Source organism: Gigantopelta aegis, chromosome 5 (assembly GCF_016097555.1).
Source record: "Gigantopelta aegis isolate Gae_Host chromosome 5, Gae_host_genome, whole genome shotgun sequence".
NCBI lineage: Eukaryota > Metazoa > Mollusca > Gastropoda > Neomphalida > Peltospiridae > Gigantopelta > Gigantopelta aegis.
This window is the reverse complement of record NC_054703.1, coordinates 38,781,229-38,844,843: the sequence shown is the minus strand read 5'-3', so window position 1 is coordinate 38,844,843 and position 63,615 is coordinate 38,781,229. Positions and strand designations below refer to the sequence as shown.

Sequence of the window (63,615 nt, the reverse complement as noted above, 5' to 3'; positions counted from 1 at the left end):
TGTGACAATTTTGGTGGAGATGCAGGGCAACTGAAAAACATTCGACAAGTTTATTGTCATTATTATATCACGTGATTGGTGCTAAAGGAAGCAAAGATAAATGTGTTTGTACTCATATATATATTTGTTTATAATTTACAATAAGTACTGTAGATGTGTGGGATAGATGGTGCAATGTGAAAACGGGATACACAATTATCTATACCATTGATATGTGAGCGTTTATTGTGTTATGGTAACTTATGGAGGGTAAGTATATGGTAAGTATAACTTTATTGTTTAGGAACAGTGATGACTGATGGGGTTATTTGTAAATAGGTATGTATATTAGTATTGTAGTATTAGCATAATAACTAATGCAGGTAAGTATAGTTGTGTTATCACTTTGTGTAATTATTTTTGTAGTCAGTATGGAGTTTGAGAAATTTATGGAGGTAGGAAAAACCTTAGGCCTGGAGAAAGCAGGGCTGCAGAAATTTGTTAAAGAGCAGATGGAAGAATTGAAGGAACTAAAGAGATTAGAAAGGGAAGATCGATTAAAGGAAAGAGAAGCAGCCAAAGAACTAGCAGAAATGGAAGCCGCCAAAGAGTTAAGGGAAAGAGAAGCAGCCAAAGAACTAGTGGAAATGGAAGCCGCCAAAGAGTTAAGGGAAAGAGATGTTGCTAGAGAGTTGGCAGAAATCAAGGAGAGGCAGTGGGCAAGTGAAAGAGAGGAGCGAGAACGAGAAAGACAGTTTGAATTAACTAAGCTGGAAATGGAGACAGGTAACCGAGCAGGTTTGTTGAAATCAAATGATGTAAGTGTTCAGAAAGTTAAATTGAAAATGAATGTATTTCAAGATGGTAGAGATGACATGGATGCTTACTTGACAAGCTTTGAAAGGATGTCCATAGCTCAGAAGTCACCACAGAAGGATTGGGCAATTCACTTAGGAACCTTATTGACAGGTAAAGCTAGAGATGTATATGTAAGGCTAAATAGCGAAGATGCGATGGATTATGATAAACTAAAGAATGCTCTGTTACATAGATACGATTTGACGCAGGAAGGATTTAGACAGAAGTTCAGAACAGCGAAAGTAGAAGTAGGAGAAACATACACACAGTTTCTGAGTAGAATGACAGGTTATGTACATAGGTGGATTAAAATGAGTGGAATTAATCAAGATTTTGAAGGATTGTTAGATTTATTATTGAGGGAACAGCTTTTGAATTCTGCAAGTACTGAATTAACATTGTATTTAAAAGAGAGAACACCAGAGAGCGCAGATAAAATGGCGAGTTTAGCAGAGACATTTGTAGAAGCCAGAAAAGGAGCAGTCCACAGCATAAAACAGGAAGAAAGAGACCGGAGACAGTATGTAGGAGGAGAAAGAGGACGAATACCGGGTAAGAACTTTTCAAACAACTATAATTCACACACTAATTCACACAGATGTAGTGAATCTCATCGGCCATGGGCACCCAAGTGTTTTGTTTGTGATAAAAAGGGTCATATAGCCAGAGAATGTCCAAATAGGAACAAATCGACAAGAGAGATACGTGATAAAGAGGTTATTGCATGTATGGTTTCAATGAAGAAAAACAGATTAGTGGAAAGAGACGATAGCAATATGAATGTGTTTGTAGGGACAAACTTAGGAAAAGATACTACCATCATTAGAGATACAGGATGTTCCACAGTAGTGATCAGGAAGTGTTTAGTACCTGAGAATGACATGACAGGAGAGATAGGTAGTTATGTGACTTTAGATGGCGAGGTGAAAGAAGCCCCATGGTGTGAGACTTACATCAAAACGCCTTATTACACAGGGAAAGTCAGAGCTATGATTTTAGATAATCCCATATATGATATTGTCATTGGAAACGTGATAGGAGCTAAAGATGCCACGAAGAGAGATATAGCACAGACAATAGGAATCATGGAGACAAGAGCCCAAGTGAAGAGGAGAAATCAGAAAATGCAGCCATTGATTACACCAACAATACAGATTGAAGGAGTGAATCCTGAACAGATCCGAGCTGAGCAGCGAAAAGATGAAGGTTTGGAAAAATTATTTAAATTAGCAGAAGCAGGAGAAGAAACGCTAAAAGGGAGAAACTTTTCAAAATTTGTAATTGAAAATGAATTGCTTAAAAGAAAGTCGCAGTCACCTAATGTTGAACATGGAAAGTTATTTGATCAACTTGTGGTACCAACGAAGTTAAGAGTCAAAGTGATGAGAGTTGCTCATGAAACAGTCTTGGCAGGACATATGGCTACACAGAAAACGATCAATAGGGTACAACGTCATTTTTATTGGCCTGGATTACAAGGGGATATTCGCAGGTTTTGCCAGTCATGCGATGTTTGCCAAAGAACAATTCCTAAAGGTAGAGTAGGGAAAGCTTTATTAGGAAAGATGCCAGTTATTGATGTGCCATTTGAAAGAGTAGCAGTAGATTTAGTAGGACCCATAGATCCGATGACTGACAAAAAGAACAGATATATTTTGGTTGTTGTGGATTTTGCAACTAGGTATCCTGAAGCAGTGGCTTTGAAGAATATTGACACCAGAACAGTAGCGGAGGCATTATTGGGAGTGTTTGGAAGAGTTGGAATGCCAAAAGAGATTCTTACTGACCGAGGAACTCAATTTACATCAGACATGATGAAGGAGGTATGTAGATTGTTATCTATGAAGCAATTAACAACCACTCCTTATCACCCCATGTGTAACGGCCTTGTTGAGAGATTTAACGGGACATTAAAATCAATGCTTAAAAAGATGTGTATTGAAAGACCAAAGGATTGGGATCGATATATAGCACCTTTGCTGTTCGCTTACAGGGAGGTACCGCAAGATAGCATAGGATTTTCTCCGTTTGAATTGCTTTATGGTAGAACAGTGAGAGGACCAATGCAGATTCTGAAAGAATTGTGGACAGATTAAATAACAGATCCAGAAATAAAGACAACATATCAGTATGTCATTGATCTGAGAGAGAGGCTGGAGGAAACGTGTATGCTGGCACACAACGAGTTAGAAAAATCATCAACGAGATATAGAAAATACTTCAATTCGAAGACGAAGGACAGACAGCTGAAGGTTGGTGATCAGGTATTGTTGCTTTTACCTAAATACAAGAACAAGTTAGAAATGATGTGGCAGGGACCAAACAGGATAGTAGAGAAGCTGGGAAGTTTAGATTACAGAATAATGATGGACAACGGGAAAGTAAAAACCTTTCATGTGAATATGCTAAAGAAATATTTGGACAGACCAAAGGAAGAGAATAGAGAAAGGATAGAAACAGTTTGTGTAGCAGTAGTAGAAGAGGAAGTCGTTGAAGGGGAATGTACAGAAAAGTTAGAAGGGAAGTTGGGTATTGTATTACCATCGTTAGTTAAGACAGAGACATGGGAAAGATGTGAACTTTCAAGTGATTTAGATAGGAAACAAATCCAAGATGTGAAAGGTGTACTGCAAACATTCCAAGATGTATTATCAGATAAACCTGGAAGAACTGATCTGGAAACATTCAAAATAGAATTAACTTCTGAAGAACCTGTTAGATTAAAACCATATCCAATACCGTTTAGCTTGACGAAGGTAGTGAAAGAGGAAGTAGATCAAATGCTAGAACTTGATGTGATTGAGAAATCTCACTCAGCATATGCTAGTCCCATAGTGTTAGTGAAAAAGAAAGAAGGGACATATCGATTTTGTACTGATTATAGGAGATTGAACCAAATTGTTGTATATGATGCAGAACCCATTCCTAATATTGATGAATTACTCAGTAAAATTTCAGGAGCAAAATTCTTCACAAAAATTGATCTTTGCAAGGGATACTGGCAGATTCCAGTGGAAGAAGATTCGAGAGATGCAACAGCGTTCGTTACACCAAATGGTCTGTATCATTGGAAGGTAATGCCGTTTGGAATAGTTAGTGCTCCAGCGGTATTCTCACGGATGATGAGAACTCTATTGAAAGGTTTGAGTAATGTGAGAAACTACATTGATGACATTTTAATATATACCGAAACATGGGAGGAACATCTAGAGATGGTTGAGACAGTATTTAACAGACTGAGAGATGGAAAGTTAACTGCAAAACCGAGCAAGTGTTTGATTGGATTCAAAACTTTAGAATTTTTAGGACATATGGTGGGTAATGGTGAAATTGGACCAGAGGCAAAGAAAGTGAAGAAAATCATGGCAATATCTAGACCACAGAACAAAAAAGAGTTGAGATAATTTTTGGGACTCATTGGGTACTACAGAAAATTTATTAAGAATTTTTCAGAAATTGCAGCTCCACTAACGGACATGACTAAGAACAGTCAGACTAAAGTGTTACAGTGGACAGAGGGTACGACAGCAGCATTTAAAACACTGAAAGAAAAGATGTCAAGTGCACCCGTGTTGAAACTCCCTAAACTTGGGGAACATTTCACCATTAGAACGGACGCATCAGGTAATGGGTTAGGTGCAGTATTGATGCAGGAGAGCGAAGGTGAGGTATTTCCGGTGTTGTATGTTAGTAGGAAATTAAAGGACAGAGAAACCAGATACGCAACTATTGAGAAGGAGTGTTTGGCCATTGTGTGGGCCATAGGTAAGTTTACACAGTACGTGTACGGAGTGGACTTCACGTTAGAAACCGACCACCAGTCACTGACATGGTTACACCAGACGAGGTTTGACAATGCACGAGTGATGAGATGGGCATTGGCACTACAACCATACAGGTTTGTATGTAAGAGTATCCATGGTAAGGATAATGTGTGTGCCGATCTTTTAAGTCGATGCGGTGACAGTGGGGATATAGAATAGATTATCAAGGTTATGTAGTATCCTGTGAAGGATTAACTTTGACTTACTGTGACTTGTGATTTTGGTTTTGTTAGATATTTTTATTTTGGGAAATAAAAATTTTAAGTAGGGGAATGTGTCACAAGTCAAGGGTAATCTGATTTTAATTGTATGAAAGAGAATATGTGGTTATATATTTTATAACATTTTTTATCATTTATACGGTATTTTAATTTATACGAATGAGAGAAGCATGAAGTATGAGTCATAGCTTGTATCTCACACGTGAAGCTGTCTTTAATTAGCAAGGTAGCAATTTGTATTATTGTAGCTTGTGGTATGGGTGAGTGATAGATGAGTGATAAGCTGACTGGGTGAATATAGTGTGGAACTGGGCTATTGAGTGGATGATTTGTCATTAATCGCTGAGAGAGAATCATTGAACATTCAGTTTGGGAAAGACTTGGTAGAAGTGTAAGAGACTTTGCGGAAGTTCGGGTTATTGTTTAACCGTAAGTAAATTAAATATTTTACACATGTATTGTGTTACAGAGGTGTGACGTTTGAATGTTATTTTGGTCTGTATTTAGTTTGCTATATTAAATGTATATATTTAGCAAATGCTCAGTGTAACTTGTGAAATGCGGACATTGTGTAAAGTAATGAAATTGTTTGCTATATGTATTTATGTGTTTATTAAATGTATAATGTGAATTGAATTATGCACATGAAGTAAGTTGTACGTGTTATTAACGTATACGTTGTGAAACCTGTATAATGTGGACATGTGTGAAATGATGAAAATGATTGATGTATGAAGGGTATTTAATATTGAGGTTTTGCATGATAGTAATGGAGTGTATATTGTTTACAGCAGCTTGTGTGGTATCTGTTGAGACCAACAACGGGATGAGCAGCGAGGGGCAATGTTAGAGTTTGACCAGGTGATTGGGCTGCGGAAGTATGTGAAGAAGGGACGAGGAAACTGACGTTGATGTTAATTCATGGAAGTTGGGTACAGCTGAAGTGGAAATTGAAGTTCCACATGTGGGCTACTTATTAGCCATGATGTTGTGGTGGTGAATAACAAGTGTATTGTTATCGTGCAGCATCTCGGTGAATAACAAGTGTATTGTTATTGTGCAGCAGAAACATATTGTGTAAATATGGCTGTAGTATTTAGAGCTGATTTGAAATGGAGGGTGCTAACTAATGTTAGTACATAATTTAGTTAGAACAAAATATGTATATAAAAGTTGATCACGAGGAAGTGAATCATAAGGATTGTGGTATGAACTGAAACATTTTATATTGAACTGTGTGGTTTTAGTATATTATTTTGTGTGTTGTGATACGTGATATTTTTATATGAAATTATGTGTAAAGTGGTGATAATGTATGTTTATTATATATGAGAAGTGTGAGTGTTGAGGAAGTGCTGGTGATTAGTGGTATGTGAGAGGGATATAATTAGGTTTAGTAAGTAGGAGTGGAGAATGAATGTGATTGTTATTTGTGTGCTGTAAATAAATGTAATATAATTTATTTGGATTAGTGTTGTTTCTTTTAGTTATTCAATCACTTGTGACAAACATATTGCGCATGATCGCTGGTTGAAACCCAGGACATTTAGCATATACATTTAGAAAGTCTCTTCTCATACTACGTGTAGCGTATACTGGGACATTTTTTCTCATGTCATTCATCACTTGGAGATCACGTGCACTATTCCGATCATCGTTACATACAGGAATCTTCCACATAAAATTGCTATTCCCAAGGTAGTTCCCATGGGAATAACAGAAGATGGCACATGGAAAGGGAAACACATTTTTTTTCAGACCATTAATCCAATTTCGTCTTTCAGACTTGTCTTTTGGCTCAAAGGACTGCAAAGAAATTGTCATATATACATCTAAAGGCTCCACAGCTTCGTACAAGATCTTGTACTCATTTGCCACATTTTTGCCCACATCTTTTGATTCCAGTATTTCAAACGACCTCTCATCTTTAATTCCACGCACTGGCTCAGTTGATGGATGATGAGTAGCAGTTCTTTCACTCTGTTTGTCCAACAATGTTTGGTAACGTTTTAAAGCATCGTGAAGTTCAACCACAGCACTGCGAAATGTTCTGAATTTATCCACCATGAACCATGGTAACATGATAATTTCAGCAATACTTCGAGCTTGGACTTGCAAATCTTTGCTGTAAAGCTGAAAAAGAAGACAGAAAAATATATTTCAATGTTTTATTATTAAAATGATACATTCAGTGTTTAAACAAAATAGCCACCTTGTCAGAGAGTTGTGGCATCTATCTATTCTCTGAATGTATCATTTTTAATATAACTATAAAATAATTTAATATATTAGAAGGCTCGAATTTAAGAATTTGTAACCCACAGCAATTTTGGGAATTTTTGGCAGTGGCAATTGCCGCCATTAAATTCGATCCCTGTATTATTATTTTTTATTATTTCCACAAAAAAAATCATTAATTTTTTTTTATCACTGGAACTTGAACAACAAAGGTAGAAACATACCCAAGGTACTATTAAAAGTATAAAGTGAACCCAATTTTACCTGGCTAATGGTTTTGGAGAAAAATTCGAAAAGGTAATGTTGGACAAACGCAGACCGATCTCAGCTATAAACATGTATTGACAAGTCAGCTGAGCAAACAATTGGTGAGTTTATATCGACTCTACATGCAAGATTGATTTCTGCCAAATTTTGTCATCAGTGGAATAATATATGCATTTTTATTAACATGTGGTATAATAATTAATATTAGACCATAATAAATATAACTCTATTTCTGCTAACATGCCTTGAAACATGTGTGCCAGGTAAGCAGGTAATTTTTTGTTTTGTGTAAAATGTGTGATGTGAAGAAGAAGTTTGTTTTATTTAACGACGCCACTGGAGGACATTGATTTTATCTTATAATCGGCTATTGGACGTCATACATATGGTAATTTTGACACATTTCGTTAGAGGAAACCTGCTGCCGCCACACAGGCTACTCTTTCCAGACAGGACAGCACATACCATGGCCTTTGATGAACCAGTCGTGGACAACTGTTTGGAATGGGAAATAGCCCAAACAGCAGATGGGTCCACTGAGAAGGATCGATCCGACGACTGATGTTTGATGTGATGATACACCTTAAAGTTTTATTAAAACATGAGTGGGAGGGGATCTCACGTCAAGGACTACTGTATGAAAGCACTAAAATAATACTAATATGTTTGTTCCTTCATTTAATTTTTTTTTACCATGGGCATTTTCTTGTACTAGGCCTTCAAGTCCCTTATGCCAAAGATATCCTGGAACAACTCAGGGAACTTGATGCTTCTCATCTTCACTTTATCAACATGAGGATCAATGAACCAGATTGCATCTGATATCGTTGACACTATGCGCTCCCCGATACCACAAACTTGGGTTGGGCGGAATCCTACTCCAGTCCCCTTCATCTTTTCCAGAAGTTTGTTTCAAGAATATCCTTTCTTTTGTCTGTATTTCTGAGAAAGAAAAAACAAACCTAATCCTATTAAAAATCTCAGACTGAAGCTTTAAAACTTTATGCCCCTGTAATTTAACCTGTATCACGAATGAGCCCATACAAATGGTATATTAAATTAAAATACTTCAAAGTACACTCCCTATATTATTAAAGCCAACCTTTTGTTGGGTTGCAGTAACACCACCATTAAAATCTTTGGAGGTAGGTAGGTTCTACACTCTACAGGAACTGAGGAAGAAAATGCCCCAAATAAAAATGAGTTTTAAATGAATATGGAATATGGAATAAAGAATAATCTATTTCTGTACTATTTGGGTAGGTACTAAGGGTTACTTGACTTACTGCATCCACACACATTTTTAAATTTAAAATTATAATTTTGACCACCTGTCTTTTGATTTGTTAAGTTTTTGAAGAACAGGATAGTATGGCCTACAAATACAAATATGTTTGTTTTTCTCCCGGTGACACAGGTCATTCTTGTAGTGGTCACCATGAACAAAATACAAGCCATGGTTCCTGCAGCCTAAGAACTAATATTGACAGAGACCACAACGTAAAAGTAAAAGTCTAAAAGAGACGACCAAAAAAACACCAAAAAAACCAACCCCACCTGATCAATATTCAGTAACTCACTTGCTACTAGTAGGTGGCAACTGGTCGTAAATCCTTTGCTTCTGGTATAGGTACTGTAGTATATTATTATGGCTTCCTTGTTCTGTTGAATCGTCATCTTTCTTTGACACGGAAGCCACGATATGATTAATTTTGAAGTTGTTGACCACAACAGAAATGGGTATGGATTTGTTCAAGTCTGTTCCAACCAGGATGTTGAAGTTTGATAGATCCTCAGAATATCCTTGTATGGTAACTACGTGCTGAGCTATATCGTCAGCTACCTTTGCAATTAAGTTTCCTAAGTTTTCATTGTGAGAGGCTTCAACGATTTTTTTTTTTTTAAATTAATTTAACGCCCTTGCGAACATGGACACAAATCCACGCTGGTGTCGATTCCATTTTGTCACGCTGCTATTCCGGAAGTGCGGTCTCTGTGCGCAGCCGCGCGGTGCATAGAAATTGGAGCGAAATAGCGCATCGGATTTACAACGGTATATTTATTGACGGAATAAGTGTTATTTCTCACTGTTACCTTACGAAATGCGCCACAATAGACTAGAATGGTATCTCTTTTTTTTTTCTTTAGAGCTATTTGTGAAAAATACGACTTTTTTATTTTTTATTTGAGCAAAATTTACGTCGGCGGGTTCGTAAACCGAATAATAAAAAAATACGGGCCTAAACAAATAAACAACTAAAATAGCATTACATTAAATTATTTAAAAAATCCAGTAAAATAGAAAAAAGAGCAAACCAAAAACCACATTATGGTTTGCCGTTCAGATGTCCTGACATGAACTCACATTGGAATACAATGTTCAAAATAAGTAGGTGATGTTCAAATGTAAAACAATATAACAGAGATGCATTAATTTGTAGAGCAATATAAAATACAAGCAGTTATGTGGCAAGGGATTGGCATTAAAGATAATAGCCAAGACTGTGATGTAGGTCCGGACGAGACGCAATTAGGCAACAGGGGTGGTGCTTGTCAATTTGACGTTTTCAATATTTGCTCTAGTATCAGAAAAAACAACTACTTCCGCGGTTCGGAAAACATGTACGAATCCGAACTGAGTAGTTAATAGTCTAAAACTCCTTAAACAGTTAAGAAGAGAATTTTCTTTAAGTTTCTATAATGCTTTCTGGATTTTTTCGGGGGGGGGGGCAACTCCCCCCTCCCTTGCCCACCTGCTAGCTACGGCCCTGGTAAAAGGTCTGGCCTTAGGGCTGCTCAAGTTAGTATGGTGATGTTCTGTTGCTGCAGATACGCTGTGACCAGTAAGGTCCGATGAGCACGTGCGTTGTCGTCCTGAAAAACAACATGACGTTCCGCCTGACGTGCGAATGGCACAACGATCGGTGCAATGATGTTGTCACGGTAGTACTGCCCAGTGACTCTCTCATGAACAATATGCACCTGGGTTCTGGCAGTTATAGTGATGCCACCCACACCATAAAGGATTCTCCTCAAAATCGGTCATGAGGACGAATGTTGACGTTGGCGTAGCGTCCAATGTGACGTCGACAGACACATTTTCGTCGATCATGGAAGTCTAGTGTGAACCTGTTAGCTCAACGCCTACGATGTGTACACCACTGACGTCTGGCAGCAATGCGTCTCGCAGTCAAATGCGTGGATATTACTACTATGCAGTTTGTTACGAATAGTCTGACCAGACACGGTAACTCCAGCTGCAACACGGAGATATCTTGCGATTTGATTGGCTGATTGACCTCGATTCCTCAACGTGTAAGTCCTAAATGAAGCGGCCCTAAACCGAAGTTACGGCCCTTGGCCTCCCAGAACAGAGGCGTTCATCCACATATCTGGTTTGTCGACATCCGGCCCAACAATCGGCTAATGACTGATTGTAACACATTAAGACTACGGGCCACAATTCGCTGGGTGGTGCGAACTTAGATCATGCCTACAGCCCTGAGACATTCCTGAAGTTGGAGACGTCGCACTGTTGAAAAGTTACACAATGTTGTAAATAATGTGACAGCAAAGGTGTGCTTAAAGTGACATTCCTGAGTTGCCTGCAATTTTTAAGATGTTATCGACTAATAGAGACTGTTGCCGACTGTAATTACATATCAAATATATTTTTCTGCATAACATATTAGTGGCTGTATATTAAACGTGTTTCTGATTGTTCTAATATTTGTGCTAGGTTAAATTTCATTTTATTTACGTACGTACGAAATTATTTGAAGACAAAATCCAGTTTGAGCTTTTTAGAAATTTTAAGACGACCAGAAACACACTGAATATACAGACGCTGATATTCTAAACAAGACAATAGATGTACTATGTAAGTGTAATCGTAGAACTATTTTATTAGTCGGAAACATCTTACAATGCAGCTAACTCAGGAATGTCCCTTTAAGCGTTCCAGTAACAAACAAAAAATAATATTGCCACGGTGTGCACACAACGTAAACAAAATCTAAATTTTATATTTCATATCACACCTTCCGCGCTGGCAACGTCACGCCACGTGTGTCGCGATGAAAAGAATTTGTGCGTTTTTTTGTCAGGCTCTTTGAGTGGGGACATAAACGCAAATTGTGCACCTATATATATTTTGAGGTGGGTTTCTTTATCTCATTTCATTCTATAATTATTGATATGACCCACTCACCACTCAAAGGTGGCTGCTTGTTACTCTTAATGAAATAGGCTTGACAATAACCATCGGCAGTAGAAAACTAATTACAGTTTCTAAGTAGTTTATCTAGACTGCAATTTCTTTATTATTTCCGGCATCTGTGAATGGTCGTTTTGTAGATTATAATATAGTAATTTTCTAATTATCAAATATTAAAGGGACATTCCTGAGTTTGCTACAGTTTTTAAGATGTTATCGACTAACAGAGACTTTTTAAGAGATTGTAATTACATAGCAAATATTTTTTTTTCTGCATAAAATATTAGTGGCTGTATATTAAACGTGTGTTTCTGATCGTTGTAATATTTGTACTAGGATAAATTTCATGTTATTTCCTCAAATATATTTTTTTCGTACGTACGAAAGTATTTAACAAAATTCAGTTTGGCCTTCTTACAAATATTAACACGACAAGAAACATATTAAATATACAGACACTGATATTCTAAACAAGAAAATATATTTAATATGTAAGTTTAATTGTAGAAATATTTTATTAGTCGGAAACATCTTACAACGCAGCAACTTCGGGAATGTCCCTTTAAATGCATTGTGTTGCCTTGTGATTTTAATTATTGTTTTCTTGTAAACTCGATTGGTTTTTTAATATTACACAAAGCAGAATTTAGAATTCAATATTAGCTTCTGTAGAAATTTAATGAACAGGGTGTGCCAATAATAAAAAAATATTAATCTCTTCTGTCAAAACAAATATTAATATTTCCAAATGGACATAACGACGTGATTTAAAATTGCATATGCGCATGTGGAGTTTATTTTATTAATTTCTTTCTTAAAAGTCCATAAGGCTATATAAATACGAGACGCCGAGAGTATTGTTTTCTGTGCGGTACGGCAGTAACTTGTGCTGAATACATTCCCAGTCAGAAGAATACAAGGTGAGATAATTCCATACTATATTTCTTCATTCATTTATATATATAATTTATATACGCATATTATTTTACATTTAATTTACATGTTATATTCATTGTGTTACTGACATCAACACATATACACCGTCAAAAAAGAAACGCATAGGCGAAATATTCATGGAATTATCTCTTTAATACAAAGTGGCATAATTTCGTTATTTATGATCGTATCACAAATTGGACATGAGTATCTGACAATGTTATTGCTATGGACTGACGGCATTGGAGGCGTTTTCGTCACCAAACAGCGTCGCACGAGGGAGCTGAAATTAGTACCTTGTGTGGCCACCAGCAGCAGCAATCACTGCGCGAAATCTCCTTGGCATAGACAGAATGAGTCTCTGAATCCGGGCACGTGGAATCATAGCCCATTCTTCCTGCAGTGCATGTGACAAACGAAAGCGTCTGAGGCTCCGGGTCAGGCTGGCGTACACGTCTGTCCAGTTCGTCCCATAGATGTTCAGTGGGGTTGAGATCTGGCGATCTTTATGGTCATGGCAACACATTAATGTTCTCATTATGTAGGAAATCTATTGTTACACGTGTCGTATGCGGCCTGGAATTGTCGTGCAGAAAGAGTTCTCTTTGTCGATCCAAAATGGGAAGCATGTGACGGCGAAGTTCATCCCGGTAGCGTACAACTGTCAGGTTGCATTGTACGAACACAAGTTCACTTCTGCCGGTGTATGAGATGGCTCCCCACATCATGACACTCCCTCCACCGAATCTGTCAACTTGGGCGACTCAGTTGTTGGCAAAACGTTCATTGCGGCGTCTGTAAACAGGTTGTCGTCCATCACGTCGCTGTAGAAGGAAACGTGACTCGTCGCTGAACCATACTCCACGCCAGTTCCCAAGTTCCACCCATGTACATTCGAGCACCAGCGAACACGTAAATGTCGATGCTGACGTCGCAGGAAGAGGCCAACATACAGTCTCCTAGCCCGTAAACCAGCTTCCCGAAGTCGGTTCCGAACGGACACCCTTCTCAAACCAGGTATGTGTCCAGCAGTGTTCGTTGCTGTGGTGGCGCAAGAGCAGAACCCGAATGTAGCGATCTTGTGCTGCAGTTGTTATGCGAGGTCTTCCACTTCTGAGCCGGTCATCAGCTGATTGAAACTGCTGGTACCTGTCCCAGACACATAAAATGGTGCTCTGATGGGCGTTCATGTGGCGTGCGACTGCTGACTGCGATTCACCTAACTGGAGGCGGCTTATTGCAGTTTCGATTCGGCAGGCATAGTCTTGGCACCTTGTAACTCGTCTACGTCGAAATGGAAATGAGGCATCATTGCGAGCATTACAGCTGTAAATATCCATCACTACCCAAATCTTTTCCCCCAGTTTCACGTGCATTCACCAAAATCTGACCATTTCACACCGATTTCCTGCAATTGTCGCACAACGTACCACAACGTGCGTTAAATTTGTTTTAGGGTGCATTTGGGCATGCTGTCCAATCCAGGAACATTAACAAACATGGTCATTCAGCAACATTGTAAAAAAAACCCCGATATTTTGTAAAATCAAACACTTTTCTTCTTTCTCTATCACATATGCGTTTCTTTTTTGACAGAGTATATTATGAGATTTGCTTTCATTTGTCTGACAGCTCTGCTAATGAACGAATTGTTGTCTGTGTTTGTCAGACACAACGAACTATCCGGTCCAATTACGAAACACGCTGTCCTGGTTACACACACACCTCAGATATCTGGGCTGTCTCCCTAGGGCAGTCGGATAGGTGTTAGTGGTTGGTGAGAGAGCGAGAGAGAGAGAGAGAGAGAGAGAGAGAGAGAGAGAGAGAGAGAGAGAGAGAGAGAGAGAGAGAGAGAGAGAGAGAGAGAGAGAGAGAGAGAGAGAGAGAGCAAGGAATTGTGGTCTTACACCTACCCACTGAGTTGTTAAAACTCGTTCTGGGTGAGAGCCGGTATCGGGCTGCGGAGCCTGTACCTACCAGCCTTATGTCCGATGGCTTAACCACGACACCACAGAATATTAATAGTAACAATGAAAACTGGGTTCAACATATCTAAAGTAACGCAAAAATATCAATTCACAAGTTCACAAGTATATATTAAAAAAAACCCCTAAGAACAAGAAGTTTTTTTTTCTGGTGTTTCTTTAACACAAAAATCAATCGGACAACATCACATATTTCCGCAAAACTGGTTTGGGCGAGATAGTCCGACTGACTCATGAGTAACGAAGTCGCTGTCAAATGTTGGATGACATATATTTGTAACAATTATTTATCACAGTTAAAAAAACCCAGAAAAACAAACACACTGATAGTCTGTATTTATAAATATTTATTACTTTAAAACTTCGTTCTTAATATGCTGCTGTAGAATATTTTGCAACATATTGACAACGTTGAAAAAATATGGAATATCATACGAAATATGATTGACAAAATTATACACAAAGAAACAAGTTAAGCACCCCCTGTATTTTTCACAAAGACTTGTCTTACGAGGTTTGTCGTTGAAAGCCCGATAACATAACCTCGGAAAAACAAATGTGTTTTGCAAGAATACCTCTTTGACAGTACGAAAACATAACAAGTGTATACAGTTTTGAATTTTTAATCATGATTATGAGAAGAATTCCAATATGCTGTATTTGAGCCAAAAACCGAGGCACAATAAGTATGGAGGTGCAGAATCAGAAACACAAGTCAACATCATGATTGATGATGAAACATGTCATTTGAAGTTCACAGATAATATTCATGACACAAATCATCAATAGCGGGTAAACTTGCCACATGCCCGGATGACAGCTTCCACCATTCGTCTCATCCCTCCAGTAAGTCGTCTGATCTGCTGCATGGGAAACTGCTGCCATTCTCGATGAAGAGCTGCCTCTAATTGTGCCAGAGTCTGTACAGTTTGGGTCAGTGCCTGTACTCGACGCCCCAAGATGTCCCAAACATGCTCTAGCGGGTTTAGGTCAGGACTCATGGCTGGCCAGGGCAGGGTCGTCACAGCTTCAGTTTGGAGTAAAGCTGTTACTGCTCGGGAACGATGTGGCCTAACGTTGTCATCCATGTACAGAGGTCCGGTGGCGAGTGGATGGTTGTCAAAATGCGGCACACCAACTGGTTGCAGGGCGTTACGAATGTACCGATCACCATTGAGGTTGCCTTGGATGGTGACAAGATCCAGCTTACAAGCATGTGACAGACAACGCCAAACCATTACTGAACCTCCACCATACGGGGCCGTAAGTCGTATGTTCCTGGGTGTGTAGGCAGCATTTCTGTCAATCGGCCATCTGTGACATGGAGCAGGAACCGGCTTTCGTCGGACCATTGGACCCTTCGTCAGGACCTCAGATTTCAACCTCTCAGGGCCAAACACCACGTTAAACAGAGTCTCTCATGATGATCAGCAAGAAAGGGTTGCTTGATGACCCTTCTGGCCTTCAATCCCGCAAATTTCAGACGATTTCTCACTGTTCTGGCTGACATCCGTCTATTGGGTAACCACTGACTCTTCAGAAAAGGAGACGTAGCAAAGGGTTGACGACATACGAGCCGAAGCAGGGCCCTGTGACGTCATGCGCAGTCTCCCTGAACGTGGGAGATCCTTTACAGCATTGGTATGCCCGTGTTTTCGTATCAGTCGGCTGATTGCGGTGTAATGATACCCCAGTTGACGTCCTATACTTTTGAAGGTCATGCCGGTCGCATGCATACCAATAATACGCCATCTTTGGACCTCTTATAACCGTCGATGTGACATATTCAACGATTAGACTTCAACAATGCAAGACAGTGACGTTAAATATTAACAATTGCAGTGTATTGATACTGCATGCTGAGCAAAGAATGGGTTGCATGATGCACGTGCATGTCGTTCTGTTTGTGGGAAGTCACAGTTGTCATTGTACTCTCCTATTATTCCGATGGAACACCATTCTTTACATAATCGTCACGTAATTTGCAGTTTTTACGAATGGGGCTATTTCAGTACTAATTATATCTAGGGGTGCTTAACCTGTTTCTCTGTGTATAATAGATAATATATAAAACGGGAACATGATTGTCATTGTTCGCGAAGTGGTAATACAATGATAATAGTTATTTATTTAAAAAGTCAGTGATCACAGCTGGTTTGGCACAACGGTTTTTAAAGTCATCTTTGACAAGTTCGTTATGCACAAAACCTATCTGATCCAACACGAATTCACTGTTCCTCGAAGTATATTGCACGCTTCAAAATAATCAGTCCCACTCGGTTCTTTGATATCCTGTTCACTGCCGCCTACCATCTCGTCGTTATTCTCTGCATCCAGGTTTCTTTTAAGAAGCACATCCTTGAGAATGTCGTCGTCCGTCGTTACTGTACATGTCGGAATATCAAGGTCTGCATGGATGAATTGCAGTAAAGCTCTAATACCGAGTCCTTGGTTTTTATTAAATATAGGCGAGTGGAAAATCGCACATCTCAATATGTTAAGGCGAGTGAAAAACCACTCTCCAAATAAATAAAATAGGCAGTTTAGCTCCGATTGGATTTTAACTGATACGTCTACAAAATTGTATATTAAACCAGTATTTCTCGATTTGCTCAACACAGAGACATACCAGTTTAACGACTGCATAGAAGTCTCTGCCATGTTTTTAATTTTTATTGTTTTAATAAAAGGACCTTCCTATCAGCTAAATGTAAACAGTGGAAATAAATATATCCATCTATTAGCTAGCTGTATGAGTGCGACCGCACCTGCGCACCTTAAAATTCAAGGTATATATATATATATATATATATATATATATATATATATATATATATATATATATATATATATATATATACTCAACAACAATAGAAACGCAATTTTTTTAAAGAGGCTAAAAATTAATTGATTGTTAGATTTTTCACCTGCATGTAATGTAATGGGTGTATTTTGAAACAAATCGTCCCTTGTAACAGTTTTCATTTACGGTTGAAGCATGTCATCAAAACATACCATAGGAAAATGTCATGGGATTGTCAAGTAAGAGATCCTCCTGAAAATCAAAAAGCATGCTTTGTTCATGACATTATAGGGTATAAAAATACCCAATTTTTAAAAATTTATTGACCAATATTTATGTCGTACGAATATGCCAAGACTTACCTCACAACAGCGGGAACAAGCAATCGGACGCCTACAGGCAGGTGACAGCGTTAGTAATGTTGCCAATACTTTTAAAGTTGACATCACAACCATTTATCATCTGCAAGATCGTTTTGTCACCACCAACAGTACTGCTGATCTTCCAGGAAGTGGCCGTTCTCGCGTCACCACCCAACGACAGGACAGACATATTCATCGCTTACATCTTCACAATCCATTCCTGACAGCTAATTAAACAGCTCGACAGACAATTGGAGTCCACAACCGACCCATCAGTGGTGACACAGTTAGACGTAGACTCCGTATAAACACTCTCAGTTGTCGTCGTCCTGCCCGCCATCCCAGTTTGACTCAGCAGCACCGACAAAACCGTTTACAGTGGGCCACATTCCACCGGAATTGGCGTTATCAGCAGTGGAGACATGTGATCTTTACAGATGAAAGTCGGGTTTGCATATCCCATGCTGTTGGAAGAGTTCGAATATGGCGCAGACGTGGACATCGTTATGATGATCAGTGTGTAATGGAAAGAGATCCGTGGAGTGGTCCGAATATTATGATATGGGCTGCAATTGGCCTGAATCAAAGACTTGGCCCAGTTGTCTTCCAGAATATTGGTCCGGGATGGGGTAATGGTATTACAGCTCAGCGTTACATCGACCAGGCCCTCAGACCCCATATAATGCCTTTTTGTGCTCGTCATTCGCAATACACGTTCCAGCATGATAACGCCAGACCACACACAGCTCGGGCTACGGTTCACTTCTTACAGCAGCATAACATCAGAATTTTGCCTTGGCCAGCCCTGGGAGGAGCTGAAAAGAAGAATTGATCAAGTTCGTCCAAGACCAAGAAATGCAGCTCAGCTTCAGGCAATCATACTTCAGACCCTTCCACTTATCCCCATGACCTTTATCAACCGTCTGATCCATTCCATGTACAGAAGGTGTGTCGCAGTTGTGAATGCAAATGGTGGACATACACGATATTGAATATTGATTACTCTGTCTGGGTTGTCTGCCCTTGTTATCATTTATGACTGATGCCTATTAACATTCCATAAAGTTAAACACTTTTGCCTTCAATAAATATCTTTCATTAGCTCTCTAAAAATAAATACCATTCGTATTCTTATTGTAACTTGCGTTTCTTTTGCTGTTCAGTATATATAAGAATTGTTTCAAATTTTTTAGGAATTTATCGATGTATAAAAGTCAGAAATGGTATAAAATCGCGTAGACTAACCACGATACGCTCTGAGCTATGGAAGCTTCCATAAAAAGGAAGTTCTTTAACTCAACCATATGCATATGTATGTATGTATGTATGTATGTATGTATGTCTGTCTGTATGTATGTATGTATCTCTCTCTCTCTCTCTCTCTCTCTCTCTCTCTCTCTCTCTCTCTCTCTCTCTCTCTCTCTCTCTCTCTCTCTCTCTCTCTCTCTCTCTCTCTCTCTCTCTCTCTCTCTCTCTCTCTCTCTCTCTATATATATATATATATATATATATATATATTCCTTCAATTTTCAATATTTCGATTTCCGTGGTCTAATGGATAAGCTGCTGGACAATCAAGCTGACGACAGTGGTTCAAATCCCGTCAAAGCTGGCTCACATATTCATTCATCTTTCTCATCTATTACCTTCTACTATCATTCTCATTATCTTAATATAAAAAAAACCTTTCCAATTTCTCCCACGATTTCGATCTGTTTCGACCCTTTCTGTCAGTTTCCTCCGACTCTGTCTTCTGAGTTGTCCACACCATCGCTTACCTGTCTCAACTTCCTCTACGGGTGCAGTCTCTGTGTATTTCCTGCACCCACCTGGCATCCTCGTCCTCTGCCGCCAATAAAGCTGGTCTGAACCACGGCACTAACTAACGACCGCCGGTAATAGGGGTGTATAGTAGGTGGTTACTAGTGCCTCTTAACAATGCCAAACGTAACTACTGAACACTCCACGAAGTGATCATAAAGCCCACAGCTAAAAGCTGATGGGGAATGGCAGGTGTGTGGCACAGATAGCCACAAGAGACAAGCACATGTCGCGGTTGGAGATACACGGACTGGGATGTGGAGGTGGACAGCGAAAGAAGTTGAAAGATAGGAGTTGCCAGATCGGGAAGAAATGAAATGGAGAGGAAGGAAAGGGGGCAGTGGGATAAAAAACAAAACAAAAAAAACCCTAACAAAACAACAACATACAGTTGAATAAATAATAGTATTCATATCCAATATCAGTATTAGGTGTACAAGGTTTACCTATACCCCACTTCTGGTCTCGTTGACATGGTTTATTTTGTTAAAAGTGTAGGTGTATTCACCGGTAACCTACACCTTTCCTAACGATACACGTACACTTTCCATGTAACTACACCTGTATCAGTAGCGTAACACTTACTGTCTACAAAAACATTTCTCCTCATGCAGTTTTAATTTAAAATCTTCTGATTGTCCAAATTAAAATGCACAGAAAATGAAGTCCATTTAACTAAATAAAAACATCTCCATTCTGGTCTTGAAAGTCTTTTTTTTTTTTCTCGCTGGCTAATGTTCATGCCCACGACTGTCTTTCACAATTCACCGTTACAAAATAAGACAAACATAGTTTTCCTTGGTGACACATATCCTTTACATATAACAAAGTTCAAACAAAGTTTTCGTAATATTGCAACCAATAGAACAGGCCATCTACAAAAATTAGTTTGCTGGCTTACATCATTTGCGTATACCAAAGTTCAAAATATGTTTTCGTAACATTTCAACCAATAGAAAGAGCCATCTAATTACACATGCGCAATTATTCACAATAGTTCCCTTGAGATATTTACAGCACGATACATCTGTTACAACCATGCAATGCGCGGAGCTGTAGTTAGTGTGGTAGGTGTGTCAATTACCCCCTATCCAGTAAATTCCCCAAACTTAAAAAAATAATCATTAAATATTATTTCTAGTTCTACATATTATAAAAAAAAAAAAGTTTTTTAGACGATCTAAATATAAAAGTGTTCTAGGAAATAGCATTTCAGTACTTAATTCTCCATATAAACCGGGAGCCCAGACAGGTTTAATTAGCATTGCGAGTACAAAAGGTCTGAGGCCTGGAATATGTAGGTGTGGGCTGTGGGAACCCCAAACGGCCATTCTTAAGTGTCATCTCCTGTACCAATCCGAGGGGCCGCCCCTCAAAATACCCCAACTTTTAAGTTTAATTAGCATGGCTGAGTACACCAATCAAACCTACACCAAAATGTTCTCTGTTGATGTACTAATTAAGATCCACCATACTTAAGTGTCAGCTCCTGTACTTAGTCCACTTAAGTACGCCCCTAATTAGCACTAATTAGAAGTTTAATTAGCATGGTTGAGTACATCAATGAAACTGATGCCAAACCTGTAATGAATCCACTTAAGAACGGGTCAAAGGTCAAAATCCATCCAATTTCAGGTTTAATTAGCACGATCGAGTACATCAACGAAACTAACGTTAAAATCTTCTCTGTTGATGTACAAATTAAGATCCTCCACCATTCTTAAGTGTCAACTCCTGTATTTAATCCACTTAAGACTGCCACTAATTAGCACTAATTAGAAGATAAATTAGCATGACTGAGTACCTCAACGAAACTGATGCCAAAATATTCCTTAGGGTACCCCCACTAAGGATCAATGATTTTTAAATATCAACCCCTGTACTGAATTCACTTAAGGTCAAAGGTAACAATGTGCCCAATATTAGGTTTATTAAGATTCACGAGTACATCAAAACATTAATATGTTCTCTGTTGGTATGATAAACAAGACCCACAATTCTTAATGTCAACTCCTGTAGATAGTCCACTTTAAATGCAATGAGTGTGAAATGAAAATGTATGATTAATATAACTAAATTTCTATTTGATTGTAATATTATATGAATATGATGATATGACTATTTCCACATTTGAACAATGAAATATTACAATTACTTGATCTACTCATTGCCTTTAATTCTCAATGTGAGTGTTATAGCAGTGATACTTTTTGCATGAACGAGAGTAACTGTTGTAATAGTTATACATACGCTGATCCATTGTTTTCACCAGTGTCTGGTGAAATTCTGAATGTAGTATTAGTTAACAATGAAAATGTAGGGTATACCAAACTTAAGATACAAGCTAGTTCACAGGGTCCATAGGTGATGGTTCTGGGCGATATAATGGCCACTCGTTTGAATAATAAATTTTGGTGAATTCTGTCCAAGCTGCAAGCCACACGATATACTTTCGATTCCATGCCATAACACATGACATAAAAATGGGATTTTTTCAAAACTACAGTATGAATAAAGAATGTGAGTATGTGATTACTATAAATGCAGTCGAACTCCAGGACTAGATCAAAACAAAAAGTGCGTCCCTAAATCTAAACTAAGTTATTAATGTGATCAAAATTCAACTCAAGGTTAATTTTTTTATTAGTCACCAGACAGAAAGAAAATTATTGATCAAAACAGAACTTGAGTTCCAGTCTGGTTCCATTTCATTGCCTGCCTAAACAACGTTCACCTTCCTTAATCTTCATCCTCAGAAAGGACTGCCTCATCTTCAGATGATACTGTCATGTCTTCTTCTTCTTCAATGTTCTCATCACCAACGATCCCGTTTTCATCTGGATGAGGGTTTCTGGCAGTTGTATTTCTTCATGGAATATTGGTTGATAATATCCAATGTAAAAATCCCAACCATTTGATGCAGTTGGATGTTGTTGGATATCAGTGAGATCGGTATTCACCCACATTTGTGCAACAAAGGATGCATGTTTCATATGAATGTTTAGCTCTGCCTCACATGGTGGAATGGTACTAGCATTTATGCCCTTCAGCTTCTCCAACGGATTCTTTGTTGTTGACTTTGGTCCATAACCTTTTTCAAATATTTTGTATTGAAAGGTATTGAGTGTTGTGTGATATGACTGCTTCAATCGCCATATCTTCAAATGCTTTTTGTACCTTTGTATTATTTTCCAGATTAGCAAATGGTCTCAACTTTAACTTGCAAACAAATGATCCAGTGTAGTCACTACCGGTGAATGCATGGAATCCTGGTAGTGCTGCACATATCTGAGGGCCAAGAATCAAACTCAAACTTTCTGCAGTGATACAACATGATGACTGCTTTGTCAGTACCTGACGGACGGATGACCATGTCTCCTTTTACCCCAGTCTTATGAGTGTCATCAACTGTTTTTTGCATGAAGGCATATCTTGGTATCCGCCTCCTCGTGATTATTTCTAAGGTCATCGACCACATCACACTTGAGAACTCCATCTACAACTTTGAAATGATGGCATTCCTCTGGAATATCAAGGTAGAGCTGCCGGCTTCCAATTATCTGTGCATATTGCTGGTCCTGCCACTCCCTTGCCAGGAATGGTAAAAGTTGGGTTTTGATGATCAAAAACTATCTGTTATCTGCTCCTCTTCTGCCTCACTCCATATCTTTCAAAGATGGCTATGGGTAGTTGTCAAAGACGAGGTGAATTTGAATGATAGACAATGCCATTGTTTGAATCAGAATGTTTCTTGCAAGTCCTCTGTAAGTAGACAGTGAGGTAATGTATGAAGGAGAAATTGGCCGTCTACAATGCATACACGTGTGAATTCGGGGTGGCCTTTTCCGTCTTTCACCTCTGATTCCAATAAATGGAAGGGAGCGCTTTTTTCGGTTTTTACCATTTTTCCATCTGTGCTGCACATTGACAATGGTACAAGTGTGAATGAATATTCAAATATGAATGGCAAGTCAAGATTCTGTTTGGTTGCTAGTAACACCAGGTGAACCATAAGATAGCTTGTACTCTTAAGTTCAGCTATTCTGTGGTATTTAGCTCTTTGATTCTTCACACAATCATTTGTAAAGGACTTTATCTTCTCTTGAAATCTGTTGAGATCACTAATGCAGGACTGTAGGAATTCTCGGTGGTGTGACTGTCCATTTTTTGGAAAGCTGAGCAGACTTTCCCGAATCTTGTCACTGGCAGCCTTGCCTGTGCTTATGTTGAGCAGATAACAGGGAGTTTTTGATAACTGGACCTGAACAAAGGAGACCACAGGTCAATAGTGATGCCTTGAAATCAAGATCATTCAAAACCCAACTACCACAGTTCCTGGCAAAGTTGTAGATGGAGTTCTCAAGTGGGAAGTGGTTGATGACCTTAGACATAACCACAAGGAGGCGGATACCAAGATATCCCTTCATGCAAAAGCAGTTGGTGACACTCACAAGACTGGGGTAAAAGGAGATACTGACATAGCAGTCATCATGCTGTATGACTGCAGAAAGTTTGAGTCGCCACTGTGGATTGATCTTGGTACAGCTGCCAAAAATAACCACAGATATACCAATATAATCACTATTTATCAGATACTTGGCCCTCAGATATGTGCAGCACTACCAGGATTCCATGCATTCACCGGTAGTGACTACACTGGATCATTTGTTCGCAAGGGAAAGTTGAACAAAGCTGCTAAGCTGGAAAAGAATACCGAGGTACAAAAAGCATTAGAAGATATGGCGATTGATGCAGAACTCAGTCATATCATACAAAATACCCTGCAAACATTTACCGCTAGCATCTATGGAACAAAGGATACAAGCACGACAACACTCAATGCCTTTCAATACAAGATATTTGAAAAGGGTTATGGACCAAAGTCAACGACAAAAAATCCGTTGGAGAAGCTGAAGGCCATAATTGCAAGTGCCATTCCACCATGTGAAGCAGAGCTAACCATTCATATCAAACATGCATCCTTTGTTTCACAAATGTGGGTGAATGCCGATCTCACTGATACAACTGTCAGAAACCCTCATTCCAGATGAAAACGGGATCGTTGATGATGGGAGCAACATGACAGTATCATCTGATGATAAGGTAGTCCTTTTTGAGGATGAGGATTAAGGAAGGTGAAAGTTGTTTAGGCAGGCAATGAAATGGAACCAGACTGGAACTTAAGTTCTGTTTTGATCAATAATTTTATTTCTGTCTGGTGCCTAATCAGAAAAATATCACATCAATAACTTAGTTTAGATTTAGGGACACACTTTTCGTTTTGACCTAGTCGCGGAGTTCGACTGCATTTAATATAATCATATACTCACATTCTTTATTCATACTGTGGTTTTGGAGAAATCCCATTTTTATTTCATGTGTTTTGGCACAGAATCGAAAGTATAATGTGTGGCTTGCAGCTTGGACAGAATTCTCCAAAATTGATTATTCAAATGAGTGGTCATTACATCGCCCAGAACCATCACCTATGGACCCTGTGAACTAGCTTGTATCTTAAGTTTGGTATACCAGGCTTTTCACTGTTCAACTAATAGTACACTCAGAATTTCACTAGACACTGGTGAAAACAATGGAACAAGTACGTATAACTATTACAACAGTTCATACAAAAAGTAGCACTGCTATAACACTCACACTGAGAATTAAAGGCAATGAGAAGATCAAGTACATGTAATCGTTCATTGTTCAAATGTGGAAATAGTCATAATATTATTATCATATTCATATAATATTACAATCAAATAGAAAACTATTTAGTTATATTAATCATACATTTTCATTTCACGCTCATTGCATTTAAAGTGGACTAACTACAGGAGTTGACATTAAGAATGACGGATCTTGTTTACCATACCAACAGAGAACATATTAATGTTTTGATGTACTCGTGAATGCTAATAAACCTTATATTGGGCAAATTGTTACCTTTGACCTTAAGTGAATTCAGTACAGGGGTTGATATTTAAAAATCATTGATCCTTAGTGGGGGTACCCTAAGGAATATTTTGGCATCAGTTTCGTTGATGTACTCAGTCATGCTAATTAATCTTCTAATTAGCGCTAATTAGTGGCAGTCTTAAGTGGATTAAGTACAGGAGTTCAATTCAATTCTTTATTCACCGTAAGCATAGCGGCTTATTGGTATGAACAAACAACAATACTAGTAAACATACAATATCACATGTACATACAATTAGGATAATAAATAAAAAAAACACACACACACACACACACATGTACATATATATTCTCAATAAGGAGAATGTAAATTATAGTTTTATAGGTAGAGTATTATATACAAATTGACATTCTAATGCAACATATTATACATCTTGATAATTCCAGTATATTTAGACTAAGGAAGTTCGAATTTTAAATGCTTTAAATATATATTTTCCCAATTTACACAATATATTTTTGTTTTTACTGGTCAGCAACGGATAAACTTTAGCATAGATGGCCTATTCCAGTAGTATTTCTTTATATAATTTTCTCTTAAATCTCTGTACAATGTACATATTAATACAAAATGATATTCATCTTCTACATCTCCGCTATTACAATAAATGCATACTCTATTGGGACGACTTATTTTCTTATATCTACCAGTTTCTATTGCCAAAATATGTGAAGATAGCCTTAATTTCGTAATACATGTTTTATAAATATCAGGTATAGGTTTGACCAAGTATTGTTGAGTTTTTAAGTCTTCGACCAAATATCTATACAAATTGCCGCATTTCACAGATGTATTTAGCTGATGGTAAAGATTCTGCAATGCTTGGTCAAAAATCCTTTGTTTAATTAGTGATAAATAATACATCGTACTTTCTACCAGATGATCCTGATTGTCCCAAATATAACCAAGCCCCAACTCTTGAAATGTTTTCTTAATAAAAAATACCCAGTTATTTTTATAGACGCAGCTAGATTTCATCTCACTATACATTGTACTCATTATACAATTATCAGTTTTGATCAGTTTGAACCAATATTTCATCATACGATAGGTACGTTGACACTTAAGAATGGTGGAGGATCTTAATTTGTACATCAACATAAACAAATTTACCGTTAGTTTCGTTGATGTACTCGATCGTGCTAATTAAACCTGAAATTGGATGGATTTTGACCTTTCACCCGTTCTTAAGTGGATTCAGTACAGGTTTTGACACATTATAATCACTGATCCTTAGTCAGGGTACCCTAAAGAATATGTTGGCATCAGTTTCGTTGATGTACTCAACCATGCTAATTAAACTTCTAATTAGTGCTAATTAGTGGCGTTCTTAAGTGGACTAAGTACAGGAGCTGACACTTAAGAATGGTGGATCTTAATTAGTACATCAACAGAGAACATTTTGGTGTAGGTTTGATTGGTGTACTCAACCATGCTAATTAAACTTAAAATTTGGGGTATTTTGAGGGGCGGCCCCTCGGATTGGTACAGGAGATGACACTTAAGAATGGCCGTTTGGGGGTCCCACAGCCCACACCTACATATTCCAGGCCTCAGACCTTTTGTACTCGCAATGCTAATTAAACCTCTCTGGGCTCCCGGACTAATACTATTCCCATCTCGAGAAATATAAACTACGTCTCTGAGTTTTAATATATTCCAATACCAGTACAGCCCTAACACACACTGGCAAACCTACCTCAAACAGCATTTGCACGTGCGGCACGAAGAACTGTAATAGACGGTTTTACTGCTCCAGAACAAAATGCGGGGCTCACGACGTCTGGTCGACGTTATTTTCGTTTCATTATTTACTACTTTCTAGTTATTGATTTTATTAGCTATAGGATTCATATACCAATTCACTCGACCTTAAATGGGGTATAAGTCAGTTATACCCGCACTTACTCGGTGTATTGGTGACTATCCCAACAGTTTTCGTAGTGAGAACCACGACCAACACTGCAGGGATATTCACCGATACACCTCGTAAAGTGAGGGTATAACTATTACATATATTATTTTTTTTGAAATATTAAACCATCTACCTGTTTGCGGTGTTAATCTTAAATCTGACGCTAGCAAGTTCTACAATATCTATTTTGTACGGTAATCTCACCAAATAGGTTTCGAAGTAAAGGTTCGTTTTGAATAGTGTGTAAAACTGGACCCTAGACAACTTTAATGTTGCATGAATTTATCACAGCTATCTGTTTTAAAAATACTGTCCTGAGTTTGCAGCCATTGTAAGATGTTTGCGATAACAGACCCTTGTTAGTGACTACTATTGCATACTAAATGCATTTTCTTGTTTAGAATACCAAGTGTCTGTATATCGAATTCGCTTGAAGTCGTATACTAATTTTTGTAGCACTCAGTTCATATTTTAATTTGTGATATATATTTATACGAAATTATTGGGAAGTAAAATGGTTTGGGCTATTACAAGCATTAGGACAACAACAAACACCTTGTAAATACAGACACTGATATTTTAAACACGTACATGCATTTAATTTGTATGTTACGTCATCGAAAAGGCTCTATTGTTACAGTTGTTGTAAACTCAGGATTATCCCTTTAATTCTTCTTTATAGCATTAGTGTAGATAAAGCCCAGGTTCCCGAGTTAGCGGAAATACAGTTTTTAAAGAATTGGAGTCACCGCATGACGTCACTACAGCACTGTTATAAAACTACATACATATTTTATGTTCCCGACCAAATGCACGAGGCAAGCAGCATGCATGTCTGACCTTATGATTAGAATGAACCGCATTATTCATTTCATTTATAGCCTCTTATTAGAAATTCGCCAGAAAAAAAGGTAGTTACGTCCCCTAACCACTTCCGGCACGTTCCGGTTACAGCAAGAGTGGCTGATGACCACAGCTGAGATTTATGCATGCCAGTCCCTGGCATCATAAATGTCTCCATCTATGCTTTAAAAATGAAGAATGATACAGGTAAAAATTAAGTTGATGAAATTGCGTTAAATATAGGAGACGAATCTAGCGAGCTGTCACCCACCCTGATTGTTTTGGTTTTCTTGCATGGCATTTTGTTTCCAAAGCTGCAGTCTCGCCTCACATTAATTATCACAAGTTCATTTAAACATACAAACACACCTACAGTCTTAATGAATTGTTTGTTACAGTAACACAGTGGAACGCATTTTTTCATACTATGGAATTTACTACTACAAGTTATTTATTTCTGAGCCGCTTGTTTTCTAAATTACATGCAAACATAGTATATTTTTGCTATTTCCAAAACACGTTTATTGTTATTTTTACGTCAAACCAACCTTAAGTTATTTACAAAAACAACAAAACAAATTTGTAGGAGGATAGGACGGACTATATGTATATGCATTGCATTCATTATACAGTGTACATGTTGCTGTAATAACAGCTAAATATATAATTTAACACAAACACATCTACCTATAGTAACAGTACTTTTTTGTTTACATCAAAATATTTCTGTAAACATATTTATGTTAGTCTTGCATGCCGATTATTTAAGGTAGGTAGACGACATTGTTGTATACATAATTATAAGCGTGAGTGGCAGGCAAAACAAAAAAACCCTAATATTTACCTCCTCCCCTCAACAATTTTACCTCCTCCCAAAGAAAACCCCACTAAACAACAAATCTTCCCCAAATAAACAATAGCCTACAAAACAAGCCCACGCACAACCAAAAACATAACCCAGACGAACACGCACATTAAAAAAAACCCGGTTTTGTCTATGTACATATACCAGTGGCGTAGGAAGGCGACAAGGGAGGGGGAGCATGCACACGCACACACACATACATATATACATATATACATATATACGTGTGTATGCGCGAGCCTGTGTTTGTGTGTGTGCTGCTACCTTGATCAAGAAAAGTAATATACAGTGCCGTAACAATGGCACACATTAATCACATTTGTATTATTTTGGTTTTTTTTTTGTTTTACTACGTCGTGCCAAAATCTACTTACGAAACACCATGTGAGAAGACAGACTGGCCGGTCAAGCCTTGAGGCATATCCATCGTTCTATGAAAACTGTCATATATCAAATCAATAGCATGTTCCTACGTCGCAGACTATTTCAGGGATCAAACCTGGCACCTATGTGAGCAAAAACTTGGATATCATGGTGCTTTTCGCCTAGATAGATATTGTTTGCTGGTGATTAGTGCATCGTATATATACGTGTAAAATTGTGTTCATTACATATTGCCTGACTATATATATATATATATATATATATATATATATATATATATATATATATATATATATATATATATATATCCTACTATGGAATGCTTAATGGTTGTGCATAATATTAATAATTGCAGGTAAATAGTCGATTGTAACTATTAAATTACATATGAAATTGTGTCCGTTGCACTTTGTCTGACAATGGCACTGGACTCGCGATTCCGATTTGATTGCGTATTTTCACCAATAATGCATTTATCTGCATCGTCAGTATTCAATTAAATGTAATATACGTCATGATGTGCGATTTGTTACCTGTGTTTATTCCACTGAAAAATATGTGTATGTTTGCTCTCGAAGCCGTTTTCATTACCGAGTCGAACAGTAGAAACCTTATCGTTAGGCGAGGAAGTGAATTTCTGTATCGTTAGTTAATAATGCAGCTAGCAGTGACAGGTCGGAAGCAAGCCAGGTGGTCCACAACAACAAGAATGAACGGACAAGATGAACTGTGCCAGTGCCATGAATATTGACGTCATCGTATCCGGATTTGGGAATTCGTTATGTTTTGGACAGTCATTTGGTGAATATTAATATTAATATACACATAAATGTCATTTGGGTAAATAGTAATTTCATATATGGGGAATTTATATAATTAATAATTTTGTATTAAAGATATAAAAATGTATCACTTGTTATTTGTTTGTGTGAATTATCATTAGTGTGTGCTCTGGGCTTTATTGTTCATGGTAGGTTAGTTCTGCGTTCTGGGTATGACGATTTACCACAACCCTAATATAGGTTAGAACGGGAATGTAACAGTGTTCGTAAGTATTTCTGTTGAATTCTGTGGTACCTAATGGCCTTAGTTTGAACGCGCAGGAAATTATTTAGTGGCCGATTGGGGCCGCTTAGGGCTATGAAATCAAGGGCAGATAATTATGTTTCTAATATAGGCTATACTAATTTCCCCTATCCAACCTAACACTCCAGATATTCGAATATTGAAAAGACTATTCAATTATTTCGTATACCAAATTAATGAGCGAATATTCGAATATTCGGACCGAACACTACATTATAGACATTTAGCTACTAAAGTCAAAGTTTATCGTTTAGTAATTCACTTCAGTTCATAGCATAGATTCGGCCGTAGACGTAAGTTGAACATTATTATTATTATTATTATTATTATTATTATTATTGACATCATCCAAGTTATATCTCTTTATAGTGATTTCCCGTGATAGACACCATGTCCTTTATAATTTAGCTACAAGCAACAGTTCATAGTTATATCCGATATTATTTATATATAATTTTTTAATTTAAACCTGACTTTTAAGTAAGCTCCCGTCACACACACACACACACACACACACACACACACACACACACACACACACACACACACACACACACACACACACACACATATATACATATGTGTGTGTGTGTGTGTGTTTCTGTGTGTGTGTGTGAACCTGCAACTAATAACTATTTTGGCACACACACACACACACACACACACACACACACATATATATATATATATATATATATATATATATATATATATATATATATATATATATATATATATATATATATGTTTGTGTGTGTGTGTGTGTGCGTGTGCGTGTGTGGCCAAAACAAATAAGTACGATGTGATTAGTTATTGTGTGTATACTACCATTTCAAATCCCATAGACGACAGCAGTAGCATATGTGGATAAATACTACCATCCCTAACCTTTAATGTGAATCAAAAACGTTGGGGATCAAGCTGCTCATTTCAGAGATAAACGGTACCGTAGCGTCCATGACTACCCTAGTTCCCTAGTTCTGCACAAGATTCAAGTACCTTTTTTACAGGTACCCCATACATGTTTCAAGCACAAGGTTACTTAACACATGGGCACTAGATGGAATAAATTGCAAACACTTTTGGCCCAGATTAAACTTATTTTACTTGTACAACCAACACGCTCACATTTGTCACCAATCACATGACTTGTGGTGTTAACATCTCTATCAAAACTTCGGTGCACCTGGAACTATAGGGTGTATACTACCAAATCAAATCCCATAGACGACAATAGTAACATATGTGGCTAAAACTCCTACCTGCAACGTATCAACCGACATAAACGCCACGGATATAAATACTACCACCCCTTACACTTAAAGTGAATCAGAAAAAAAATGGGGGTCAAGCTGCTCGTTTCTGAGATAACGGGTAGCGTCTATGACTACCCTAGTTTCGCACACAATTCGAGTACTTTTTTTTACAGGTACCCCATACATGTTTCAAGCACAAGGCTACTTGACACATTGGTACTAGATGAAATAAAATTGCACATTTTTTTTACCCAGATGAAATTATTATTTTTTACAACCAACACACTCACATTTATAACCAATCACAGGACTTGTGGTGTTCACTTCTCTATCAAAAGTTCGGCGCACCTCGAACTTTGACCCAGCCGGAAGTTATTTGGTTTAGTACTACCTATACTGATAACATACATTTTTCAAAAAGTGTCCAGCTATGTGTCTTTATGACAACCAGGATCTGGTGTATTCTGACATAAACTGACAACCTCACTGAAACTGTTGTTTCTACAGTGCAACCTAATATAATGTACACCTCAAAAAGCATATATATTGCATATAGTTTTGTACAAATGCAATATGTGATATTAAACAACAAAATGTTTTAAAATAAAACTCCTGAAGATATTTACTTTCAGTTGGGTGTGTGTACTCAGGTATATATGTAGAGACAACAGAGATAGTCAGAGTACCTCTACCCTTTAAAGAATTCCATTAAAACACATGCACTTGATTGACCCCTAGATTATGAAGACCTTAACAGGCACATCAAAGAAATATCAGTATTAAAAAAATACACTGTCTGAGGAAGGAAACACAAACATGACTGTACCTGTATGAAGTAATGACTTAATGTCCTGAACATTAGTGTTGGGAGGAAATCCTCTATGCTGAGTGTGGGTGTCTTCAAGTTACCAGGTGTGGGAATTTCAAATCCTTCGGCCATGCTGCTTTTCATAATGAACCATCAAAACTATTGGCAGCCACCAATATTCCTGACTATATTTTATTTATAGCCTACTGTAGTTGGAGGTTTTAATAGTTGTGATATCTGGAATAATCATGCAGCTTTAACACATTTATTTTTGATTAATTACTGAAAAAAACTATTTTTAAATGACAAAATTACCCGAACATCTATTTTCTTGCATTATTTTCTAATCCGGATGAATACAATATGTACATTAGATGTATTCCTACAATCTGTAATCCAGCATTTTATTTAGCTAGTAACATTAGGCAATGCAGCTTTAACAATAAAATAAATTATCAACTTAATCCAAGGCAGATAATCAAATCTGAAAAAATTGGTTCTGAATCTAGTATAAACTCAAAATGCTTTTCATGAGAGCTAACTAAGTGATTATTAAAAAAAAAAAATGATCTGGATATCTAAGTATATGTTTAACAACCTTATTGTTATGTACAAATAAGAACAGAAGGCACAATAGTGACAACAAATTTAATTATGTTTTTGGTAAAGTTTTTCTTCAAATTTACTTTAAATTTTGCATAAAACTACAAATTTGTCAAAAATATAACTTAGCACCCTATAAATATGTCAAAATGACAATAAAAATCAACTTCTTTACAAATTTGAGTTTTCAGAATTTCATACATAAAAAATTAACAATGTTAATGGAAACTAAAGACATTAACCCACTATTGGCACATGCTATTTTTAATATAAAAATAAATTGCTATTAAAATCTTAGTTCAGGTTGCCTATATATAATACCATATTTAAGTGCAGTTGTATATGGCAAGTCAAATACCATGTAAAAAGAAATTATTGAAATCTTTACAGTATGAATTATAGGCCAAAACCAACTTTTCTTCAGTGCTAACTTTGATTCAAACTCCATTCAGAGCCATGTACAGAGATTATTGTCAAGGTCAAGGTCATTGTGAACTTGCATGATCGAGTGATGGCTAATTAATCATCCAGTATAGTTTAATTAAATAAAATTACAAAACCATAATATTTTTTATTATGCACTGAATATGTGCTATAGGGTGTATACTACCAAATCAAATCCCATAGACGACAATAGTAACATATGTGGCTAAAACTCCTACCTGCAACGTATCAACCGACATAAACGCCACGGATATAAATACTACCACCCCTTACACTTAAAGTGAATCAGAAAAAAATGGGGGTCAAGCTGCTCGTTTCTGAGATAACGGGTAGCGTCTATGACTACCCTAGTTTCGCACAAAATTCGAGTACTTTTTTTTACAGGTACCCCATACATGTTTCAAGCACAAGGCTACTTGACACATTGGTACTAGATGAAATAAAATTGCACATTTTTTTTACCCAGATGAAATTATTATTTTTTACAACCAACACACTCACATTTATAACCAATCACAGGACTTGTGGTGTTCACTTCTCTATCAAAAGTTCGGTGCACCTCGAACTTTGACCCAGCCGGAAGTTATTTGGTTTAGTACTACCTTTAGCCCAGCCGAAAATTCGTTGGTTTAGTACTACCTGTTAGTGTTTATTACTACAGGAGATTATTTGTTTATTGAGACTTTTTTTATCGCTGCCCCAATGCCATAAAATAGCCTGGTCACCCCTAGATGGAGAAATCAGCCATGGGATATTCTTCCATAATCTGCGGGAACACACTTTACATGTGCACTTAACAGAGAGAGAGAGAGAGAGAGAGAGAGAGAGAGAGAGAGAGAGAGAGAGAGAGAGAGAGAGAGAGAGAGAGAGAGAGAGAGAGAGAGAGAGAGAGAGAGAGAGAGAGAGAGAGAGAGAGAGAGATAACATGCAATAAATAATTATAGTAAAGCTGTAAGGAAATGAACTGGACATTAATGACTGTTATTTGTTTGCAGGTGGAAACATAGGCACTATGGCTCTAAATGGAACAGCTGGTACAAACACAGGAATAAACGCTACAGCAGGAAATGGCTGGATTTACTTCATAAGACCAACCGCTCCCTTCTGGATCAGCAACTTGATTACCATCATAGCAGGACTAGGTGGAAACGTCTTGGTGTTTGTTTTACTGAGAGACGTCAAGTTTTCCTTCCTATCCTACCCAATGTATTTGAGATTTATGGCGCTGTCGGACAGTGCTGTTTTAATTGCGTATGGCATACTCCAGTCGCTGAGATACTTTCACGTGTTTCATATTATCTCGAACTATGTCTGTAGTTTATGGATGTTCATCAGTTACTCATCTATGCTCCTATCCCCGTGGCTGGTCGTGGGACTGACTGTGGATCGGTTCTACTGTGTTGTTTTCCCAATGAAACGTGACAGATTGTGCACTAAAAGAAAGGCCACGATCGTCTGCTGGTGTCTGGCTACCTTGTCAGGGGTGCTGACGATACCGTTAGTGCTTGACCCAATGAAAGTAAAGGGATTAACAACAGCATGCTTTTTTAAAAATCAACATATAACCTACTTTTATTTCGTACGTCTGGTTCTCAGTTCAACCCTTCCCTGCCTCTTGATTCTCATCTTCAACATTGTGATTGGATTCCACATCCAGCGGAGCGCCACGTTCCGAAAGAGATTCACCTCATCGACCAGCACTGCCAACACTGAGTCGAAGCTGGACAAGTCAATTCGTCCTCTTATGCTCATCTCCATTTTGGCTTTCGTAACAATGGTCCCATTAGCTATAATAGAGTGCATTCTTGGGTTCCTGATAGTAAATGAATCAGGATTTCAAACCGTAGCGATCCTCACTAAACTGTGGCCAATGTTCTACATTTTATACCTGATCAATTTTGGACAGAATCTGTACATCCTGATGGCCAGTTCAGCTAACTACAGGAAGATCATGAAGACAAAGCTGACGTGCAGGGGCGGGAACTCCTCCAGACTGAACGACAATGTAACAGTGTCGCGATTTCCATGGCAACCTGCTGCCTCTGTTGATTCCTGATTAGAATCCAGAACCAGACTGTCTTTAGAAACCAGCTTCACATCAGTTACCTTTCTTGCTACTGACGTTGACGTTGGTCCAGGACGTATGAGGACAAAGACTTACCAAATCCAATAGCTTAGCTCAACACACGCACGGACACAAATACAAAATCACCGAAACATCCAAGAAAAGACAATACCGTGTGTCACGCTATAGTCCATCCCATCCTCCTACAATTTTTGTTTCTTGTAAATAATTTCAATTTTGTTTGACGGAAAAAAAAACTATTGTTGTGTCCAGTTCACAAAACAGTCAGCTCAGAATTAAATAACTTGTAGTAAATTCTGCAGCATGCTAAATGCATTCCGTGTGGGACATGCTATAGCTTTAGCTTGTCTCTATGAGTGTATTCTTTAATTGGATCACGATACTAAACTGAAATAAACAAATTCATATAACTTATCTTTATTCAGGATAAACTGTTCTGACTTGTTTCACAACATATTATGTATGTCTATGTAGACCGTTTTTGTATAACGATGGACATGATGGGACAACCTCCAACAAATGTTGAAGCTTCTCCCGACATTTCTCTAATCAGACACATTGTGTGAACAATATGACCAACCAACGCTTTATATTGCATGATATCCAAAATGGCAGTCTCCATTGAAGAGGAAAACATGTAGTCACCTCAACAAGTACTGAAACTTATTGACATTTTCGATGCTACAATACAAGAATACAAAGAAATATATGAGTAAAGCTGTCTCAGTCAGAATCTACAACACAAAACGACATCTATTCTAACGACTGTGCACTCTAAACCATCTGGTCATAATATGCAATGCATAGACAAGTTGAATTTTTTTTTTTTAAAAGTCATTGTTATTAGATTCGCGTTTATTTGTTATTTTCTGGATCAATTTGATCTGAAAGACAAAACCGTTATGCACGAGTAAGACAGTATCTCTGCACATGTAGTGGTTGGTTCTATCTAAGGTCGATGACAATCATTCTTCGCACTCTTGTTTTGGCTTCGTACAAAATAAATATAGCATATCTTACCGTAATTGCACTTGTTATCCGAATATATCGAAATAGGTATATAATATGTTTTATCAAATATAGTATACCTATATATATGTATATAGTTATATATATATATATATATATATATATATATATATATATATATATATATATATATATATATATGTGTATATATATATATATATATATATATATATATATATATATATATATATATATATATATATATATCTTAGGTAGAGGGCTGTCATTCGTCACACCCTTGTTTTGGCTTCGTACACAATAAACATAGCATATTTTACCGTAATTTCTCTTGTAATCCAAATTTTGAAGAAGGTACAAATTTCTCTTCAAACACATCCAGTTGCATTAGTAATGTTTAAAAAAAAGCGTTTTACAGGGTTGTTAAAAGGAAAATGTCATGTATTCAGTGTATTGGTATTGTAAGGAGATACAAAGGGACGTCATTGGAATACTGACGTCATTCAAATTCAAAATTAGATATATTATGACAATGATATAACAAGGAGACAACGCTGTTTACTCGTCGGTATGTTTTAATTTATCATAATTCTGGACAAAATATTAAGTTTAAATTTTAAAAGATGAAATAAATAGAAAGTATATATATATACAAAAAAACACCTTTCGATTTGTACATATAGTATTTGTTGTGTTAAATAAATCATTGTGTAATGCAATTATATAGGAGGTATTAGTCTTGAGCTGTGTTATCAGGATTCATGAATGTTATCGATTATTTATGCACTGTTAATCGTCGACAACGTGAAATTCAATTTGCACGTGCATGCATGGTTCGACATGTCCCGTGTAGTATTCGGTCAATTTGTTTTACTTCTCTTACTGACATTGTTGTCAAGTGAACGAAAACGCTTCAAAATTTGTAAAAAAGATTAACGTTTTTTACATTGTAGCAATTTTAGTATGCCAAGAATACCCAATAATTTACGCGAACGGGCCATTGGCATGCTTGATGCTGACATGTCGACAGAAGACGTTGCAAGGCATGTTGGGAGTTCTAGTCGAGCGATACGAAATCTTCGCGTAAGATTTCGAACGATAGGAAGCACCAACGACTTGCCACGTCGTGGACGTCCGCGTGTTACAATGCGTGGTCAAGACCGCGATATCATGAACACGCATTTGCGCAATCGATTCCAAACTGCCACTGCTACTTATGCTAACACACCTGGGCTTCATAATAATCGAATCAGTGGGCAAACTGTTCGTAATCACCTGCGGGAGAATGGTTTACATGCACGACGTCCTTACGTCGGATGCGTTTTAACGCAACGTCATCGTCTAAATCGTCTTAATTGGGAGGGTGTATACACTCGTTGGATACGGCGACGCTGGAATACCTTTCTTTTTTCGGATGAATCCAGATTTTCTTTACAACGTGGTGATGGCAGGGTGCGCGTCTACCGTAGGAGAAATGAACGCTATGCTGACTGTTGTGTTCTTGAACGAGATCGTTTCGGGGGTGGGGGTTCTGTCATGGTCTGGGCAGCCATTGTCCATGGTTATCGTTCACGACTAGTCGTCATTGATGGCAATTTATATGCTCAACGTTACCGCGATGACATTCTCGCTCATCACGTCATTACTCTGTTCCATAGCAACGCCAACATTTCGATTTTTCAGCATGATAATGCCACCTCTCATGCAGCTAGAAAGACTGTAAATTGTCTTAGGACAAATAATATTGATTTCATTGATGACTGGCCCGCTAAAAGTCCTGATCTCAACCCCATCGAGCATGTCTGGGATAGTCTGGACAGACGATTGCGGCGTCGTCCCAACCCACCCGCTAACGTCAATGAACTTCGTCAAGCGCTCATTCGGGAATGGAACAATATTCCACAGGCAGAAATCAACACTTTAGTCAATTCTATGCGCTTGCGATGCACTGCAGTGGTCAATTCAAGAGGTGGTCATACCCGTTATTAAGTGGGTTTTTTTTTATTTTAACCCCTACCACACTTGGTCAAAATTTCTCCCAGTTTCTGTTAACCTATGGCCATGATTTTTGCAGCAAACGATGCAAAGTTAGCGGAAGTTTCTTATTGTGTTCAGTATATATATATATATATATATATATATATATATATATATATATATATATATATATATATATATATATATACAATATCTTACGAGTTAAGACGAATGACTGATCATCTGTAGCCAGTGACTGACAACATTAATTTCATGAGGGACAGATAATCTGTAATTCCGAGTATCGGTTGAGTTATTGTATTTATTACCCATAGTGTAAATAGTTTAGAAAGTTAAACTTTAAACTTCTTACATGACACAAACTATATAATACACAAGACGTGAACGTCCGAGGAAACTGATGACGTCACTAAAGAAAAGCAATGACGTCAAAATATTTTTAGGTTCACAAATCAAACCTAAGCAAGAGAGTGCACATAATAAACAAATATTGGTGTATGCAACTGAATGAATGAATGAATGAATGAATGAATGAATGAATGAATGAATGGATGAATGAATGAATGAATGGAGGAATGAATGAATGTTTAACGACACCCCAGCGCGAAAAATACATCGGCTATTGGGTGTCAAACTATGGTAAATGCAAAACAAATTTGATGATCAAAATCAATATAAAAGTTCAATAGTTAAATTAAAACATAGTGTAAAGAACTGTGCACAAACTACAAATATCATAGATATATCAAATTAAAATTCAGAGTAAAAGTTAGCATCACGTACAAATTATAAAACTAATTCTGGATGGAATCGAAATGATTCCATCACATTTGTTTGTCCAAATATATCTTTTCGAGTTCCATGCAGATGCTTACACACCATCAAAATGTGTCGCACCGTCAGAAGACACTGACAGTGTTCACACTGAGGTGGAGGATCTTTCTTTAAGATACATGAATGCGTTGATTCGTTTTATTTTGCATTTATTTAACTGAACATTAACTGTCGTTTGTAAAATCTCATCAACGAGAGACATGACAGTCGAGAAAAACGTGACGTCTCCAAACTAACGTCATAACGTCAGCGGGGAAATATATATATATATATATATATATATATATATATATATATATATATATATATATATACTCTTCAAAAGAAGAAACGCAAAACCACATTGTCGTAACATTTGGAGAATTGATTTAATTATTGAATGGTGAGTCCGATAATTACCAAATGTTGCAGGATTGTTCACAATTCACTCTAGTCCATTGTGAGTAAGTGATAGGACACACCACCAAGGTCAAGGTCATCTGGAGTCAATACCGGGTGTGGCCTCCGCGTGTGTTGACAACTGCCTGGCACCGCCTGCCCATTGAAGCAACCAGAGTACGGATGACGTCCCGGGGGATGGTGGCCCACTCGGCCTGCAAGGCTGCTGCCAGCTCGGGCAGGGTCTGGGGCTGTGGTTGTCGCTTTCGGAGGCGTCGGTCCAAATCGTCCCATAGATGCTCAATTGGGTTCAAATCCGGTGATGTCGATGGCCAAGGAAGGACATTAATGTTGTTGTTCTGTAGGAAAGCCGTTGTGAGACGTGCTGTGTGAGGCCTGGCGTTGTCATGTTGAAACACTGCGTTGGCGTTGGCCATAACTGGAACGATGTGTGGCCGGAGGATCTGGTCAATGTAGCCCTGTGCATTCAGGTTGCCCTGCACGTGGACCAGGTCAGTTCTGCCAGTGTGTGAGATGGCTGCCCACACCATGACACTACCCCCGCCGAATCTGTCCACTTCCTGCACGCAGTTTGCCGCATAACGTTCACCACGAAGCCTATACACGCGACATCTTCCATCATGACGTCGGAGCAGAAATCGGGACTCGTCACTGAACCACACCCGTCTCCATCGCAGTTGAGGCCATTGTCGATGAATCTGGCACCACTGCAGTCGGAGTTGACGGTGTTGTGGTGTTAAGATGACACCTCGAACTGGACGTCTGGCACGAATTCCTACCTCACGTAGGCGGTTCCGTACGGTCTGGTCGGATATCCTGCGCAAACCTGGTATTGCTGCGGCTGTGGAGGTGGCAGTAGTCAATCGTTCCCGAAGGTGGCGTACCCGGATGTAGCGGTCCTGCCCGGGGGTAGTGACCCGTGGTCGACCGGATCTAGGGAGGTCACGTGTTGATCCATGTTGCTGGTAACGGTCCCACAGTCTGGAGATGGTGCTTGGGGACACATGGAATGCCCTGGTAACGGCCGTTCTGGATTCGCCTGCGTCTAGTCGGCCGATGGCATTGTTTCTCTGCGGTTCACTGAGACGTGGCATGTCCTGGATTGTCAACTGTCGGCCAGATACAGAGGCCAGGCAAGCGAACACCCTGCACTTTTATACTGTCGGTGTTCATGTTGCACGTGCAGACAACGCACGTGCAGTGGTGACATGGTTTGCACGTGGCTGCGTTTTTGCGAATATTCACATTTTGGAACTTTATTGTACAGTAGCTGCGTTTTATCGAATGTAACCGTGGGAATGTGTTTGGGACATGCAATGACCTTATATTCACAAAGCATGAACCGGTAGGAAACATAAAATCGGAGTTATAACCCATTTGTACCCTTTTGCGTTTCTTTTTTTGAAGAGTATATATATATATATATATATATATATATATATATATATATATATATATATATATATATATATATATATATAACCTTTTGGATATATTTTGAGTTATTGTGTACGAAGTCGAAACAAGGATGCGAAAGATTAATATCGTCGACCTTAGTGCCTAATCTTTAATGACACATTCCGTTTTTAACGTTGGGTGATATTTTAAGAAACAGGTTGGTCATAGGAATTTTTTTTTGCTTTTGAATACAATTTTGAAGAAAATATGTTAATGTTTCCACTAAACTTAATTGCAGCTTTGGTGGTTGTGGCAGCTTTTTTGTCTGTTGAAATGTGGAAAAAAGTTCAGGAATGTGGCATCCTTTTGACAGAACTTTATAAAAATGTGCACAAGTCGGAAAATTTCCTTTGTCCTGTCCAACAATTTTGTTAGACAAATGCATGGACGTGCAAAGGGGTATTTAGTAGCTGGATTGTCGCCCTGTCTATATATTGTATACTTTAGGTCGAGGGTAGAAAGTCCTCCTTTAAACAGTCTGTCAAGCACAGGTTCGCCAAGTTGTGTTTTTAAAATATAATTTCCTAAATCTGACGGTGTGCCCAGTGGGCCCACCGACGGGAATCGATTCGAGATTGATCATGCACCAGATGACCGCTGTACCAGTGAGCTAAATCGCTCTCTCTCTCTCTCTCTCTCTCTCTCTCTCTCTCTCTCTCTCTCTCTCTCTCTCTCTCTCTCTCTCTCTCTCTCTCTCTCTCTCTCTCTCTCTCTCTCTCTCTCTCTCTCTAACACAAAGAGAACACAACCAATGTCCAAGAAAGATTGTGATTAATGAGTCCATATAGTAATTATATCATGCAGCACCATCATCTACTCATGTAGTATAAACGACTTTATCTTCAGTTAATGATTTTAAAAATATATTGGGGGAAATAACGGGGGTCTAATTATATTGAGGACTTATTTCCACAGGGATTCCTTTCTCCGTTTGGTTCGTTCATGATGTATCCTTTCGTCAGTTTAATTATCAACACCGTCAAAAAACAAAATTGACATCCCTGCTATAAAAAAACAAATGTGGTGTTTTACTTGTTCATTGTCTCTTTGGCCCATATGTGTTCGGTAAGTACTTTCCTGTGTACTTATACCCGAGCTTATGTTATTATGTTATTATATCTCTGTTTATCCATGTATAGTAAAGAGTATTTTTAATATGAAAAATATCAACCGAGTCTATGTTAATATCTATTTGTTCAGGCTCTCCCGAGACAAATACCGTTTAACTAGACGACGTTAATAATTTACATATTAAAATGCACGAGTATCATATACCACTTCTAAAATAACATTTCAATTTAATTTTTAGTAAATCGCAGTACTAAAATCGTCGTCATCGATAATATAGTGTCATCATGATTAGCACAAATTAGTTTGACGTCACGCGTTTTAACTAAATCTTTGAAAACGTTACGCTCAGGTATGCAAGGCTTGTTGGCTTGTAACCACATGACCCATCAACAGCAACTCATTACATAGAAACCTTGCAAATTTGCACACCGTTATTAACCGGGTTAATACACTAAATTATCACATGCGTTTATGACATGGATATCATGGGTAAGATAGGATACAATATATATATATATATATATATATATATATATATATATATATATATATATATATATATATATATATATATATATATTGTATGTGAAGTATTCGGTATTCCTGGTATTGCCTAATGATAAACCAGCTAAGAAACTCTGTTCGTAATACAGTCAATATATCAGACACCGAGCATGTGATTTTGTTTCACTGTTAAAATTAATAAGTGTCCCGTTATTTTCAAACATTTCATTTATTCGAACATTGGATCGAAGTGTTGAAAACAAAACCCACTAGGACTCTCCATAAATGATCAGAACACACAAAGAAACTTAACAATTTTGTATACTTTACACCAGTGTAATTTCTTGCATAATTATAAAATTTGTTAATCATCGTTAAGCTGTACTTCCAATATGTTGCATGTTCCCGGGTTCATGTTCATTATTAGTGCAGGGCGCACATTAAGTAGATAGATTTCTTAATGTGCAAGGGCAAGTTGCTTCCATCTATTTAGCAAATTTAAAATAGCGGGGTAAAGTTTTATGTTGTCGTTGGAAGATGTATTTTGTTAAACACGATGCAAGTACTTTAATCGGGATTTAGTGAGTACGTTAGGCTACACATTAACGGTGTTTGTGTCCATTTGTTGCACCACTTAGAAACTGTTGAAACATGGTGCCACACGTTTGGAATGCCAGTTTATATATATATATATATATATATATTATAGAGAGAGAGAGAGAGAGAGAGAGAGAGAGAGAGAGAGAGAGAGAGAGAGAGAGAGAGAGAGAGAGAGAGAGAGAGAGAGAGAGAGAGAGAGAGAGAGAGAGAGAGAGAGAGGTTATTACCAGAGTATTTTTCGGTATCGTCGATATCATATATTAGGAATACAAATTGTATTATGCAAGCCTCAAGCTTAATACAACGTGTTTTTGTAAACTGTACACTCAACTTTAATTCCAGTCCGCCATTACTAGATATTCAAATGACGTAAGAATATGTGGCGCGGTGTATTTGTGAATGGAAATGACGTCAAACATCAAAATAAAGTTATGCCTAACGTTTTTGTTGTTGTTGTTGTTGTTTTCTGAACGCTGGACAGCTTTCAGTGTCAAATTGCCATTGAAATGTTTTTATTTGATGACTATGAATGCATACGTCAATCATGGAGTGTCACCCAAGTACGTTTGCTTAAATCCCAATATACCTAGTGCTGAGACCTCGACTAATTTACATCTAAATTTCAAAGTTATCAAATTCTTAAAGTATGTGATCTGAAAAATATCACATACTTTGATTGCAATGAAAATGTAAGATATTGTATGATAAATATATTAGTCCAGGGAGTTATGTAAATTTGCTTCTTTTTTTTTTGCTCAAGTCAGTAAAATGTATTTCTTTTTATTCTTAAGACTATCCAGAATTAGAAATCCATTGGTAGCATATTTCAGTCATTTTGACTCCCATTTAAAATAGAAACATAATTGTTGTGTCTATTTACATTTTTAAAGTCAATGAAATCACTGATAACATTTTATTTAGCCATTTGGGCATGACAGCCATCTTGAATTTCAACATGGCCGCCAATTAAATATTCTTATATATATCTTTACCCACAACTGACCCACAACAACAATTTAGGTATTTGTTTACATTTATGAGCTTAGTGAATGAAGTTGTGAAAACAAAAATTGTTGTCTGACCTAAGCATCCATCTTGAAATTCAAAATGGCCGCCATTTTAATATATTTTCCCATATATCTGAACTCTCGATTAACATAGAAACACAATATTTTTTTGTCTAATTGTACAATTATTTTGTCATGAATTTATTAATGACAATTTTATAGTCATCCAATCGTGGCAACCATCTTGAAATTCAAAATGGCCACCATTTTAATGTATTTTTTATATATCGTAACTTCCGGTTAAGGCAGAGGCACAATTATTTATGTCTGTACATTTTTAGAATCAATGAATTAAACGGTGGCATTTTTATCATCAGTCATGGACCCACGTTAAAATTCATAATGGCAGCCATATAGAAATTTTAAAATGGCCACCAATTTTATCATTTGGCAAATACTTTTCCTTCTAGTCCACATACATTTTTTGTCAAATAATTAAAATATTGCATTGCTAATGACTTTCATGTTCTAGATTTTAAACTAATGAAATAAAGGAACAGAGCAATTGTAAACTGTAATTCACAATGACACATCAGCAGGGCTCACCCTGCTCATGCCAAATTAGCCAATTGCTTATTATTTTATACAAACTGGCTACAACATTTAGAATCTGGCTAATAGAATGTTGTTTAAATTAGCCAATTTTTAATAATTTCTAAACAAATACCCAACATACATGTATCTGAAAATTGACTAAATCTAATTCTAGTCTACTTAGTCTGTAATGGCATGTGTACTGCAGCAACCATCTCCACTTGTAGAGTTATGTACATTGCAGGTTGTATTCCTTACAGGTTCGTCTACCTGAACACTTACTGATACCAAAGTTGCATATGATCAGTTCTATCACAGCCTCTGGTGCAGCTTGCACCTTCAACCACATTTACAAATATATCCTCCTTGATCCAACCGTGGGTCTAGATCTCTGGATGTAGCATGGAATCCTAAGCTAGGATGTTTGCTTGGAGATATGCTCCTTGGGTATGCTGTTATTACATATTTGGCAGTGTTTCCACACTTTGGTTTGGCGATGGTGTATTGAACTTCTTTCCTCTCAGAACAGCTTCATCGATTGTACAAATGACCCTTGAGCTTAGTACCATGACCTCCGCATGTTGATCTGGTTGCGACTTATGTCTGTACCGATAATTATTGGGATCAGTGCGTGTGATCTTCTCAGGATAAGAATGAAGTCTGTGTCTGGTGCAGAAATTCACTTCTAACCTGTCTTATATGTTGTCAGTGATGAGAAGCATTTCCTGCATGCTTTGATTCACTATTAGATGGTTACATGGGTGTAACACACTAATATTTATGAAAGATGACATTATATATTTCCACTAACCAGGCTACAGATTTTCAAAGTTATCTGAGTGTTACGATATCGAAAACTATTACAGGCCATGATGTGACAATGACACATGCGAAAGCCTACTCTTATCAATGACATCAATTAAATATACAAATGATCATCTGATCTGATCTGGCATAAAACGTATTTACTAATGTCCCCCAACTGCTCCAGTAGACTATGCTGTAGAAGGAAGTCACTAAAACAGAAGAAAAGTAGTAAAGAAATATCGTAACCGAGGAATGCCCTATTATACAGAAAAATATAATCATAAAAAACCACAAAATCTCGTTGCTCCAATGAGAAGTATTGTCAAATGAAGGGTTTCCAGTGTTCTGATGTTAGTGAAGAACGAAGACAAGAAATATTGTCCCGCTATTATTCAATGGTGGATCTGCATGATCAACGACAGTGGATCAAAAGGCATGTGACGAGGAAATCACCTACTACTGCACGGGCAAATAACTCAAGAAAATCTTGGACTTATTCTGTATCCACCACTGATGAACATCATATTCAAGTTTGCAGGCAGATGTTTTTAAACACACTGGATGTAACGGACAAACAAGTTTGCACGGTTAGGAAGACGACTGATGATGCTGGGGTGAAGGCAGGAGAGGCAAGAGGAGGTCTAGTTTTCCAAGAATGGAATTACAGTATTGCCGAAACAATTCAGCATATGAGTATCTGTCTCCAGACCTTACTGTAATTAAAATGTTTGACATGTACACCAAAGAGAGTGAAGCAAACCAAGGGTCATACCCGCTCTACTGCAGAGGTTTTTTGTTTTGTTTTTTGTTTTTTTTTAATTCTTGTTTCTTTTATTCGGAGCTTCAAACACACACTATTACAGTACATAATGAAATGTTAATTTTTTTGTTAAAACCCACAGTTATTAATTAATACAAGAAAATATGTATTGCATGTGAAGTACTCTACTAAGATATTGCCACTTTTTTCTTGTGTTACTAGCTTTTTCCGGGGGTAAAGATAAAGAGAATACAATTCATTCTGCTTATAACGACGTATGTTAGCTAAACATGAAATATAATTTGGCTGAGGTTTTTTTTCATTCTAATAATATGTATATAGTATTTTATTTAAAGCAAACAAAGATTGATAATATCAATAGTTGGACTATTGATAAAAATACCAAAAAGAAGTACCTCAGCGGCATTAGGTATGACAGTGCCGCATTTTACATTTAGGTCATCTAGGAAGCAATACCAAATAGTTTTAACATACTGATATTCAACAAATAAATGAACAAGTTTCTTTAGTATCACCATAAAATGTACATAATTCAGTTTCAAAAAGTTTGCATTGCATCAGCTTCCTGTTAGTACAGTATATTCGGTGATTAATTTTGAACTGAAAAGTTTGTAATTTTGCATCGTCAGTTATTCGAAAAGGCATTTTATAAACATTTTCCCAATTGATCCCTTTATTTAATTTGTGTTGCCATTTTTGTTGTGATTTAATTGTTTTTTCGTTTATTTTATCAATGAAAAGCCTGTAAAATGGCTTTGTTACTTTCTCGTGTTTTTTTTAGAAGATTTACATTCGAATTGTGTATTTTATCTAATTTATTAAAATTGTTAAATCTTAGTGTGTGTTTCCATTCATTTGGTATCCAAAAGTCAATAATACTATAAATAATTTATATTCAGTTGATAAAACCTACAAAAATCCTCATAAGTAAAACAAATTACCTTGATTATTCATCAGATCGTTAACAAAATAGATGTTTTTTGTACACCAAGAATTATAAATAACTGACTTATTATTTACTTTAATACATGGATTAAACCACAGATGCTGAGATAGAATGTCTTGTTCGGTTGCGGTGGGGTTTTGTTGAACTTCAGCCCAACATGAAAATACATCCTGCCAAAATTGATTAAATCTAGATATTACTTTCTTATAGCAGTCCTTATGTAAACATAAAATGTTGTCTCCTCCCAGATCCTCCAAATCATCTACAAGGAGGCTCTTCCAAGCAGATAAATTAAAAGGATCAACGAGTTTTTAACCATAATATTTTTAACGCACAAGAGAAAGACATGATATGAGGTGTTTTCAGGCCGCCTTTGTCATATCCCTTTATAAGTACATTTCTTTTAACTTTATCAACTTTTCCATTCCATATAAAGTTAAATAGTGTGGACTGTAATTATTTTAAATAATGAAGTGGTGGATCTGGGAGGACTGTCAAGATTTGAAGTAAAATTGGTAATGTCAATGATTTTATTACAGTTGTTTTTTCCAATTATAGATATATTTTTGAAAGACCAATCGTTTAAGAGTTTTTTTTAAAGATTGACATTTATCCCTAAAATTCTCAGAATAGTTGTCAACTTGCATTACATTGTATTTAATACCGAGAAGTTTAAATTTCCCATCATGATGCCATATAATTGTTTGATTTGTGTGGTATCCCACACCACGACCCCGTCTTGCCCCAATCCATATAGCTTGTGTTTTATCAAAATGTGCTCTGACCAGAACAGGCGGCGAATTTGTCTACTAAAAGAAGTGCTCTATTCAGTGACTGTTCCGTGTTGTCCAACATAAGGGATGTATCATCAGCATATTGCGTGATAAGATATTCTGTATTATTAATTTTAATTCCATTAATATTGGGGTCGTATTTTAACGCTGCACTTAAAACTTCAACTGCTATTATGAATAGATATGGTGACAGTGGGTCGCCTTGTCTGACACCCCTTTCTATTGGAAAAAAGGAGACAAATGTCCATTATTTAGTATGCAACTCGAAACATCACTATAAAAGTATTGAACCACTGGGCAATGGACGGATCAAAACCAATGAACCGTAAAACATGTTTAATAACAGACAATTCTAAAGACGATTAGCACAACTTAGTTTGACGTATTTTAACTAAATATTTGAAAACTTTATTCTCAGGTATATAGGTCATGTTGACTTGTAAACAAATGACCCATCCACTGCTACACATTTCCTAGATACCTTCCCAATTTGCTCCAACCCAGAGCGAGTTCTTAAGAGCTCAGTGGGTAGGCGTAAGGTGACTACACCCTCTTCTATATCATTAACCACTAACCAACTAACCCACTGTCCTAGACAGACAGCCCAGATAGCTGAGGTGTGCCCAGGACAGCGTGTTGGAACCTTAATTGGATATAAGCACGAACACAACTTGAAATTAATGAATGAACGTTGAAACAAGGGGTTTAACACGAGGAGTCCAGTCAATGGTAAATGTTTATTAAAATATAATTTTAAGTAAATATGATTAGGCCATCCCAATGGAAAACTATGCACCTACTAATTATCTTAAACACAATATCACTATATATTTTATTGAGAGCGCCTTAAAATTCTTTTTAAAGTCCCCAATTAACCCATTTTGATAGATTAGGCCGTATAATTAAACATTTCTAAATGTATCAATACACATTACTTCTCACCCCCTTCCTCCCCATTCTCGTCCCAGAGTTGGTCACTGGCGATGTCAGAGTCCAAACCTGGGATGGTATGTAGAAAGAGTTTCCTTCGTCCAGTAAATGTAATTAGCGTACACATAGGTAATTGTTTTGAAACCAATGGTGTCGACTACGGGCATTTGTCAAGTGGTCCGACGCCATATAACCATAAATAAAATGTGTTGAGTGCGTCGTTAAATAAAACATTTCCTTGTCAAGTGGCGAATCACCTTGGATATGTTTGTTTTATGTTGGACGTGGAGAGGTTTTGTCAGCAGGGCATGATAAGATCCTTTTTTCTGTGGCATTGTCTTAAAGTAAAGTAAAGTGTGTTTTATTTAACGACAACACTAAAACTCATTGATGTTTTTATCTTATCATCGGCTATTGGACGTCAACCATATGGTCATTCTGACACTGTTTTTTTTAGAGGAAACCCGCTGTCGCCAGATATGCTACTCTTTTACGACAGGCAGAAAGGGATCTTTTATTTGCGCTTCCCACAGGCAGGATAGCACAAACCATGGCCTTTGTTGAACCAGTTATGGATATCTGGTCGGTGCAAGTGGTTTACACCTACCCACCGAGCCTTGCGGAGCACTCACTCAGGGTTTGGAGTCGGTATCTGGATTAAAAATCCCATGCGTCGACTGGGATCCGAACTCAGTACCTACCAGCCTGTAGACCGTGGCCGGTATGTGTCATTGTCTTATGCTAGGGCTAAGTATCATTTGTAGAGGTTTAACGGTACTACGTTTATTACGTAAGACCTGTAGCTACTAAAGTCAAATACTATGATTCCAGAACTTTAACGATCGGGTAATATCTACTCTACGTGTATTAATTCACGATTCAGCCTTAGACGTAAGGTGAAAATTATTATTATTATTGACATAATCCAAGTTATATTTCTTTAGAATGATTCCCCGTGGTATACACAGTATCCTTTATAATTTAACTATACACAATAGTTCATAGTTTTATCTGATATATTGAAGTCTTAATTAAACCTGACCTTTAAGGAAGTATGTGTCATATAGATATGTAGCCTAAATACATAAGTAAGACATGATTAGCTGTGTGGTGTTTTATTTATCTAGTAAATGAAAGTAGTACTGAACTTATGGAGATTATTTGTTTATTGAGACATTTTTTATTACTGCCCCGATGCCATAACAGAGCCTGGTTATCTCTAGATCCATAAACCAGTAATGGAATATTCTTCCATATGTATGTGAAGCGTGGACACTGTGACAGTTGGGTGCACACAACTACAACAAATAATAATCTATTGGAAACACACTTTACATAAGCACTTTGCAGACGGAGATAACACAATAAATAATTACATTAAAGCTGTAAGAAAACGAACTGGAAATTAATGTACATAATGATCATGACTCTTATTTGTTTGCAGGTGGCAACATTGCATGATGTCAAACATAAACACTATGGCTCTAAATGAAACAACTGGTACGTTTGATGAAATTGAAGATACGGACTCTCTCTTTAACTCGACGAATACAAGCACAGGAATAAAAGCTACAGCAGGAAATGCCTGGGTTTTCTTCCGAAGTTCAAAGACTGCCTTTGTGGTCAGCAACTTCATTATCGGCTTAGTAGGACTAGTGGGGAACTTGTTGGTGCTTATTTTACTGAGAGACATCAAGTTTTCCTTGCTATTCTACCCAATATATTTGAAATTTCTGGCAGTGTCAGACAGTTCTGTTGTAATTATACATTGCATCCTCCTGTTGCTGAGATACATTCACGTGTTTCATATTATCTCGAACCATGCCTTTGTCTGTAGTTTATGGATGTGCATGAGGTACTCAGTGGTGCTCCTATCCCCGTGGTTGGTGGTTGGATAGATGGTGGATCGGTTCTTCTGTGTTGTTTTTCCGCTGAAACGAGACAGATTCTGCACACGAAGAAACGCCACGATCGTCTGCTCGTGTCTGGCTACATTGTCAGGTGTGCTGACGTTCCCGCTAGTGCTTGACTTGAAGAAAATAAAAGGCTTAAACACACAATGCTATGTGAAAGATGAATATATGGCCTATTATTATTTCGTACGCCTAGTTCTCACCTCAACCCTTCCCTGCCTGTTGATTCTCATCTTCAACATTGTGATTGGAATCCACATCCAGCGCAGCAGCACGTTCCGAAAGAGATTTGCCTCGTCGAACAACTCTGCCAACACAGAGACGAAGCTGGACAAGTCGCTTCGTCCTCTTATGCTCATCTCCATTTTGGCTTTCGTCACAATTGTCCCTTTAACTGTCGTAGAATGCATTCTTAGGTTCCTGTTAATAACTGAATCAGGTTTTCAAACCGTAGTGATTCTAGTCAAAATGTGGGAAATTTTCAACATTGTATACCTGATCAATTTTGGACAGAATCTGTACATCCTGATGGCCAGTTCAGCTAACTACAGGAAGATCATGAAGACAAAGCTGACGTGCAGGGGCAGGAAATCCTCCAGACTGAAAGACAAGGTCACAGTGTCACGATTTCCATGGCAGGTTTCTGAATCCGCTGATCTCAGAATGGATGGATCAGAATCCGGAACCAGACAGTATATTGAGATGTCCATCACATCAGTTACCTTTCCTGCTAAAGATTCTGAAGATCGTTCAAAACATATCAAGACACAAACTAACCAAAAACGTTAAAGTTTGTTTTATTTAACAAAACCACTAGAGCACATTGATATATTGGTCATCGGCTAGAGGACGTCAAACATTTGGAAATTTTGACATAATCTTAGATAGGAAACCCACTACGTGTTTCAATTAGTAGCAAGGTATCTTTTTTTATGTACCGTCCTACAGACAGGATAACACATACCACGACCTTTGGTATTCCAGTCGTCTGCACTGAGTGGAACGAGAAATAGGCCACGGATCGCACCAACGGGGATCGATCCAAAAGTAACTAAATCCAATAGCTACTATAGGTTGACTATCCATGAGCACACCAACACGGACGCATACATACGCACTCAAGTACGGACGCTTACACTCCCACACACACACTCACAAACACAGACGCATACATACGCACTCAAGTACGAACGCTTACACTGCCACACACACACTCACAAACACGGACGCATACATGCGCACTCAAGTATGAACGCTTAGACTCCCCCCCCCCCCCCCCCACACACACTCACAGACACGGACGCATTCATACGCACTCAAGTACGAACGCTTACACTCACACACACACTCACATGCACGGACGTATGCATACGCACTCAAGTACGAACGCTTACACTCTCACACACACACTCACATGCACGGACGCATACATACGCACTCAAGTACGAACGCTTACTCTCCCACCCACACACACACATGCACGGACAGATACAAAGGACCAAACCAAAGACACTATCGTATAATATCCAACATTAACTATTATATATTTCTAGTAATATTATTAAAATCAGTTGACATTTCAGCATGAAAGTACATACACATATACTAAGAATATCCACTTACGTAACGCTAACATTTTGTAGTCAGTTATATTATTTATGTTACCATGGCAACAGCTGCAAATTTCACTATACCATTTGTTCATTAATAATTATGAAAACTTTAATTTAAAACTAATATTTGTCTTTTAATTTAAGTCTATGCTGTGGTTTATTAACTATACTACTCGATTTAAAAAAAAAAAAAAATGTTTTTGAATAATAGTGTCAAATGCACATACTACCATCAACACACTTTTGTAAATTGTGGACATAATGTTCAACATTCCCTAGACACTAAAAACATGAATACTTTCTCTATTACTTTATATATATTCGTCAAATGACACATGATTTCAAAAAACGTATATGCCCTTTCAATTCCTGTCATTTTCAAATGAAAATTATTAATTCTGTTACCACGGTAACCAATGCAAAAAGAGGAAACTTTTCCCATATGAAATGTTTCAAATTAATTTATTTGAATACAAATCACTGTATAATGACATAACAATAAGCTCTCAGCTGTTTACAAGAGAAGGGTGAAAATTGTGAATTATGTTACCATGGTAACCAATGCAAAACACAGAAAACAAATTTCTAAACAAATATCATTTTCAAGGACTGAGAAACAACCAATGTATAGTGACATAAATTGTACTATGCCTGTAGAAAAGATAGGTGAAAATTATTAATTCTGTTGCCATGGTAACCAGTTCAAAACTATCTGTTGCCATGGAACCCAGTTCAAAACTGTTACCATGGTAACTAATGCAAACTCTTGGTTGCCATGGTAAGTTATGTAAAACTGCAAACTATTTGGGTCACTAGGTCAAAAGTAAAGGACACCAGACAGTAATCAATAATTTGAGGGTACTTAAAAACCCAAACAGCATAACTGCCGCTACTAGGTGGTTATGGGTTTGGAATCTTGAAATTGGACTCTGTATTTCATGTACACATTTTAAACAGCAGCTCTCTTACTATAATCGTTCTAAAAATTATTAAAATATTTCCATTAACTCCCAAGATTTTAGGGTATATAAGTTTACCCTTCATACCCTCTGGCAGAAACCCTGGACTCTGATATTAGAATACTATAAATAGTAAAACGGATTTTATGCATTTCAGTAATTTACTGCGACACAAGATACTTTCAGTAGTATCTTAAGGTGAACATGACTTCACACGGTCACAATTGTAAAGAAAAAACAATAATGTAAAATATCCATTCACTTAAAAAAAGTCCTGGTATTCCTGAACAAGACAACTGGTTAATTTTCCCCTATTTGTGCCACACCCTTAGGATCCTGGAAGAGGGGTGGAATGACCAAATTCATAAGGAAATGGGTCACGGATATGTTCTAGTAGATCTGAACAAATTAGTTTAAATGCAATTTCTATATAACTATCGTGAACTCCATCCCAGGGACATTCACAAGTTATATACACTGGTCATCTATTTGCCTTTACATATATTTGAATACTATCCAGGTATAGCATTTAGAGCAAATGAGCTGGCCTAAAACCGTTTCACCATATATTTCCATCATTTTACTCCGACACAATATTAGTTGTAATCCATGCAAAAATACGTAGTGATTCATTTGCAATCTATATAGCTGTTCAGGGCTGTAACTATGATTTAAACAATGAACCAATGTGTGGAAGGTGCAAGACACTAGGGGACCTGGGGGCGTGAACCACACCCTGACATTTTCTAGAAGCTCTGAAATACCATTTTGCGGCCATTTCAGGGAGATTACATACTTAAAACATCAGTATCAGGAAACAGTAATTTTCTATTATTTTACACCCACACACACACCCTTTGACTTTCTCCCACACCAGAGACGGGACATAGCCCAGTGGTAAAGCGCGGTCAGTTTGGGATCGATCCCCGTCGGCGGGCCCATTGGCCTATTTCTCGTTCCAGCTAATGCACCACGACTGGGATGGCGCATATAAAAGATGCCCTGCTACTAATGGAAAAATGCAACGGGTTTACTCTCTAAGACTATATGTAAAAATTACCAAATTTTTGACATCCAATAGCCCATGATTAATAGGCCTACATCAATGTGTTTTAGTGGTGTCGTTAAATTAAAAAAACAAAAAACAAAAACAAAAACAATTATCTCAATATCATTGACCCTCCACCCTAGCTACGGCCCTGCTACTTGGCAGTAAAGCTAATATGAATAATTATTGTTAAACAGATTCGGGGATTTTCTTTTAACTCTGGCAACAATCTGCCTGCATCCCCAACCAAAATTGGAGCCCGTACGCTTATGCCGCATAATTTTGTTAAATCATTTTGGGCCCTGTCGCATAGGCCCTTGGAGAGGGGTGTCAGAATTTGTTTATGTGTGGCACAAAATGTAGTTGGAACTGATGATGAAGTTTTTGAGAAGTCAAAAACGTGAAACGTTTAGGCATGACGCACGGTAGCCCGAACGGACGTAGAAAATGTGCGCCCTACCGCAATAGGTCACTCGAGATGTCACACAAGTAATTGTTAAAAACATTATTATCGGAATCATGAATTTGTGCAACTTCTTCTGACATGTTCAAAGAGGAAGTGAAAGAAGAATCAATCACTGGCTGTTGGTCCCGCGAAGTATTGTATCTGGGTCAAACGGCGATAATATAGGTCAACTACACTTTGAAGTTTTAGCGATTTTTCTTTGATATTTTTATCAACAATGTAGGATCGTTTTATGATTTGTGATTATTACATCCTGAATACAACATTTTATTTGCATGAAATAATTTGTTTAACGATTTTTGAGACAAAAACAATGTTGCCTACACAACGGAGCGTCCGCCCTGCTAAATCACGTGGTCTTCTTTTCTTCTTTTTTTTTTTTTTTTTACACAAAAATATTTATCACCATATTTTTAAAATAAAAAACGCGATTACTTACTCGGAATCTATTGCAAACCATTATCCTGCAGTAATTTTCACATATTTTATAGCTCCATACCTATCGCACGATTTTTTTTGGGGTGTTGCGCAACACGAAAAAGGACTGTGTCAGTGTTCTAAAAGACGGTCGATAACTGTTGCGTGGAAAAAATTGGACCTCGTGGTGAGGGTGTGTACATCCCCCACGCACCCACACCCATTGGTACAGGCCTGATGTACTAATCATCAGCGTACGGGATCCCGTTTTGTTTTGTAAAAGTGGGAAGGGGAGAGGAGCAGGCTAATTTGTGCCCGAATTAAACGAAAATACCCGAAACTGAAAAACGAACATTTATTAAATTTATAGCGTTACTGCCAACCAGCTATATATAATATAGGGTTTCACACGAAGCACTACACACAACTAATATTGTGGGACAAATGGTGGAAATATTAGTACATGATGAAAAAGGTTTCAGGCCAGCTCATTTCGCCCGAATATTTCTGTCGTTTTCGCCCAAATTTAGTTTTTGGTACTAATATATTTATCAAAACACAATATATCCAACACAACTGCGGTTTACCTCATGATGATTATTTTATCTTTATAACATTTGTAGATGCGTGTGCAGGGAGTGGGTCGACCGCCCCCCCCCCCCCCCCCCCCTCCCGGTCTCTGCTCAAGCAGATCTATAAAAATTTTTTTTAAAAAAAAAGTCAATATATATATTCCGGCGGAGCATGACAGAAATCCCCTATAAACTTCGCTCTCCAGACACCCCGACTTAAAATCCCAGCACACACACCTGTGTACATGCTTTAGTGTATTTCAGTAATAATACTAAACAAATAAATAATATAGGTCATGGTATTCCTCAGACTAGTTCAGCAGATATTCGTAACCCATCGTTTGTAATTCATTAAAAAAAGGAGACAAATAATAATACTAATTATTATTATTATTATTATTATTATTATTATTATTATTATTATTATTATTATATCCAATCAGTACTGATCAATACCAGTGTGAATGTAATATGTAATGTTGAAACGGAAAAAGGGAAAACTGGCAGAAAAACAACACAACAAAACAACGGCGAATACAGAGCACATGTACGTTTTCGATCACGCAGTCGACGTAACTGTTCAAGCAAACATAGCTAATTAGAATATCGTCTGCTGTAGTATAAGTAAACACGTTGTAATTATTAATGAAAACAATTAGCAGCACATGCAAGCAATGTGTACGACTGCTGTCAAATTGTATGGCGAGAAATGTGATGTCACATGACTTGTTGTTTATAAATAGAAATAGGGAAATGGCGCTTTTCTATGACTGTTTATGCCGTCTGATTACAACTATTATATTGTATTTGTACCTTTTTTAGACATGAACAGTGATACTTATTCTACTTTAATGCAACTGTCATAATGTAGTTCATATAATAGTATATTATGACAAATTTATACAGATAAAAGCAACTGCTACCAAAAAAACAAGAAACAATAACAAACAATACCACGCGCCATTTGACGGGTCATTTCTATTTTACATAAAGATCGACATAGATTTGCCCAAGATTTTAAGTTTTGTGATTCTAATGGTGTGAGATTATCTGTTGCTATGTCCTGATATTGTACCACTGATATGTCCTGATATAGTACCACTGATATGTTCTGATATTGTATCAATGATGTGTCCCGATATTGTACCACTGATATGTTCCAATATTGTACCACTGATATGTCCTGATATTGTACCACTGATATGTCCTGATATTTCACCACTGATATGTCCTGACATTGCACCACTGACATGTCCTGATATTTCACCACTGATATGTCCTGATATTGTACCACCGATAGGTCCTGATATTTCACCACTGATATGCCCTGCTAATGTACAACTGATATGTCCTAATATTGTGTCGCTGATATATCCGGAGAGTTCACCACTGATATATCCTGATATTGTACCACTGATATGTCCTGATATTGTACCACTGATATGTCCTGATATTGGACCTCTGATATGTCCTGATATTGTGTCACTGATATGTCCTGATATTGTACCACTGATATGTCTTGATATTTCATCACTAATATGTCCTTATATTGTGCCACTGATATGTCCTGATATTGTACCACTGATATATCCTGATATTGTACCACTGATACGTCGTGATATTTCTCTACTGATATGCCCTCATATTTCTCCACTGATATGTCCTGATATTATACCACTGATATGTCCTGATATTGTACCACTGATATGTCCTTATATTGTACCATGATATGTCCTGATATTGTACCACTGATATTTCCTGATATTGTACCACTGATATGCCCTGATATTCTACCACTGATATGTCTTGATATCGTGTCACTAATATGCCCTGATATTTTATCACTGATATGCCCTGATACTGTACCATCGATATGCCCTGATATTGTACCACTGATATATAGAGGCTATTTCATGTTTTTTTTTTTCGAATACGATTTTTATGTCAACGAGCGATGTGTGAAAACCATATTTTCACGAATTGCGAAGCAGTGAGTGAAAATATGGTTTTTACACGTCACGAGTTGACATGAAAATCGTATTCGGGAAAAACACCATGAAATGGTCTATTTATTATATACATATTTCCTAATTTTTTTACAATATCTTTCGCTTTTTGGTAATATTTTTCGCTTATCCTATCGAAAACACGTAACGTCATGATATATTTCTTCCTATGGAACTTTGTCAGAAAATTTACTTGACCATAGACTTTTAAAAAGAAATTTGAATAAAATTTATCTTTATTAAAATTTATTTAACAATACTGCGGTGCAAACATACCTGACAAAGCAATCCTTCAAAAACTCCCATAAAAACAAAACGAGTCGAACGCCGTTAAATTCTTACACTTACAATCTATGACACTACATTGTGTCATCATTATTTAGCTTCGTATTCAATTCGTTTTAGATATTTTATCGTAATTCCACTTCGTGTCCCTTTTTTAGAGGTACAGTTGTTTAAATTACTCTTTCGATCAGATCAGACCAATGCATACGATCAGATGCATTGGTAATCATCAAATTTAAATACGAAGAAACGAGCCAAAGGGAGATAATTTAATCATGCACTTTTACAAGAAAGTAAATACGATTTCTATGTTTTCACTGTAGCTAAAATATAGTGAAAATATGACTTTTCACCGGATATGACTTTTATGATTTCCGTAGATCTATATATTTTATTGCTATGTATATAATAAGTCCTGATATTTCACCACTGATATGTCCTGATATTGTACCACTGATATGTCCTGATATTGTACAACTGATATGTTCTGATATTTCACCACTGATATGTCCTGATAGTGTACTACTGATATGGCCTGATATTGTACCACTGATATGTCCTGATATTGTACTCCTGACATGTCCTGATAGTATACCACTGATATGTCCTGATATTGTACCACTGATATGTCCCGATATTGTGCCACTGGTATGCCCCGATATTGTACCACTGATATGTCCTGATAGGGTACAACTGATATGTCCTGATATTGTACCACTGATATGTTCTAATATTTTATCACTGATATGCCCTGATATTGTACCACTGATATGCCCTGATATTGTACCACTGATAGATACATTTATTGTGTGTAACTTCAAATAATTTTCATACCACGCCCCCTTACATTTAAGGCTGATATTTAACTTTCTATGTACATGGTACTGAGAATACTGCTGGTACAAAGAGATCTTTATTTAAATGGAAAGATAAATTAAAAAATCAGCATATTCAGCTTGTAATAATTTTAAAGGTGTTATTGATTAACAGAGACTTTTTACGACTGTAATTGCATATTAAATGTTCTTCTTTTTTCTGCATAAAATTTTAGTGGTTGTATATTGAACGTGTTTCTGATCGTTCTAGTATTTGTAATAGGTTAAATTTCATTTCATTTCCTAAAATATTGGTACGAAACTATTTCAAGACAAAATCCAGTTTGGGCTTCTTTCAAATATTAAGACGACCAGAAACATTGAATATACAGACACTGATATTCTAAACAAGATAATATATTTACTGTGTATTTTTACACGTTAAACGATTTTATTGCATACTTATTCAATCTTACTATAGTGATAAATACATTTTCTAACCATGTGATAAAATTATTTTGCACATATGTGCGATCTGGACAGGAACTTTTAAATGTCGAATTCCATTTTTATTTCTACTGCAGTTGGCGCCTTTTATTTGCTGACGTCATATATGATTTACAAATGACGTCACATCGTATTTGAAACATTACACAAGGCTGCTGCAGAGTATGATTTTTAACGTTAAGTAAATCCATGAAAGGAGTATTAATCATAGATTTAAGAAAGTGTTGTTATTAGTTAAATTAAAACCGTTTTTGTAAAACATAAAAGAAGGTATGTAATAAATACAGAACTTCACATACGTCTCGTGGTATATATTCTTGCGCAAAATAAAGCAATGAAAAGGAAGCCAAGACAACGTATGTGAAGTTCTGTATATGTATTAGTTGGAAATAACTTACAATGCAAGAAACTCAGAACATTTCCTTTAAAGTATATAGCAATGTGGAAGATAGACCATGGTTTGATGAGAAATTAAAACGAATCCGACACAGTTATTTATCTGAATTTATGTGAATCTGAAAATTAAAAAGAGAAGTTATCAACTATTAGAAAGGAAATTAAAACGAGAGTATAAAAGAAATGAAGGCAACATATTATAACACTAATTGTAATCGTATAATCTTAACACAACTTAGATTATCAGCACACATTTTAGAGATAGAAACGGGACGGTACAATGACAAGAAGAAGTTTGTTTAGTTTAAAGAGACATTCCTGAGTTTACTACATTATATTGTTTAGAATATCAGTGTCTGTATATTTAATGTGTTTCTGGTCGTCTTAATATTTGTAAGAAGCCCAAACTTCATTTTGTCTTCAAATAATTGTGTACGTACGAAAAAATATAGTTTAGGAAATAAAATGAAATTTAACCTAGTACAAATATTAGAACGATCAGAAACACGTTTAATATACAGCCACTAATATATTATGCAGAAAAATGTGTAATTACAATCGTTAGAAAGTCTCTGTTCGTCGATAACACCTTAAAAATTGCAGCAAACTCAGGAATGTCCCCTTAATGACACGACTAACGCGCATTGGTTTATGAATCATCGGCTATTGGATGTCAAACATTTGTAATTTTAACATATAGTCTTAGAGAGGAAGTCCTCTACATGTTTCCATTAGTAACAAGGTATATTTTATATGCACCATCCCACAGACAGGATAGCACGTGCCATGGTCTGTGATATACCAGTCGTGGTGCACTGGCTTGAACGAGAAATAGCTCAATGGACCCACCGACGGGGGTCGATCCCACACCGACCGCCCATCAAGCGACCGCTTTACCACTGCATTATGCAGAGATACGGACCTGATCATGATTTGCACCAAAAGTGTCTGTTATTAAAACATATATATATATATATATATATATATATATATATATATATATATATATATATATATATATATATATATATATATATATATATATATATATTTCTCCCACCCCTAGCCATGCAAGACAGGAGTATTCCATGACGTCATCCCATGTGGAATAAATCGGTCTTGCATGACCACGTGACTTCTATTGTTTGAGCTGATATTAACATTGGGTGACGTCACGTAAACGGCAAAATAACGCAAGAAATGCTTTTTATATTTCATAAAAACAAGGAAACCTGCTGTCATAATGAAATTATACTATCATTTTCGGTTTATACTTCTGGTATAAACCATTTTTGGGTACGATCTTTTCAATGGTTATGATTATTTTATTGTAAAATATATATATATATATTTTTTAGGTTTTTCACGTTTTCCCCCAAATGTTTCTTTTTCATCTACTGGGAAGGAGAAAAATAATCCTCCATTATGTATTCATGTGGGACAAGGCTATTCCACCCTCGGGTACATAATATAATGTCAGGGTGGAATAGTCCCTCATGGACACATATGAAGGATTCTTTAATATCTATGTATTTCTTTAAAAAAAATATTTGCTCTCTATTTAACGATACGTTTGAAACGTCGATATTTCGAATGTGTCTGTGTGTATATATATATATATATATATATATATATATATATATATATATATATATATATATATACTCTTCAAAAGAAGAAACGCAAAACCACATTGTCGTAACATTTGGAGAATTGATTTCATTATTGAATGGTGAGTCCGATAATTACCAAATGTTGCAGGATTGTTCACAATTCACTCTAGTCCATTGTGAGTAAGTGATAGGACACACCACCAAGGTCAAGGTCATCTGGAGTCAATACCGGGTGTGGCCTCCGCGTGTGTTGACAACTGCCTGGCAGCGCCTGCCCATTGAAGCAACCAGAGTACGGATGACGTCCCGGGGGATGGTGGCCCACTCGGCCTGCAAGGCTGCTGCCAGCTCGGGCAAGGTCTGGGGCTGTGGTTGTCGCTGTCGGAGGCGTCGGTCCAACTCGTCCCATAGATGCTCAATTGGGTTCAAATCCGGTGATATCGATGGCCAAGGAAGGACATTAATGTTGTTGTTCTGTAGGAAAGCCGTTGTGAGACGTGCTGTGTGAGGCCTGGCGTTGTCATGTTGGAACACTGCGTTGGCGTTGGCCATAACTGGAACGATGTGTGGCCGGAGGATCTGGTCAATGTAGCCCTGTGCATTCAGGTTGCCCTGCACGTGGACCAGGTCAGTTCTGCCAGTGTGTGAGATGGCTGCCCACACCATGACACTACCCCCCGCCGAATCTGTCCACTTCCTGCACGCAGTTTGCCGCATAACGTTCACCACGACGCCTATACACGCGACATCTTCCATCATGACGTCGGAGCAGAAATCGGGACTCGTCACTGAACCACACCTGTCTCCATCGCAGTTGAGGCCATTGTCGATGAATCTGGCACCACTGCAGTCGGAGTCGACGGTGTTGTGATGTTAAGATGACACCTCGAACTGGACGTCTGGCACGAATTCCTACCTCACGTAGGCGGTTCCGTACGGTCTGGTCGGATATCCTGCGCAAACCTGGTATTGCTGCGGCTGTGGAGGTGGCAGTAGTCAATCGTTCCCGAAGGTGGCGTACCCGGATGTAGCGGTCCTGCCCGGGGGTAGTGACCCGTGGTCAACCGCTTCTAGGGAGGTCACGTGTTGATCCATGTTGCTGGTAACGGTCCCACAGTCTGGAGATGGTGCTTGGGGACACATGGAATGCCCTGGCAACGGCCGTTCTGGATTCGCCTGCGTCTAGTCGGCCGATGGCATTGTTTCTCTGCGGTTCACTGAGACGTGGCATGTCCTGGATTGTCAACTGTCGGCCAGATACAGAGGCCAGGCAAGCGAACACCCTGCACTTTTATACTGTCGGTGTTCATGTTGCACGTGCAGACAACGCACGTGCAGTGGTGACATGGTTTGCACGTGGCTGCGTTTTTGCGAATATTCACATTTTGGAACTTTATTGTACAGTAGCTGCGTTTTATCGAATGTAACCGTGGGAATGTGTTTGGGACATGCAATGACCTTATATTCACAAAGCATGAACCGGTAGGAAACATAAAATCGGAGTTATAACCCATT

General features: G+C 37.5%; 2 protein-coding genes across 2 annotated transcripts; both read left to right on the top strand.

Annotated features, from left to right (window-relative positions):
- Window positions 1-34,706: 34,706 nt before the first annotated feature.
- Window positions 34,707-35,750, top strand: LOC121373162 (type-1 angiotensin II receptor-like). Its single transcript, XM_041499618.1, has one exon. The coding sequence runs from the start codon at window positions 34,707-34,709 to the stop codon at window positions 35,748-35,750; it is 1,044 nt and encodes a 347-aa protein (XP_041355552.1).
- A 15,638-nt stretch (window positions 35,751-51,388) lies between these two features.
- LOC121373161 lies at window positions 51,389-52,192 on the top strand. The gene has a single exon (XM_041499617.1). The coding sequence runs from the start codon at window positions 51,389-51,391 to the stop codon at window positions 52,190-52,192; it is 804 nt and encodes a 267-aa protein (XP_041355551.1).
- The last annotated feature ends 11,423 nt before the right edge of the window (window positions 52,193-63,615 follow it).

What these genes read in the sequence shown, in the direction of transcription:
- LOC121373162 (XM_041499618.1), top strand. Translation starts at nt 34,707, where the DNA reads ATGGCTCTAAATGGAACAGCTGGTACAAACACAGGAATAAACGCTACA.
- LOC121373161 (XM_041499617.1), top strand. Translation starts at nt 51,389, where the DNA reads ATGGTGGATCGGTTCTTCTGTGTTGTTTTTCCGCTGAAACGAGACAGA.